The sequence below is a fragment of the Cibotium barometz genome, chromosome 20 (assembly GCF_041138505.1).
Source record: "Cibotium barometz isolate CiBa-2024 chromosome 20, ASM4113850v1, whole genome shotgun sequence".
NCBI lineage: Eukaryota > Viridiplantae > Streptophyta > Polypodiopsida > Cyatheales > Cibotiaceae > Cibotium > Cibotium barometz.
Window position 1 is genome coordinate 30,507,293 of NC_141065.1, and position 72,089 is coordinate 30,579,381.

Sequence of the window (72,089 nt, forward strand, 5' to 3'; positions counted from 1 at the left end):
AACATTGATGTGTCCATTCTATTTTTCTTGTGGTTAATGGGACACCATACATCCATTATCCTCATTACTCCGCAATTATGTCGTTGTAGGATCCACACAAGGAGTTAGTCTGAAGTGTAGACACATGCTTTTTTCACTAACCAGTCCTCTGCCATGCTTCCTTTTGGCCTAGCTCTTTGCCTAGAATTTAAATCCTTTAAGGTCTTCACGAAATGCTCAAGGAAGAACATCCATTGAGCATGCACAACACTGCACACCGACACTTGATCTCACCATTAATATTTGTATAAAAACCATTAGGTTGCATTGAGCACATCATTAGATAGATCAAGGAAAGCTACAGCATGCTATCAAGTCATTAGATAGGTTAGGGAAAGTATGCTATCAAATCAAAAATCCAAAAATATGCACCATTAAGGAGAAAGCAGAGGGCAAATAGACCAAAACTTAGAACATTGTTCTCTGGTGTGCCTTCTCTAGTTTGCCTGCATACATGCTTGACTGGGCCTTGGTACGCACGTTCGTAAGTCCAAACACATATTCACAAGTCTAACAAGGAAGATCTGCACAATACTCTCATTAAGGAAGGATAAAATTATTTTCTTCACATAAATGCTCATATAAAAAAAAGGTTGAAAGCTTATCATCACGTGCCCCTGACTTCTGCCTGTAAGTGATAGATCTGTAAGAATTATGTACGCACATGACAAAGTGGGAATGCACGTTGTCATTTTTGAATGCATGTTCACAAGTCCGCGGTCTTCTAGCCATGCACATTCACATCTCAAAATGCACGTTCATAAATCACGCCATGCCACGCATGTTCCTAGTTCCCCATGCATGTTCCTAACACTGTGAGCGCATGTTCGTAGGTCTTGGCCATGCACGTATATAGCTTGGAACATGCGTGCAAAAGCACTGATTTCATCTGGCCACACACGTTCCAAAGGTTGTGAACACACGTTCGTAATTCTTAGGACTTGGCCACGCATGTTCCCAACTCTCTTAGCGATGCACATAGTTACTCGGAACGCACGTTCACAAGTCTAACATAGACCAAAACTTAAAAAACTGTATGAATCTAGAATATTTGGGACCATGTCTTAATTTGTGTCAGTGGGGGGGGAGTGCTCTAAGTTGACCACCCTTGTATGTACACGAGGTTGAGAAAGATTTTTGGACTCAATCCCACACTTTGAGGAGAGTACCTTGAACGCCATCAAATCAAGAGCACCTTCCCAAGAGGAATCTTTGCACCCTTCACAATCCTTGAGACCTCATAGGAGCCAAGTAACCCTAGGGACTGAACATTCAAGTGAGAGCGAGGACAGTAGCTCAAGTGAGGCCTGTTCATGGGAGCCAAGTAACCCTAGGGACTGAACATTCAAGTGAGAGCGAGGACAGTAGCTCAAGTGAGGCCTGTTCATGGGAACCCATTTCTTCAGAGATGCGTATGGACCAAGAAGTTGGAGAGCTTGACACCCTTACAACTACTCGAAGAAGTTTTTTAGACGTTATTAGCAACATTATCACAAGTGGTCCAATTGAGGAGTGGGAGTCTAAGACTCATCAAACCATCCAGCGAGTGAGAGACTACCTACTAGAGAGACCAAGTACAGAGACACCTGCTCCTATTATGGATCCTAACTAGTATAGCTCAAGAATGAGAAGCATCAACCCTATAGAGGAAGGAGTAATCCTCCCTAGAACCATAACTGGAATGGTTGCTGAGATAGCGGTTGCATCTATAGCTTTTGGCTCGGCTAGCTCACAAAACACGAACCTAGAACCATTGTTCCTTTTGGCTTTTATTTAGGTTCAACATGACCAACACAGAGGCCACAACAAAACTACATATGCCCATGCTGTAATCCATCTTTTGACATCTAATTGGGTTCTCTTAGACATGTCCACATCCCCAAATACTTTCAAGTGTGCACATGAAGGTTTTTGACCGGAGTAGTCCTATAACACAAAACTATCCCTTTGACGGCCTTTGTTGTACTCCTATGAAGAATGTGTATACATTCGAGTTAACTGTCTTAACCCAAAATCATTTAGTAAGTTTTTTTGCCGTTAAGTATACTCCTTACCAAAATTGCAATCCTTACACTCTACAACACCATTTTGTTGCAGAGTGTAAGCGGTAGAAGCTATTGCTTTATATCTCTTTCCTTGTAGAAACCTAAGAATTCAGTAGACATAAATTCTCCTCGGTCTATTTTGAATTGCTTCAATTTGTTTCTTGTTTGAGTTTTAACCAATGCAAGCCACATTCCTTAAACTTTCCAAAAGCCTGACACGTTTCCTTGAGGAAATACATCGAAATTTGCTTATTGTAATCATCAATCAATGTGGAAAAATACAAAGAACCTCCAAGTGCAATAGTAATCATCTTTCCATAGAGATTAGCATGTGTACAAGCTAAAGAGAAGCCTTGGTCCTAAAATTGGCCTCTTGTGTGTGTAGAAGATTTTCGGTGTTGTTTGCCTATCATGCAAGCTTCATATACATTCAGATTACTTGACAAATTCTCAACTAGCTTACCTTTTAGCATCTCTTAAGAGTCTACATACTAAGATGCCCATATCTCTCATGCCAAAGATTGTGGTTACCCAAATTAACATAGGTTGCAAACACCTAAAGCTCATACAAGTTGTTCTTATAAATACTCTTTGCAATGACATTGCCATCACCATCAATAAGAATGAATGCACCATTTTTATTCAACTGAATTTGCAAGTCATAGTACGTGATGGTGATGACCTTATCATCACCATCAACAAGAATGTTTGCACCATTCTTATCAAAGTGAACCTGCAAGTCATGGTCCGTGCTGTCCAAGACAAAGAGGAGGTTTCTCTTATTTGGAACCCAAAAGACTTTTTGCATAACCTTCTTCAAACATGGTACCTGAACCTTTAATTGGACACTTTATATCGTTGGCTACTACCACCACGATGTCATCTTCAATAGGCTTTACCAATCCTTTATGACTAGTTATGGTGGTGAGCGGGGCCTTGTAGAGGATTCCATTTCTCAAAGGACTATCAAATAAAGAAGTTCTGTATTGAGTAGCTCTAATACCAGGTAAGAGGATATAATGTGCAGAGTATATAAGATAACACTCACACAAAGTAAAATCTTTCACAACATAGAACTTTGAAACTCAAATTGCATAATAACAGAGATAGAGAATGTCAAGCCTCCATGCAAGCTGCCTTATCCCTGTGAAAACTAGCTTCATGCAAAAAACATGGGAGAGAAGAAGAAGAACTCAAAAATAGCTAACAAAACCTAGCGTGGCATATCATGTTTCACCACCCAACCATTATATATACTAGTGACCTCAGGCATCCAATGTGTACCTTACCGACCACACACCATTCTCACGTGCCCCCTGTATCCCTGTTGGTACCCACATGCTACACATCACTGGGTCTTTGGCCTACAATTGTCACCCATGAACGTTACCGTTCACACTTATTATTATAGGTGTGATAATGTGCAATAGTATGCTGCCATTGCTTTTCCTGCACAACACCTGCGTGTTGTCCCACACATTACTAGCGTGTAAATCTTGTGTATCAGTGTGTACACGTCCCATGTGTAAGGGTCGTAACATTCTTTCCCCCCTTTAAGAATCATCATCCTCGAGGATAACACTTACATAACTCTATCAAGGAATGTCCTCTTGATTAGGTTCCTGCAAAGCAATCATACCATCAGCTAAATTTTCACCGTCGTGAAGATAATGCTTCAATCGACTCACATGAAATGCTAGGCGGACACGAGAGTCTTGTGGTGGTAAGTCTAACTTATAAGCCACATCTCCGACTCATTTCAAAATTGTCCACGGCCCATAATATCTAGGCGACAACTTACTAGATTTACCCGCATGAAGCATCTCACTTCTCTGAGGAATAAGTAGAAACACTTTCTCCCCCTCTTTAAAAGAAACGAGCTATCTGCTTCGGATTAGCATACTTAACTGCTTGATCCATAGCTTGATGGATAAATTGTGAGCTCTAGTTAAATTTAACTGCATCTGAGATAGAAATTAATCTGCACTGGTGGGTGTCTTCTGAGGTAATCCAATTGTACTTGGGACCAATGGATCCATTATTCAATTCAAATAGAGAAAAGTTTGTAGAGGAATACTTGCGCGAATTATATGCAAACTCCAATAAAGGTAATTCCCAATCGTTCTATCGTTCCCCGACATAAGATCTTAACATATCCTCCAAGACTTAGTTGACTTGCTCAATCTGTGGGGATGATCATCGCTACTCATGCAGAGTTGTGTGCCAAGTTTACTAAAAACATGCTGCCAAAAATTACTTGTAAACCGCGGATCTCTATCTAACACAATGGATTATGGCAAGCCATGTAATCTAAACACATTGCCAATATAAATAATTCCGCTACTTTGCGGAGCTTCAACTTTGTTTGTAGCCATCTTAGATAATCTATCCACAATTACAAAACAACATTATGACCTTTCCTAGTTCGGGGTAAACCCATAATGAAATCCACGGAAATACTTTGCCATTTCCTCTCTAGAATAGGCAATGGATGTAACAATCTTGGTGATTTCACACACTCGAATTTAGTAACCTGACATTGTAAATAACATGTCACATAATGAATAATATGTTTCTTTAATTGTGGCCATCAGTAAAAACATTTAATGAGCTTAATGGTTTTCTTAATTCTTGGGTGCCCGCACATGGACTATCGTGACATTCTTGTATCACTAATACCCTCAAATTATGTGAGTCCGGAACACATATCTTGTCGTTCCTCTTGAGAATTCCATTCTCAATGGTAAATTTACGTTTAACAAAAATAATAAATCAGATAGAGATGATTTCTCATCTACTTGGCTAGCCTTATTCCATAATGATTTGAGCTTCACGTATTCTATGGATGATCTCATTCTCGATTATATTGAAACTCATTTGATACATTATATGAGACAATGCATCAGCAACAACAACATTCTCTATTCCTTGTCAATACAAAATTTCCACATGAATCTCTTGCATCAATTTGGCCCATCTTGCTTGACGATCTCTTAAATCCAGCTCGTTACAAAAATGCTTTACTGTATCATGATCTGTGTATACCTTAAACTCAGCTCCATACAAGTAATGTAGGCCTCTACACCTTAAGTGCATGTATAATTGCATACAATTCAAGCTCATGTGTGGGCCACTTGTGTTGCGAACTACTGAGTTTCTTACTCTCAAAAGCCACTAGTCGGCCTTCTTGGTTCAACACAATACTACTAGCATTTGTCTCAACGACAAAAGGTAATGACGGATACACGATCTTTAACACAAGTGCAGTTACAACCGCCTGCTTTAATTTATCAAAACTTTGATGTTGAATGTCGATCTAGAAATAAACAATGGTAACTTGTAACAAGTCACTTAATGGTGCTGCTATTTCAGAATAGAAAATAATAACCTTTCTATAAAACCAGTTAGTCCTAAGAAAGATCTGAGCGCAATAATGTCCTATGGAATAGGCCAAGCCAAGATTACTGCTACTTTCTTTGGATCCATCTCTACAACTAGTGCTGATATAATGTGTCCCAAATATTTAACTTCCTCTTGACATAAGAAAGTATTTTGTTTATTGGCATATAACACATTTTCCCTAAGCACAAGTGTGGTTCGTGCTCCAATAAAGATTTACTATAAACCAAAATATCGTCAATAAAATCCACCACAAATTTATCCATGAATGGCCTAAAGACATCATTCATTAACATCATAAATGTGGTTGCGAGTATGAAAAAGCAGTCTTAGATACATCATCATCTTTATATGATGATATCCACTTTTTACATCTATCTTAGTGAAGACTTTAGCTCCACCTAGAGCATCTATTAAATTATCGATCCTTGGCATTGGATATCAATGTTTTATAGTAAGTTTATTTAAGGCTCTATAATCGATACACATTCGATATAAGAAACATCTTTCTTCTTAACTAGCAAAACCGGAGAAGCAAACAATGAGAAATTGGGGCAAATGAGTCCTTTCGCTAGGTACTCCTCAATCACCTTTGACACCTCGTTCTCCTTGACCAAACTCATATGGTATGGAGGTCTATTGACTGTAGTTGCACCGGGCGTAAGCTCTATTCAATGCTCCACTTTTCTATGCGGAGGCAAAGACGAGGGTAGCTCATATTTAAAAACATCAAAAAATCATCTCTTGCAAAGGATTTGTGGCATTACAAGTTGGAGTTCCACTTTCATGTGTGTCTACAGCACTTGGAACTTTTTGAACCCAACCTAAAAAGAGAGACTTACAAGATATTTTAAGCATTTACATAGTAATAATTAATGCATTTCTAGGTAGATCTAACTCACCTTTAATGTGATGCATCCTCCCCTCATGCATAAATTGATAGATATGCGTTGTGAAGTCGATGAGAGGCTTCTTCCGTGTATGGAATTCTTTCCCTAGCACAACATCAAAACGTGCTAGTTGAGTAATATCAAAGTTGAGCTCCTCAAAGTAGGATTGAATTGTGAGACCAAGGACTACAACCTATTGGTCCCAAACCTTTGTTCCTTTGCCATTTATTAGCTCAACTGTGTACTGATATGGCAATGGTTGAGTCTTTGACTTTAACTTCTTGACAAGTTGAGAACCAACCACATTATGGCTAGAGTCTGTATCGAAGAGTACCTTCACTAGTTTCCCTTCAATCAAACCCTTCATGACAATAAGTTATGTAACCAAAAAGTGGTAACTGTGACTAGCCTCTAAAGATAAGTCTGTATCAACTACAACCGTGGTTACCCATTTCTCAATTGACACTGAGAGTATCCTAGTAGAATGCTGGGGTGTTTTCTTTGGAGTATCATCTAATAAATCTTCCTTGAGATCATCCCCATGATATGAATATATAAGCTCAATGGTCATATTTGTAGCTATGCGCACTGCTTCTTTAATGGACAATCACACCTTTTATGCTTGCCCATACAAGCATAGCATAAGCATTCACTTTTTGCTTTCTCAAACTATTTTGGAGTGAGAGAAGATCTAAGGTCATTTTTCATTGACACCTTTCTCTTAACTCCTACAAGAGTCTTTGTAGAGGAATGTACACTAGACATAGATGCCTTTCCCTTTTTCCCACTAGTGTACCTTGAAGCTTCATAAGTAGGTTACATAAAATGAGACTTGGAAACTTGACCCACTGCGCCTGATTTTGACTTGGAAACTTGACCCACTGCGCCTGATTTTGACTTGGAAACTTGACCCACTGCACCTGATTTTGACCCTTTCAATCATCTTCATAAACTAAAGCCATTTCTATAGCTTTATAGAGAGTTTGACACTTCTCACGGCACACTAATGGTCAAAGTTTATCATTTAACCCCAAGGCAAATTTATGAACCTATAATAAATATAGTAAAATTTATAAAATTTTCATAAGTACCTCTTGGTACTTGTCAGCCAGCATACTCCGGATACTCCGGAACTATAAGATTCTTTTGAGAGATAAAAACCAAGTATCAAGGGCTCTACTTTGCTCATCTGGTGGCACAAAATTTTGAATAAATATATCCTTAAATTCCTCCCAAGTATTTGGGATTGCCTTGTTCTTTTGGATTTTCCTCCACCAACAACAATGAGCCACATCCTGTAAATTATATGCAGCATGCTGGATTCTAATGTGCTCATTTGTGATATCACATACAGTAAAGCATTGTTCCCACTTAGAAAGCCATTGATCTACTGCATCAACCATATGAGAAGGTAAAGTGCTAGCGTACTTTGGCAGTTTCAAATCCTTTAATGAAAGTTTTGGTTTTAATCCCTTTTTTGGTGTACCCTCATGACTACCAAAGTGATGGATATCTGAAGTCCACTGAGGTACTGTAGGTGTTAAAATAGTGTGGATATCATTTATAAATAAGTTCATTTGCTCCCGCAAATCATGCATGAGAGGAATAGACTTTGATGATTGTGGGGTAGAGTGATCGGATCCCATTTTCAACCAATAATATGCAAGAAACACCAAATGACGGAAAATAAAAAGAGAAGGGATAAGTGAGCCCCCCTGGTCAAGGTTGTCAAAGCCGATGATGAAGAGTGAAGCCATGCAAAGCTACAACTTCGTGGATTGTGCCAGGTGCGACAAGAAATGGACCACTTGAAGGAGAGATTTTTCCCGAGAAGCGCTGTGTGTAAGGGTCAAAAAAGAGATCAATAGATGCATTATTTTGAAGTGATCAATAGATGGAAAAGCCTCACACCCATATTCTCCAATTTTGACAAATCTAAAATTACTAAGACGGAGGCTCTATGCTAGTAGAAGCTAGGTAGTAAACTCATTGTGATGACTAATAAAACTTTATAGAAAAGGGGCTAGACATGTGAGTAGGCTGGCTGCGTAGAGAAGGGGATGGACAGGTGAGGAGGCAATGACATGACCACGTGTTATGGGCTACCACACCTCCAAGAAGGAACTTCATGCATTCACCTTTGGAAGAAGCAATAGGACACAACTGTTGTAGAGGGAACTTACCAATGCTTCGAGCTCATGTCCCTTGAGGTCTCCAAGCTCACTTGAGAAGCTCCAATCCTCCAAGCTTCACCTCCATGCTGTCACTATAGAGTCGCTCACACTACCACACAAGGCAATCTCTCTCTCTCACTTCTCCACACAAGCATGCAAGCATACAAGTATAGAGAAGGCAGATGTGCTAGAGTACTCTCTCATACACTCTCTCTCAAGACAAAGCAAGAACTCTAATAGCACAAAGGAGGATTGTGTCTCTTCATTAATGAGAAAATACCTTATATACAATTGGCTCTTATTCACACGTGGGCGCCCAAAACTTACTAACTAAGGCCTTGGGTGGCCAATCTCTCATGATGTTACAACCTTTATAGTGCCTTTGCATGACACTTATTAATGTCCTCAAATGGAGAAGCATAGTTGTTAATCCTATTAACATCCTCGCCTACTTGATGTAGGTTCTGTCTTCAGAATCTGTTACCAAGGCCTAAAGACCTGGTCACCGAGCTCATGATAGAAGTTACGATGTGATTGAAGCTTTTTAAGGGTTCTTCTAAATGTAAAGTGTGATCTCCAGAACCCAGTGTCTACCATATCCTCAAATGTGACATACGTATATGTTGGTATACACCTGAGTGATAATAGTATAACATCATGCCTCTATCAGTGGGACCTTGGTTCATGTTGAATAGGAGTTGATGTGCATCATATCTCTTTGTGGGTTGGTCAATAAGGACCACGATCAACTTCAGAAATTGGACATTGGCCATAATAGTAGGATCCCGGATGCGACGCCATACATGTATCCAAGTCAGCAATTGCCTCCTTTGCTGTCCTATATTTGAAAATGTTGCTGGCAAAAATATAGGAAAGTTGTAGCAGATATGTGAATCCTGCTGCTTGGCATCATGGAATTCCAGTGGTGTCCATCTTCATTTTAGTGGCATATATAATGGATCCACTCTCTATGTGGGTAGAGCACACATGTACTAGTGACTATATTCTAGAATAGTCAAGTACTTTCGCCATGCTGGTTGTATACCAAAATCTTCAAGTCTGGGGTTTGCATCCTCTGTGACAATTACTGTATAGCATTACTGTATAGCCTCCTCGTGTATGGATTGGATGGGCCTTTCTCCACCTCTGCGGAAGCAGTAGAGCTGATCATGAATGTGACAATTCTGATTTCAAGTAAATCTTCCAAGTGTGGGTTAGCCAACTTTGTATGCCTTGCGACATTTGACCATAAGGTGCCTTTCCAGCTAAGGGCAATAATTCTTCTAACTCTGGTTTTGGTGCTCGAAGAGGGTATGGTACATAAGGCTGCTTTGTAGGTGTAATGTCAGAGTATGCTTCTGGTAGGATCCGCCTTGTAGGTTCAAAAGGTGTTATTTGCATTAACACCTTGGACATTAACTTTGGATTCAACAATGGATTCCCTGCTTTGATGAATCCTTCATATTCTAGAGCGCAGACAAAGACTCAAGAATAGTTTCATTAGTAAAAGACTCAAAAGTATCTTGTGGTAGAGTTTGACTAACCTCATGAGCTGGCCGTGGTGGAGATAGGTGGGGTGCCGGCAACTCCTTGGGGGTGAGAGTGTTAGTGGGAAATTCTAATGGAAGAGAAAGAAGATGTGAGAAAATACAATCTACTTGAGATTTGTCAGTAGGAGGAATACTAGGGTATGGATTTAGTAATTTACTTGCTACAGATGAAAACACCAGATAAGTTGGAAGATTAGATAAGCTTGGTGTCTCCTCTTGACCCTCTCTAGAAATAGGGGGTGGGTCGGTGGGTTTGTTGAGCGTCATAAACTCCTGGAGGTCTATGATATCCTCAGGAGATATGTTAGGATATTCAATGTGTATTATCAAAATTATACAGTACTGTAGTCAGCATGGCTTCTCGATGTTTGTGTATATTGTGATAAAGTTTAAGAATGAAAAAAGGATGATAGAGGGTATACTCAAAAAAGATTTAAATGTTGATGGGTATTATACACTTCTAACCACCCATGACTGATGGTAACTACGAGCTACAACCTTGTAATTGGCTGGTGTATCAAGAATATCATCTGGTACAAATAGGTCTAGTTTGTTGACATTGTTGTCCAGGATGTCTGAGTTTTGCAACACCCGACACCAACTACGAAGGTTGAGCACAATAGGGTGTAATGGATAGACGAAAACATCTTTTGGATCAATTAGTACTAGGTCCTCGGAAAATCCCCATAATAATGGTAGGGTCAGCATCATGTTATGTATTTTGTTTAATTAGTGTCAAGTCTCCTAGGCTTAAATCTTCAGATGGATTTATTTCATATTGAAGTAGAGTGTTAGTGTAGAAAAAAAGAGAGTAAGAGTTTGAGGAGGGGCTCGAGGAGTCACCGCCAAACGAACCTATCTCCGAAGCTTGCTCAAGAAGTAAGTACAACTCGTCGGTAGGATCCTATCCCTTTCACTTCGTTCCTAGATCTCTAGTTGTCACTCCAATTCTTGTATCCTTGAATGTTTGGTGGTTAGAAGTTCTGAAATGGCCGTTTCTCGGACCATCCTTACTGCATCTAATTCCTCAAACCTTTTGGTGGGTAGCTTCTTGTGCTCGTCTGGCGGCTGAGGCTTCCAACTCTTGAGTCTCTGTAATCTTCTGAAGCCTTTTAGCTGCCAAAGATTGACTAGCTTGGAGCTACTCGGTAATCTGCAGCATTTCCTGTTTGTGGGTGTCCATCAACTTTTGCATCTTCGAAGAGTTGGTGTTGATGGTCTCATTCAGGGCCCATACTTTCTTTGCATTGGCTTTGTTTATTTGTTCTCTTTCTGTCTGAAGTTGGAGCACTTTGTGATCAACATCCTTGAGAGCTGCGGATATTGATGTCAAATTCTTTTATAATTGCTCTTCCTTGGCCTGGAATGTACTGTGGACCTCCTGAAGCTATTGAGCATGGATGCTGGCTTGTTCCTTATTGTGTGTAACTTCTCTTTGCATCTGTTCTTTGGCTTGCTCCATTTGTGCCTTTAGGTCTTTTTTTAAATCAATTCTTTGTACTAGTGTCTGGCTGAGAACAAGATTATTGCTTTCTAGTGTTTGATACCTTACTTCTTGCTTTTTAGTAGCCTTTAATCTTTTTAAGATCACATCTCGATGGGTTGCTTTTGCTGCTTGTAAGTGCTCCAGGAGCATTCGAACTTGGTTTGTGGTGTCCTGGACCTGTTTCCATAGTGTTGCATGTCTATCTTGAAGCATGTGAGTGGTCAGTGTAGATGGTAGTGCCACACCCACTGCTCTTGTTCCAAATAGAGTCACTGGTTGCAGCCGCTCCTTCCAATTTAGAGTGTGGTAACTGTAATAGACTATCTAGGCCCTCTACAATCTCATTGATGAATTTCTCGTAATCAAGATTATGTAAGAAAGACTTTTTTAGAATTATTTCTGCATCATCCAGACGTTTTTTGCTTGCTGGTTGCTTCTTCACTTCTCTTTCTCTTTCCTATATCCAGTCTTTCTTCGGGGACTTCTACCTGTATTGAGGTTCCCTCTTCGTGGCTTTGGTGCCCTTCTTCTTGCAACTTCTCTTGTTTTGTGGCTTTCTCTGTACCCAATTTAGCAGATGCAAGTGTATCTGATATGATGGAATTCCGAAGAGGGGAAAGGTTTTTGAAAATAATTTATGTTGGGCTAGGAGGTGGGGTTTGTTGAAGTATTTCTGCTGCTATGCCAACAGGATTTTTTGATAAACTTAAGATTTTTGCTTCCCGTTTCTCCAGTACTTCTTGATAAGATGCTATCTCCTGGGCTAGTTCTGCTTCTAGTCTTTGTGATTCCTCTGTGACATCAGGCATTATTCCTCGCATCTTCCTGTCGGTTTTCTTCTTTCTACTCTTCTTGAGATCCTTCATGATTTTGTTGGTGTCTTTCAATAATGTCTGTCCTTCTTACAGCTTTCCAGAGGTAAGTGATGGTGGTTCTAGCTGTGCTGCTTGTTGCTGCATTTGTTCTTCGTGTACTGGATCTAGAAGAGGCACGTGTGCTACATGATTCAACACCTTTGTCAATAAGTATGGATTGCAGACCTTTGATTGGTGTGCCTTTAGATAGTTTTCCATCTCCCTATGAATGTACCATGCCCAATCATCTTCTTTTTCTTCATGCACTTTGGTGATTTTGTTAAGGGGAACCCTGTTGTAGAGATCCATTGGTTTCCACTTATTAAATAAAGTTTGAGACATAGGGGGGTAGGGGGCTAGTTCCACTTATTAAATGAAGCGATAGTTTGATAATGTATTAAATGAAGTGATAGTTTGACATCTCATTATCCAAAAGTGTGAAAATGCTCGTATGAAGTTTGTCACACTGTCCACACTTTTGTTACTTCATTAATACTAGTGTCGTGACTCGTCTCCGATGGGCTAGAAGCATTTTGCATTTTCAAGGGAGCATTTTCCATGTAGTTACAGGCCAAGGAAATATGTGTAAAATCACCCTTCCTTCTTTTTAGTAGCTAGGACCATCGAGTTACACACAAACACTACGCATAAAGATGTATGTATGAATGTACGTATGCTTCTAGCATTTTCAAGGGAGCATTTTCCATGTTACAGGCCAAGGAAATATGTGTAAAATCACCCTTCCTTTCTTTTTAGTAGCTAGGACCATCGAGTTACACACAAACATGCAGAAAGATGTATGTATGAATGTACGTACGTATGTGTGTACGTATAATCTATTGAAACCATACATGTTATGGGCCTATGAATGCATGTCTGCATGTCACATACACACATATAAATGTGTGTTTGTGTATGTGCACGCACCCATAATATCCATAGATATTGTTCACGCATACATATATGTATACATCATCCTTAACTTACCAACCTTACATATAAACACATCATGATTGTCATATATATCCATATAGAAGCTTCTAAAGCACCAAACTTGTTATATAAATACACATCTAGCATTACAAACCTATAAAATGATGACAATCTTAACACACCTAAACACGGCTTCAAAATAATGACAACTGGATTATCTCTCCTTGCAATTGGTAGCCTATACCCTGTGCCTCCATCCAGCATAATGTATGCCAGAAAAAAAACATTAGCATTGAAGATATAATTCTCATTGAAAAAAAGTATGATAAAGATAAAAGCTTACAAAACTCATTTGGTGGATCAATATTTGAGATGAGTGGCGTTTGAACAGGCTTATGAGGGACATGGCTCTACAAGCTTTCTCTGTCACATCATCTTTGATATTGTCATATTCAACCCCGTTGGAGTTGTAAGAGCTTTTCTTTAGCATGGCGTTTAGGGGCATCTTCTCGAAGTTGTGAGAGTGGATTTTAATACATGGTGGTAACTGTAGAGCTTCCCGTATATCAAGTCCTCTGAGAGTAGGACCTATTCTGTTGTTCCATCTGCTTTGGTCACATTTCCTCTCTTAGTGGCCTTGTCATAGGACTTTAGGTACTCTGCACACAATTCTAGATTGATTGTATGGGGGAGACATTCTGCAATTCGTCCTAGGTCGACTTTTTCAAGTTTTTGACTTCCGATTCATCCAAGATCTATAAGCACTCTGGGCTGCTGTGGTACTATAGAGCTATCTTTCCATGCTTAGTATGGACATCCTTGCTTATGATTGATCCATGGAATGCTTGTGCATATTACCCCAAATAGCTTAATTTTGGGCCACGTGTTGGTCTCTTCTTCCTGCTTATTGGTGACCTAGTGGCACTGGCTTGTGTTCCTGCCAGAGTCACCTCGATGTCCGGTTCAGAAGTAGATGAGGTTGGCATGTGTAATAAGGTCAGTCCTAAGACTGGTGAGAGCATGTGCCCATTGTTCTTTTTTGTCTTCTTCTTCTTCTTCTTTTTAAAAAACAAAAACAAAAATTTGCGAGTGTGTGTTATATTTGATGAGAAGTGTGTTAGTGGTGTGAGCAATAACAAGGTATGAGTTTGCAGGCGAGAAGGTGCACACCGTGAGAGTGCAGGTTTATGCACTATGAGATGGTAGGGTAAGAAACCCGTGAGATGGGTTGAAACCATGAAGCAGTTAAAACCGTGAAGCAGTTAATCCATGAGATCGGTTGAACTTGTGAAACAGTTAGAATCGTGAGATGGGTTGAAACCGTGAAACGGTTAATGTGTGAGATGGGTTTAAACTGTGAAACGGTTAGAACCATGAAACAGTTAATCCGTGAGATGGGTTGAAACTGTGAAACAATTAAAACCGTGAAGCATCTAATCCGTGAGATGGGTTGAACTGTGAAACAATTAATACCGTGAGGCATTTAATCCGTGAGATGGGTTGAAACTGTGAAATGGTTAGAATCGTGAGATAGCAGGGTACGAAACCTGTGAGATAGCAGGTGCACACACCCAATTTTGTTGTATTTTTTGATCATTTTTTGAGAGTTAAATGGTGAGTGTAGGTTTATGTCTTAAGTGTGGAGCAACGGATCAAACACTCGAAGTAGCAATCATAATCCATGAAATGGTTAAAACTGTGAGAGTTCAGGTTTATGCACCATGAGATAGCAGGGTACGAAACTCGTGAAACGGTTAAAACCGTGAGTGCAAGGTACGAAACCCGTGAGATAGCAAGTGCACGCACCCTGTTTTTTATTATTTTTTGATGAGTTAAATTGTGATTGCAAGGTTTCATCAAACGATTAGAACCGTGAGAGTGTAGGTTTATGTCTTGAGTGTGGACCAACGGATGCAACACACGCATGCAACACACGCATGCAGCAATCACAGTTTGGGTTTTTTGCATAACATGCAATTTGATTATGTAAAAGAATGAAAGAAACAAAAAAATGATAAAGACACAAAGGCAAGGCACAAGCTCCCACCTTAACTTGAAAATGCTGATTACGTAGGGAGATGCAATGCTTGGTGATGACACACAACGATGAAGAATCGCAAACCCAGAATGCACAAAAAAGGAAAAAATTTGATTTTATGGCACGACCATCCGAAAGGGCGGCTATCTTAATGAAGTATGCCACATGGCATTCCATGATTGGTCAAAGGAAAGGTGACTGTTTCACGTCATGAAGTAGTAAGGTGGTTCACGGCATGAACCATTTAGAACCAGTTCACAGCGTGAACTGTTTTGGACTGTTTCACAACGTGAACTGCTTTGGAACCAGTTCACGACCAAAAAAGTTCAGGGCATGAACTGTTTTGTATAGAGTGCATGTAAGGTTGATACCCTATATTCCTTTCATGCTCAAACACTCGATTATGCAGTCAAAAGTTGGTTGAATGAAGTGAACGATCATGTTTCATTTTAAACCATTTTACCTTGTATCCACTTTTGAGTAATGGGGATACCTTTGTACTTCCTTTTTGTTTATTGCCATGGAAACTAAGGTGGTAATTTAACACTTCTGGGCATTTGTTGTTGCAATCGTTTTAACTCCGTGTGAGAGTGCTTGATCTTTCCTTCCATCCAACTGAAGAGTGCCTCTACTGAATCTTGTTGATTATTGGGATTTGTCTCTGTTGTCTCCATTGGTTGCACCTTTTGTTTTTTCTTCTCAATAACATTGCCCAGCTCTTCTATTTTGGTGGGTGCAGTTGGCGGGAGTGCTATCTTCAGTTCATCCTATTGAATTGGCTTCTTTCTCCACACCAATGTTTGTGCATTCCTAGCATTTGTTTTAGCTGGGAATTGGCTTTGGTTTCTCTTATTGTCCCTTCCTTTGTTTTTGAAGGTATTTGCAGTAGCAATGAACTTTGGGTGGGATTTTGGCACTTATATTATTGTATTGCCCTGGTAATAGCCTTGTGTAGCTAGCAAATCCCTTCGAATCCATTGCTTATGAGTGCCTTGTGGATTGCGGCTTCATTTGGAACACTGCTGGTGGCTAACATTTGAAGGCCATCTCTGTTCCTTGTCTATAATTTGAACTTTTTTCCTTGATTCCTTAATTACTCATTTTGCATCACTATATAGCTAGTTTCAGAGTTAATCCTTAGGCACCCACTACTGAGTACCTGGTGATTTTGGCTGTTTTTTGCATATGGATTATGGGGTTGATGTCTTCTCTAGTACGTGAGCTGCTTTTACCGCCCTTAGTGTTTCCATACCATCAATCATAGCCTACTTCCTCTTATTTATTGGGCTCCTAAGGGCATGATAATGACATTGTTGCCCTCTGTCCAGTTGTGCCATCCTCTTTTTCTAATGGATATTACAATTACTGGCGCAAATCGAGGATCGTTTTCTTCCTCCATAGATCTTGCAGGCATAATAAACACCTTTCCAACCAAGGGATTATTTCTGATGGAAATATTAACACTTAGAGATCCCTTAGCTTTGGTAGTTGACAAGTGCACACTTCGTACTTGTGCATTGGTGGCCTCAAGGTGTGGTTTGTTTAGAGCTACCCATGTGTCATAAGAGATTATATTATGACTTGATCCTGTATCTATTAATGCAATGCTCATTGCATGACTTTTAATCGTAGAGATTTTCCTCTTAGCCGTGCTGGCTCAATGTCTTGGTCATCCTCATCAAGGAGGGTTAGTGCAGCCATGTTCACATGCAATACTCTCTTTTTTGGAGTATCTGTTTGGCTTTGGCCTCTCTTGCCTTAGCTTCTTCTTGAGCTTGCTTAATTTTTTCTTTAACTAGCTCCTTCCTCCGTTGTTTTAAAAGATGCTCTTGCATGAGCATCTCTTGGGTCAGTGGTCCATAATATTTTTTAAGCTTGCTTCCATTGATGTAACTCTCCATTTGTATGCCCTCAATTGTTTCAATTCTAACTTACCCTTGAGACGTGATTTCAGACACTCGAAAAGGTCCTCATCCTCTGTATTTGAGTTTCTTTTTCCTGGTGCCTCCCACACCATACATGAGGACGAGGTCCCTTGTTTCTAGTTCCTTTTGTTTCAAGTTATTGTCAAACCCAACGCTTTCTTCATAATTTTTTGACCATAAGACCATGTGATGCAATTATTTGGGTTTCATCAAGTTTCTCTAAGTCAACCAACCTTTCAGTTAATGCATTCTCAGTCAATCGTTCTTGCACCGTAATTCGCAGGCTTGGAACTAAGTACTCCAAAGGCATTACCGCCTCAACACTAGAAGCTAGACAGAAGGGAGTATATCCCGTCTCCCGCTACCTTATACGATGTTCAATATGCCCATAAAGCTGAAGTTAGCTTATGTTCCCAATCTGTGAGACTTGCTTCTGATGTTTTTGTCAAGATAGTACATAAAATCTTATTTGTACTCTCTGCTTGACCATTTGCCCGTGGATAATAAGGGGATGACTTGTGGAAACCATCAAGTAAGCGATAGATTGCCTCATTAATAAAGTGTGAGCCGCAATCAGTAACTAATTCTAATCCATAGCCAAATATTGAAATGATTAGCCATTGTTCGTGCATCAGCTTGCTTAGAGGCTCTGGCCTCTGCTCATTTCGTAATATAGTATGTGGCCACGATCACATATCGGGCTTGTGAATACGCAACTGGACTAATAGGTCCAACAAAATCAATTCCCCATTTCTTAAAAGGCTGTCTTACAATACAATAGGGGTAAGTGGCATCCTATCTCTTTGTTGTGGAATAGCAAATCGTTGACACTCTTTGCATCTTTTAATAAACTCCATGTCATCCCCAAATAATGTAGGCCACCATAGTCCCACTTGAAGCACCTTGCAAGCTGTAACTTCCCCAGTGAAGTGTCCTCTAGCTATTCCTGAGTGTGCTTCATCTAATATTATGACAAAGTCATCTTCCCGCACACATCTCCTTAAGACATTGTCCTTACCTAGCTTGTATAGTTCTCCAGCAATTAATTGATAAGGTGCCAGCTTAATAAGCCAACACATTTTATCTTTGTTCAAGGGTCGTTCTTGTGGAAAACCATAAGCTAGATAATCTAATATTTCTTTGCTCCATTTAGGCACCATGTCTAGTTTGAACAAACAAGCATTTGGGAGGTCATCACATCAACACCAGTGTCGGTTCCCCATTTGGAATTCTCAACATATGATCAGCCAACACATGCTGTGTTTCCTTTCTTACCGTGGCCCCGGTGAAGTCGAATTCCAATAGTAATAATAACCACGGTGTGATTCTTCTCGTGGTGCCACGCTTATTTAGTATAATAAGGCCTGATGATCCATAAAGAATATAAACTTGTTGGCCAATAGGTAATGTCGATATTTCTTGACAGCATAAACCATGGCTAAACCCTCCTATTTTGTGGTGGTATAATTCACCTCTACATCATTTAATTGGCAACTAGAAAAGCAGATCGGGTAGTCCAGTTTCACACCAGGCTATGCCAATACACATCCTATAGTGAAGTTTGATGCATCGATGTGTACATGGAATATAAGATCCCAATTGGGTGGTCTCAGAATTGGTGCATTGGCTAGTGCTTGCTTCAATTTATTATATGCTTCATGGCCTTCTTCAGTCCATTCAAAGACAATGAGTAACCTGTATAATGGTCTAGCAATTTTAGCATAAAATACTATGAAGCGGCAGTAGTACCCAACGTGGTCCATAAACCTCTGTACACCTTTGTAATTAGTGGGTGGGGGTAGTTCCAAAATCAATTTAACTTTGCCTTCATCCATGGAGATACCGTTCTTAGAGACAATGTGTCCTAAGATCACACTGTATTTGACCTAAAATTGGCATTTTAAAGGGTTTAAGGATATATGATACAATTGACATCGCTCAAACACCTTTCTCAAGCAAGCCAAATGGTTTGACCATCGGGAGTGTGCACATAGATCATCAATGAATACCTCCAACCACTTTTGCAAGTAGTCTTTGAAGGTTATGCACATTAATTGTTGGAATGTTGCTGGGGAATTGGTGAGATCAAAAGGTATAACTTTGTAAGCAAACATCCCCCATATTGGAGGTTGTTTTATGTTGGTCCTCGGGTGCTACAGACACTTGATTGTAACCTGAAAATCCATCTAAGAAGCTGTAAGCTTCTTCACTAGCTAATCTTTCCAAAATGTGTTCTGTATAAGGCAGTGGGTAATGGTCCTTTCTAGTAGCTGCATTAACCTTTTTGTTGAGATTGACACAGACCCTAATTTTCCCATTCTTCGTTGGCACTATCACACGATTGGTAATAACCACTCCATATGTTCTATCTCATAGATGAAGTCCACAGCAATGAGTTTATCAATTTTCTCCTTTACAATTTCTGCATATTTAGGATTCATCTAGTATGGTTTTTGCATGGTTAGTCTTGATCCGTTCATAATTGGGATCGTGTGTTGCACCACTTCGGGTGATACACCCTTCATCTCTTTGTAATTCCAGGCAAAACAATCCTTAAACTCCTTAAGGAGAGCAACAAGCTCCTTTTCTTCAGCTGGAGTCAAGTCCTTAGCGATATAAACACGTTTGGTTTCCTCCCTTGGCTCTGCAATATCAATTTCCTTGACCTCAATTGGGCCGTTACATGATGTGGACAAACCATCTTCCTTAAACCTTTTGGCCGTCAATTGGACCAATTTTCATTTGTCAATTGTGTATGTCTTGAAATGGTTTGGTATTGAAAGTAGGTCTGGTTTATCCTCATCCTTAAGCTTAGGCATTTTCGGTTCTTGAAGGGTGACTTCCTCCCTGTGTTTCCCTTCAAGGGATATCTTGCTTAATTACTCACCCCAATCCTTAGAAAACTCATCGTGTACCTTAGTAGCTTCGAGGTATCTTAGCCACTGGGCATTCATAGGTTTTCTTTGTAGATCAGAGCATTTTGTCGAGCGATATCTTGTTTCTTCTTTCGCCATCTTCTAAGGCATTGGGCAATGGTACAACCTTGTGATCCAGTCCCTTCTATGCTTTAAGCTTCCTCCTTTGATTTCTATTCAATGGGTTGCCAATTGACCATACAGACAGAGGTAGTAGGAACAATCCCAGATTCAACGTATTGGGTTCCTCGGGGTTGCATCACATCTATTGTGGCTAGCACATGCATCTAGTTTTCACTGAAATCCGGAGGAGGAAGTGATGCATACATTTCTGCTTTCTCTTTCTCTTTTGAAACTTCCACCTTGGGCTGACATATTTGTATGGATGTGGTTCGCTCGGTTGTGACACCGAATCATTACCAAAAACAGTTGCCCTTCCATGGGGTGTGCTTTCCATGTTTGCAGATCTATCTTTAGGATTTGTGAGTCCCTTCGAAAAACATACACATGGTCTAATGCCCAATCGTGCACTCATTTGGACTCCCTCATGAAGGGTATCCCCAAGATTATGTCATATGAGTTTGGTTGGTGCAAAAAATCCATTACCACAAATGTATGATGGTAGCGGAATGTAAAGAGTTTAAGTTGCATATTCTCTAAAAGCCCCATGGGTCTTGAAGATGTTTTGTCTACCATTTTAACGATAAGATCCGCTCTTTTCAGATCGGGTTTTCTCCAATTTTCCCAACATCATTTTGTGTGATGATTCTGACTCCTGCCCCATCATCCAAGATAGCCACCAATGCTTGGTATCTATTATGATGAATTGGGATTGTAGCATTAGTGTCGTCACTTTCATAATAACGACCCAATTGATTAACTGGTATTTTGAAGAATGGACGTGTTCTTTCCCTTGCATGTTTTAAGTTCCTTTCTGCTAGAGGTGATTGAATCTCCTCTGTAGTGGATGCTAGCTCTAGTTTGCTCTCTACCCATTCTTTTACGTCTACCCACAATGTTGGTATTTGTACGGAAGTGGACAATACAACTGCAAGATTGCCTATGTCTCTAGGCTCTCTAGCAAGTGAGGGTTCCTTCCATGTGTGCGTCTTATATCCATCGCTAGGGAATGAATGAATGGACTTATCCTACTCAACCTCCTCAAACATTTTGACATAAGGTTTCCTTGAGATCCCTCTTATGACTCTTATGACTCTTCTAGAATTGCCTATGTCTCTAGGCTCTCTGGCGAGTGAGGGTTCCTTCCATGTGTGCGTCTCATATCCATTGCTAGGGAATGAATGAATGGACTTATCCTACTCAACCTCCTCAAACATTTTGACATAAGGTTTCCTTGAGATCCCTCCTATGACTCTTCTAGAATTGGAGTAGGTATGTCCAATTCTCTTTCCCTTGTCGGTTTGTTTCTTGGATACATTGTATCCCTGGCCCAGTTAGCCCGTAATTTGGCTTCGTGAAGTTGTTGACACCCTTCTATTAGGGCCCTAGCTTCTTCAAGATTTCTTATCTCTTCTTCAGCATTTGGGTATTTACCAATTCCCTTAGGGGTGATTGAATCTCCTCTGTAGTGGATGCTAGCTCTAGTTTTCTCTCTACCCATTCTTTTACGTCTACCCACAATGTTGGTATTTGTACGGAAGTGGACAATACAACTGCAAGATTGCCTATGTCTCTAGGCTCTCTGGCAAGTGAGGGTTCCTTCCATGTGTGCGTCTCATATCCATCGCTAGGGAATGAATGAATGGACTTATCCTACTCAACCTCCTCAAACATTTTGACATAAGGTTTCCTTGAGATCCCTCTTATGACTCTTATGACTCTTCTAGAATTGCCTATGTCTCTAGGCTCTCTGGCAAGTGAGGGTTCCTTCCATGTGTGCATCTCATATCCATTGCTAGGGAATGAATGAATGGACTTATCCTACTCAACCTCCTCAAACATTTTGACATAAGGTTTCCTTGAGATCCCTCCTATGACTCTTCTAGAATTGGAGTAGGTATGTCCAATTCTCTTTCCCTTGTCGGTTTGTTTCTTGGATACATTGTATCCCTGGCCCAGTTAGCCCATAATTTGGCTTCGTGAAGTTGTTGACACCCTTCTATTAGGGCCCTAGCTTCTTCACGATTTCTTATCTCTTCTGCAGCATTTGGGTATTTACCAATTCCCTTAGGGGTTGCTGGTTTTTCTCCTTGAGTGCCTCCTAGTCAGGCTCATCTGATTTTAGCGCTTGATCACTCTCTTCTCTTGATTGAGTGGATCTGGTATCGATAGTATCTTCTTTAAATCCATCCTGAATTGTGACCCCGGTGTCACCTTTACCCCCTTTTTTCACCCTCCTTCTCTTACCAGTTCTACAAGTGGTGGCATCTCCTGGGTTCTTCCCTTTGTCCCCTAGTTGTGGGCTTGGGCCTGTGTCAGGACATTCAGTGGCGTGATGTTTCCAGGCTGCACGCTTATGGTCCAGATAGTGGCATGGTTAGAAGTGGAACCAAAACCACCTGCACGGTATGGGAAATCTTTGATCAAATGATCAACCCCACATTTAGTACAAGTAAGTACTCGCATGTCATTAGGTGGTGTAGTCAATTGCTGAGTTTGATGCATATGAACCACATTCTTGTTAGGATATTCTGCTATTTGATTAGGTCCACCACAACCAAAACATTGTAGTGGTCCCCTCCTCATATTTGCGTTTATGTCCTTACCTTTCCACTGCACCACGGTTTGAAACATTGGTACTGGTGTGTTATTCTGTAAGACATAAAATTTTGGTGCAATCTCCGCAGCTTCCTCATAGTAATCACCATTGATTTTTACCTCATGCACCATTTCAACATCCTTTGATGGCTCCTTAATCAGCACTCGGTTGATTTTAGCCTATGGTGGTTGTGGTGGTACAATAGGTGGTGGCAGAGGTGAAGTATCCTGTATTCGAAACATCCCCCTAGGTAAACAGGATGGGTTTGGCTATTCTGCAGCTGCAGTGATTTGCATGGGTGGTGCTGGTAAAGCCAATGGTACTCTGGGTGTGCCAACAATTATGCTACAATTTAGAATCTTGGATACCTACACATGGAAGTGTCATGATTCTCTAATGTTACACAATGAGCACAATAGAGTAATGGCCTTACTCTTAACTGTGGGAATTCAGTGGTAGTGTGATTCAATCTGCACATAGAACACCATACCAAATCTCTACGAGGGTAAAGATGGGTATGCCCATGATCATATGCTTCTTTTCCACCCTTCACCTTCAATTTTTCTAGTATGGAATTACTGAGTTTGTCCACAGTCATGTTCCCAACTTGCTTGCTCTGAGTTCCTATTTCTTGGTGACTTGAAACTCGCGAGAAGTCATTGCTGCCGAAGATATTTTGACATCTTCAAGTTGTGTGGCAATTCAAGCATATTGTCTTCATATTTGATTTCCAACTTACAACATGCATCCAGAACATGCATCCAGAGTAGCCGGTTGGGCTAATACTAGATAATCATGTATTTTGTGATCTCAGATTCCTTTCCAGAAGCAAGGCAATAACTGATCATCAGTTAGCCTCTTCCGTAGTTTACATCTTGAATTCAAGTGCTTTAGCCATGATACATAGTCTCGCATAGACTTATTTCCTTTCTTTTTGATATTATGCAGTTGTGCCACAAGACTCCATCTATCACCACTTCGGGTAAATCTTGGCACAAACACATTCTTGAGTCAAGTGAAATTGATCTTATCCTTTGGCTTGAGGGTTCAAAACCATTGATGAGATTTTCCTTTTAGGGTCAATGAGAAGGCATGAATTATGGGGGTTACATCACTTACTGGCCCGCAGGTTTCACATGTGGACTCAAAGATCTCAAAATTTTGGATTAGGTCCCCATCCCATGAGAACTTTTATATGAGCTTTGAAATGATGTTTGGCTTCATTTGGGATGGTCTAGATTCTAGAGCAGTGCCTAGTTCCTTGAGCATTCCTCGGCCCATTTCCACAGCCATATTCAATAAATTTGGCCTTGTGGCTGCATTAAGATCTACATTTGGATCTGCCCTTGGTCTTTGAGGAGCTACTCCCCCCCTTACCTAGACCTCGTCCTCTTCCAACATTGGATCTTCTAGGCATTAATGGCCTATAGGTTGGTCTGGCCACTTCATTCTGGCCTGGCTCATTATTAGCAGCCTCCGTCCGCCTTTGTAGAATCAAGAGCTCCATTTCTTGTAGGAACATGGGATGATTTATCATTTGCTCGATGTACTTCTTGGTGTACAGGTGGTCCTCTACTTCACCAATGTCCCTTGGTAGGTTATCCCCTTCATCATCCCAGGTAACAAACCCTTCCTTCTCTCTTGGCTCTTCATTAATGGGCTCTAAATTTGGAATGTCTCCCTCAGTCGTGCCCATAACTATTTGGTTTCTTGCCATGTGATTGAAATAGATTCACATTTCCCATTTCCTTTTGTTTAGCCCTAGCCCTTTGAGTATCAAGCTCTTAAATTTCCTTAAGCTCAATTCTCGCAGTTGTTGTTCTACTTCAACCCTTTTCAAATCTAATTCCACTTCTTCTAAGGTTGGGAAGAATACTTGGCCTGTCTTGGCTACGCTTTCCAAGTCTCTACTTATTCTGGGGGTGCCAGTGTTAGATAGCCTAGAACTTGAAGGTTGGGTTGGTAATTCGTGCCTTGGACCTAGTCCAACGGTGTTGGTTGACGGGCCCATGCCTAAAGATTCGTGCTTGAAGATTGCGCTTCCTCATCATTGTTGGTTTGGAGACCAAAAAATCCCTAGGCTCTATCAATGATACCACTAGATCTTGTAGGGGAGGGTGGTTTCTCCTCTTTCCTAAACATAGAGAATCATAGCCCTTCTTTCATGGATTCTTCACTACTTGTCTTGACGATGTGGTTGTTGGTGTTGGACTCACACACACAAACCTGCACATTAGGGTTAGGTGTAGGATGAAGAAGCTCACACACAGAAAATGAGAGAGAGCCAAAAGTGTGGTGGCCACAAAATGCAAGTCAACCCTTGCATGTGTGCCACATCCATATAATATAGAAGTACAAAATATTATATGTAGTTTCCTTTCACACTTGATATCCAAGGGGAAAAACCACATGGGAAAAAGTGCCCTTGGTTAAGCCCTGTTCACACATAACACTACCATAAGTGAGCATATGCCTACAAATCCCCCTGTAGTGGAAGTGTGAACCTGTACAAGGTAGCAAATCACTCTCTGTATGAGAGTAAGCCCAAAGCTTTGCGGAAAGCTTCAAACTTTTCTTGAGGTAAAGCCTTTGTGAATAGATCTGCAACATTATCCTGTGTAGGGCAGTAAGATAAACTGATCTCCCCTGCATGTAGCCTCTCTCTGACATAGTGATAATGAATCTTAATGTGCTTGGTACGTGCATGAAATACTGGATTTCATGCCACGGACATAGCACTCTGGCTATCAGTGAGAATGGTGGTGGGTGTCTGCTGATACTCATGAAGGTCAGCCAATAGTCTCCTCAACCATACACAATCTACTCTAGCTGTGAAGACTGCCCTGTACTCAGCCTCATAAGTGGATGTGGCAACAGTGGATTCCTTTTTGCTCAACCAAGATATGCATGAACTGCCAAGAAAAATACAATTCCCACTGGTGGATTGCCTAGTATCATAATCACCAGCCCAATCTGAATCACTGTATGCATAAAGCTGCAAGCTGTCCCCCTTGGGATAGAACAAACCAAGATCCAGGGTACCCTGAAGATAACGAAAAATGCGTTTGACTGCTTGTCAATGCTTTGTGCCTAGGCTGTACATGAATTTGCAACACAATCATCCCAAAAGATATGTCTGGCCTCGTGTTACCCAAGTAAATGAGACATCCCATTGCCTGGCTACAAATGAGACATCCCACTGCGCCTGGTTGCAAATGCCAGCCTCAAAAGGCTCTCCAATAATATCATGCATAGTAAGCCATACACCTGGTTCTACTGGAGTAGAAATGGGCTTACATTCATCCATGTGAAACCTTTTTAGCAAACTTTTTATGTACTTAGTTTGCTGTGCATAATAATGCCATCATCTATATGCATAAACTGTATGCTGAGATAGTAGTGTAAAGGCCCCAAATCTGACATCAAATTCAGCTTTCAAATTCAGCTTTGAAATCTGAAATTTGTGCTTTGCTAGTACCTGTAATGAGCATGTCATCTACATACAAGATGACTATGAGAATATCGGCATCGAATTTCTTCACATACAATGTGCTTTTAGCTGGACTATTCACATAACCTTGGCTGGTTAGATGAGCATGTATTTTATCATACCAAGCTCTTGGAGCTATACAATGCTTTGTGTAACCTACATACTTTATGTTTCTCCAGGAACTACAAAACCAATGGGCTGATTTACATATACTTCCTCCTGTAAATCCCCATTTAAGAATGCAGTTTTGATGTCCAATTGATGCATTTTCCATCCTTTATGTGCAGCCAATGCAATCACTGATCTTATTGTGGTCATTCTTGAAGTGGGAGCAAAAGTCTCCTCATAATCTATTTCCTTTTTTTGGGAGTAGCCTTTAGCCACAAGTCTTGCTTTGTACCTGTCAATAGTACCATCAGACCTCCTTTTGACTTTGTACACCCACTTTGTTCCAATGACATGCTTGCCTTTAGGCAATTCCACAAGATCCCAAGTATTGTTCTTCATGATAGAAGAGATTTCAGCTTGCATAGCTTGCAACCAATGCTCATTCTCATGTGCTTCTTCAGAAGAAGAAGGCTCTTCTGAGTCAAAGAGACCACCCATTGCTAATGCAGACTCCCCGCGATGTATATTCAAAGCATGGCTGGAACTAGCCCTTGTTCTACCTGTGAGAGTGGAGCTACAAGTTTGCTTTCTTGCAAAGTTTTCTCAGCAACCATCTTGGCACTGACTTGGCTGTGTCTATGGCTGTTTGCTCTTCCCTGACAAGATCTTCCACTTCTTCTATAGAAGGGGGCTGAATGGCTGGCTGTTCCACATGTTCTACATGAGGGTTTTCTTGTGTAGGGGCTGGCTAATCTGAATCCCCCCTAATTGCAATGGGTAATAGTCCATCAAACATGTCCCTGTATGCCTGTATCATTACTTTTATACAAGCTATACATGGGCTATTCTGAATTTTCAGAAAATACCACATCTCTACTGACAAAAATCCTTCGTGTTGTTGGATTATAAAGATGGTATCCTTTGCTCTCATTGCTGTAGCCCACAAAAATGCATTTCATTGCTTTGTCATCTAGCTTTGTTCGGAGTTGTTCTGGCACATGTGCATATGCCAAACACCCAAATGTACGCATATAATCCACTGTTGGCTTTCGGCTATACCAAGCCTCAAATGGTGTTATGGTTTTCAAAGCTTTTGTTGGACACCTGTTCAACACATGAGTTGCACACATTATAGCTTCCATCCAAAATTTGTGAGGCAACTTTTGTGCTTTCACCATGCATCTTGTCATCTCCATGAGAGATCTATTTTCCCTTTCAGCTATACCATTCTACTGCGGTGTATAAGGGCACAGTACATTGGTGTTTGATGCCCTTTTGAAGTATATAATCCTTGAATGCATTTGACATGTATTCTCCACCTCTATTTGAGCGGAGTGTTTGGACTTTACATAATCCACACATATTTTCAGCCATTGCTACAAAGTGTCAAAAGCATGTAAACACATCTGCTTTCGCTTTCAAGGGGTAAGCCCAAGCAAACTTGGAGTAGTCATCAATGAATGTGACGAAGTAAAGATGCCCCCCTATGGATGGTGTTTGCATTGGACCACATACATCACTATGTATGAGCTGTAATTTACTTTTAGCTCTAACAGCTCCATCTTTGGGGAATGGTTTTTGTTGCATCTTTCCCAAAATACACCCCTCACATACATGTCTTGTTGGAGACTCAAGAGGCGGCATATTATCAACCATATGATGCTTCTGCATAAGCATCAAACTCTGAAAATTTACATGCCCAAAACGAGCATGCCATAGCTCTGCATCATGCATAGTAGGAGTGTGGGCAGCCACTGTATTTGCATCATAAGTACGCTTGTCATAGCTGTCCAGCTTATACAAGCCTTTGTATCGTGTTCCAGAAGTGACTATTTCACCCTTTGATGGGTCTTTTACCAAACACTTCCCATCTTCAAATTCAACCTTTAAACCTTGGTCGTTTATGGCTGAGACGAAGAGCAGATTTTTCTTTCTCCCTGGAACATACAATACATTTTTCATACATATATTGGCACCATTGGCTGCAATAAGTATGACATTGCCAATTCCCTTTACTGGATATGTGGTATGATCTGCACATGATATAGTAGTGTGGCCATTTGAAGCATAAACCAAGTGCTGAAATACATCTTTGTATGAAGTGATGTGGCTTGAAGCACCACTATCAAAATACCATGATACATCGTGTCTGTCAGATGCAATGGAAGACATATCATTGTCTGAAGCACTTGGTGTGCCACTAGTGCCATGTGACCAAAAAGTGTACTCTTCCTGGATTACATTAGCTGATTACTGTGCTTTGTCATCAGAAGAGTCTGCTACTGCATTGCCTGCTTCTTTCCTTTTCTCTTTTGTAATCTGCTTCTTACATTCACTGATGTAGTGTCTAGGCTTATGGTGGCAGTAGTGACATTTGCCCTTATTTTTGGGCTTGTTTGCATCCCCTTTGTCAGACTTTTCACCACCAGAAGAGGGTTGTCCCCATGACTAGCCTTGCTAGACTGTTGTCCCCCATGCTTAAAGCTCTTTGCTTTACCCTTATCCTTGGCTGTAAATGCCTTGTCTCCACCACGATTGCTCGATAAGTTTGCTCTTGTTTGCTCTTCTTGCAAGAGTAAATCCACCAGCTCTTCAAAAGTGACAGGATCACCACCTCCTCTCATTGAGAGGTTGAGAGAGGTGTGAAAGCCCAAGTAAGAAGGTGGCAAAGAATGAAGAGTGTTGGTGACCATCTGTCTGTCTGGGATAACCTCATCAATGTTGAGCAATTGTTCCTGCAAATCTTTCACTTTGGTGAGATGATCTGCCACGGAGTCACCCTCATCCATAGAAAGAAGATCCAATTGCCTGTTCAAGAAGGCAACTCTTGCTTCGTTGCGTACCTCATACATTGCTTCCAATGTGTCCCATGCAAGATTCGATGTCTTGCAAGAACGAATGTGCGGAATAATAGTCCTTTTCATTGAAAAGGCTATCAATGACATGGCCTGTGCATCTCTAGAGTCCCATCTCTTCTGCTCTTGTGTGGGAGTAGGTTCTACATCAGGAGCTCTTTGAGCACCTCCCCTTTGAGGCATGGTTGGCTGTATGGTAAGTGGGCGTGTGTCATTCACCACACACGATGCCCCAAAGCCCTTTGGCTACCAGTAAATTACGGATCATGAAACTCTAGAGGGAGTAGTTAGATCCATCCAACTTGTCCTCTTGGGTGAGCACACCAAATACATCTGTAGCATTTTGAGCCATGTCAACAAAATATACCTGCAAGCAAACCAAGCACCAATGTGCACTGTTAGGCAACCAAATGTCATGTGCAAATGTTTGCCTGCAAACTGAAGCAAGTGTAAACCTGCACCAAATTGTCCAATTACACACAATGTGTATACATACGCGACAAATCACAGTTGTAATGCCCAATTATATGATCCAGTCTGAAAAGCCCCAATTTTTATGCACTCCAATCGCTTCAATGTGCATTTAATTGGCCAATTTTCACAAAAGCCCCAAATTTTTGCAACTCAAAAAGGCTCAATTTGCTGATTTTGACCTCAATTTGGAAAACCCCCAAATTGCAATTTTCCAATTTGGCCTGAAATTGAGAAATCCCCCAAATTGCCTGTACCACTTGCAACTTTTCTTTGAATCTGACCTACACAGAAGTGTCTGCAAAATTTGTATATTTTAATGCATATTTTCACTCACATGAAAAGTACCTGCAGGCGAGGACAGTACGGATGGTACGTGTATTGTAGGTGTTAGTCGGGGAGCACACAGAGGCGGAGAAGAGTGGCATAGGCATGCAGAGGTGTTTGAGTACCAGCAGCCAGGTGCACAGAGCCAACGGGCTAGGCAGAGGCGGTGCACAGAGCCGACGTGCTAGGCGAAAGCGGCGCTAGCAGGCGACGCTGGTGCGCCAAGAACCCGGCGGGACGGCGGAGACCTGTCCCCTAGTATCGCAGCCGGTCGGGCTGGGCAGCGGTGGGTGTCTGCGCAGTAAGAACACCAGCCGGGCTGGGCGGAGGGGACTGCCTGCACACTCGCATCGTCGATAGAGCTGGGTGGTGCCGGCGGCGGTGGAGAACTGGCCACTAACGAAGCCGATTGGGCTGAGCGGCAAAAACCAGGCGATGAATGGAATCTGTGTTTTTGACAAAAATGTTGAGATATCGAGCTCGTCTAGTGAGGCAGTGGACACTGATGACCCGCCTAGGGGATAGGCCCCACACTTACACCACTGGCATGGTTGGTGAGATCATGGGTGATATGCGGCCAGTGGGATGACAAGCTGTGTGACAGCCATTCTAGAGACTGGCATAGTTATAGCGCCAGCTCATTTAGTCGGGTTCACACTATAGAGAACTCGTGTATGTATTGGTTGAGTACCTTTCATATTATGAGTACTCTTATCTTGTATATGGTGTGTTCAGTGTTGAGTGAAGAAGAAGAAGATTTCAGCCTCTCACCTTGTGTGTTCTCTATTAGGGTTTTGTGAGTGTGTGTGTGCTTGCAAGAGCTCAAGCTCTCTTCCCCCCTGCATCTTTTCATGGTATCAGAGCTTGGTTCGTGCTAAGGGCTGAGCAACAAGCAAGAGAACCACAGGAAGCGGTACGAGGGTAAGAGCTGCAACTACTCTTCCCTATTTGTGTTGGTGACTACACCCTTGTCGGGAGCTCTACGGGAGGCACCGGCAACGATCTCTGATTGAGGAGCTTTCTTCGTGGGAGTAGAGCTATAGGGCAACTATTCTGTCCTATCGGACTAAATTTCCTGGGCCGAAAACGCGTTTCAGGTGCGTTTGGACCTCCGTTTTTCAGAAAGTAGGCGATTTCGAGCACTGCGGGTAAGTCATCGACGATTCTCTGCAGAACTCTGTTTTAAGAACTGCAAGAAGACAGATTGACTGTGCAGACATTGTGGGTGTTGCAAAGAGGTCAACAGTTGCCATTGAGTGTATGTATGCACATTGAAGTCACTGGTTGTGACATTTGAGAGTATTACAGTACTGCTGCAGGAAATACAGCACTTTGTGCAGGACAAACCAGAGTGCTGTTTCTGGTAAAATTGTGTGTTTGGCAAGATGTCAAATGATGGGATAACCCAGATTGTGGCTGAGAAGCTAGATAAGAATAACTTCCATGCTTGGAGGTTCAGGTTGACGAATTTCCTGATGGGAAAGGGCTATTGGGACTACATAGAAGGTGAGCATGAAGAAGCACCGGAGATGCCGGATATAAATCCAACTGTTGCAGATGTGAAAGAGTTTAAAGACTGGAACCAAGGAGCCAGGAAGGTTATGTATTGGCTATCCACCATTAGTATACAGGACACCATGATTGGGCACATTCAGGATGCCAAGTCCCCCAAGGAGGCGTGGGACACCTTGGTAAAGCTTTATGAAACAAATACCAAGGCATGCAAGATACAGTTGAAGAATGAACTTCATACTGTGGAGAAAAAGAGCATGTCTGTGAATGACTATACGTTGAAGATAAAGGGTATTGTGGAATCCCTTGCATCTATTGGTGTGTCAGTAGATGATGATGATAAGGCGGAAGTCTGTCTACGTGGTCTCGGGCCACAATACAAGGCGTTCAAGACGTCTATTCAGACTCGGGAAAATATTCCCAACTTTACAGATTTGGTGTCTGTGTGTTGATTATCGAAGAGAAGAGCTTGGGTGAAAGACCAATAGTCTTCACAAAGCAAAAACAGTTCAGAGCAATAGGCCTTCTACACGAGTTCAGGAAGAGGACGAGGTAGAGGAGGCCGTGGACGCGGTCAAGGAGGTGGCCGAACAGGTAATCAGAATTATGGCCAGCAGAAGCAGCAACAACAACAACACTCCCAGAATCAACAACAACAACAACAACAACACGCAGGTGGAAGAGGCAAATTCAGAGGCAGGGGGAGTCAAAGAGGCCGTGGAAATTGGCAAAGGCAATATAATGATGCACGTGAATGCTATTATTGTGGTAAGCCTGGACATGTGCAGGCAGAATGCTATAAGAAGCAGGCTGACATGCAAAATGGGAAAGTGCAGCAAAACAACTATGTATCCTCAAGCAGAAATAATGAGGATAATGAAAGGTTGTTTGTTATGCAGCATGTCGTGAATGCCATGTCTGAAAATGTTGATGCAGCACAAAAAGATGATGTATGGTATGTGGATTCGGGTGCTTCAAACCACATGACAAGTCATGGGGAGTGGTTCATGGAGATAAAAAACCTGGAAAGACCAGGTTTTGTGGAAACAGGGGATGACACTGCTCATCCAATTGCCCATGTTGGAGATGTGCCATTGTCTATGCAGGATGGCAAAGTGAAGTACCTTGCAGATATACTTCACGTTCCAAACATAACAAAGAATTTGGTTTCAGTTGGCCAGATGATTGAGTAGGGTTTGTAGGTTCAGTTTAACCCTGATGGTTGTTATGTTTCAAAGACTTTAAAGACAAGTGCAGGTTGGTTGCAAAAGGCAACAGAGTGGGCAGAATGTTTACGTTGAATGTAGACATGCTTGAGATGAGTGCTGCGATGTTTGCAAATGGTTCAGGAATTGTTGCAGACACAGACCTTTGGCATAAAAGGATTAGACATGTGAATGTGCAGACTTTGAAGTCTATGCAGACTAAAGGAATTGTGATAGGGCTGCCAAAATTTAAAGTGGAAGGTATGCAGAAAATATGTGAAGCATGCCAATTTGGGAAGCAAACAAAGCATGTGTTTCCACGTAACAGATATGTGAGCAGAAATGCACTAGATGTTGTGCATTCAGATGTATGGGGTCCTATGAAGACCATATCTATGGGAGGCTGCAGGTATTATGTGACATTTATTGACGATACCCACACAAGGAAAGTGTGGGTATACTTCATGAAGGAGAAGAGTGAGGTGTTCACTCACTTTCAAAATTTCAAAGTTTTGGTTGAAAAGCAAACAGAAAAATATGTAAAGTGCCTAAGGTCAGATGGAGGGGGAGAGTACTTCTCCAATGAGTTCTCTGAATTTCTAAAGAAGAATGGTATTCAGAGACAGTTTACATGCAGATACACTCCGCAGCAAAATGGAGTTGCTGAGCGGAAAAACAAGCACATTGCTGAGATTGCGCGAGCATTGATGGAAAAGAAGAATATGCCGCATAGCTATTGGGATGAGGCTGTTTCTACAACAGTATACATCATGAACAGGACTCCAACTGCAGCCATACATGATGTAACTCCAGAGGAGAGGTTTACTGGCAGAAAACTAGATTTGTCTCATCTGAAAGTCTTTGGATGCATTGCATATGTGCATGTGCCAGATGAGCTGAGAACTAAGCTGGATTCGAAAGCTGAAAAATGTGTGTTTATTGGATATTCCCTTGAGCAAAAGGGATACAGGTGTTATAACCCTGCTACACGTGAGTTGAGGGTAAGGGATGTTGTCTTTGATGAGATGAGAAGCTGGTATGCTGCTGAAAAAGAAGCTATTGGGACTGATGTGAGTGGAAGTGTGGTTGCACAGAATGCAGGTCAGCAATCAGAGTCTTTGAGTGGACCAGGAGAGTCCTCATCTAGTGGGTCTATTGATAGACCATGGAGTGGCAGGCTGCGTCATAATACCAGTCCTGCAAATGTGATTAGTACATCACATAAAGAAAAAGAGAAAGTGGTTGAGCCCCTTGGTATGCCTGACATTTTTGCAGGGCATTCTCATGTTGATGGAGAGTCTAGTGGCTCATATATGAGCCTTGATGAGGAGCTTGGGATTCCAGCTATGAGAACACCTGGTGTAAAGAAGGCTATGGAAGCCATGAATGCAAAGTTGTGAAGATCTGGGAGAGTGAAAAACCCTATGCAGAGATTTACATATGATGGTTATGTGGCACATCATTATGCATATATGGCAAAGGTTGTGCAGGTTGTAGAGCCCACATGCATTGATGAGGCTGTTGGAAATGTGTGTTGGGAGAAAGCTATGGATGAGGAGATGGATGCACTATATGGAAATGAGACTTGGGATTTAGTGCAATTGCCTGAAGGCAAGAAAACCATTGGATGCAAGTGGGTGTACAAAGTAAAACATAACAGTGACGGAAGCATAAACAGGTATAAGGCTAGGTTGGTAGCCAAAGGATATGCGCAGACATATGGCATTGATTATGAGGAAACTTTCAGCCCAGTTGCCAAGATGGCAACAGTGAGAGTTGTGATAGCAGTGGCTACATCAAAGCAATGGTCTTTACATCAGATGGATGTAAAGAATGCATTCTTGCATGGGGATTTGCAAGAAGAGGTGTATATGTTGCAGCCACCTGGTTATGAGGATGTGGGTCACCCCGAGCATGTTTGCAGGCTGAAGAAAGCCTTGTATGGCTTAAAACAAGCACCCAGATCATGGTCTGACAAGATTTTTGAATATCTTGTCACTATTGGCTTTCATGTAGCCAATGCAGATTTCTCGCTGTATGTGAGACATGGTGATAGAGGGGTTGTGCTTGTTGTCATCTATGTAGATGACTTGATCATTACAGGGGACCATGATGCAGAGATCTTTGATGTAAAGATCTTGCTTAGACAGAAGTTTGAGATGAAGGATCTGGGGGAGCTCAGATATTTCTTGGGCATTGAGGTGATTAGGTCACCACATGGTATTGGATTACTGCAGAGACAGTATGGCTTGGACATGTTGTCCAAGTATGGTATGACAGGCTGTAAGCCTATCTCTGTGCCATTGGATCAAAATGGCAAGTTGAGTGCAGACTCAGGAGAGATCTTGGAGGATCCTACTATGTATAGGCGCATAGTAGGAAGCTTGATATACATGACGATCACCAGGCCAGATTTGAGCTATGCTGTTGGGTTGGTGAGTCAGTTTATGCAGGTTCCATGAAAATTGCATTTGGATGCATTGAGACGCATACTGAGGTATGTGAGGTCTACTTTGCATTGTGGACTATTCTATGAGACTGGGACAGAGATATGTGTACATGGGTACACAGATGCTGATTGGGCTGGTAGTATCTCAGATAGAAGATCTACCAGTGGATTCATGTTTTCTTTGGGGAGTGCTGATGTGACTTGGAGCAGCAAGAAGCAGCCTACGGTTGCTCTATCCAGTACAGAGGCCGAGTACAGAGGAGCTGCCATGGTGGCATGTGAGGTAGCTTGGTTGAGAAAGCTACTTGCAGATTTGGGTCTATCAGTGATAGACAAGTTGTCATTTTCTGTGACAACATTAGCAGTATACAGTTGGCCAGGAACCCAGTCTTTCATGCTCGCACAAAGCATATAGAGGTCCACTATCACTTCGTCAGAGAGAGGGTTTTGGCAGGAGACCTTGACCTTGTTTATGTCAGCACAGAGGATCAGGTAGTTGACATCTTCACCAAAGCATTGGGTACAGAGAAGCTCCGCAGATTCAGGGCTTCGCTTGGTGTACATGAGATGGAGTTGAGCTCGAGGGGGAGTGTTGAGATATCGAGCTCGTCTAGTGAGGCGGTGGACACTGATGACCTGCTTGGGGATAGGCCCCACACTTACACCACTGGCATGGTTGGTGAGATCATGGGTGATATGCGGCCAGTGGGATGACAGGCTGTGTGACAGCCATTCTAGAGACTGGCATAGTTATAGCGCCAGCTCATTTAGTCGGGTTCACACTATAGAGAACTCGTGTATGTATTGGTTGAGTACCTTTCATATTATGAGTACTCTTATCTTGTATATGGTGTGTTGATGAGTGTTGAGTGAAGAAGAAGAAGAAGATTTCAGCCTCTCACCTTATGTGTTCTCTATTAGGGTTTTGTGAGTGTGTGTGTACTTGCAAGAGCTCAAGCTCTCTTCCCCCCTGCATCTTTTCAAAAAATTTACCGACGGAATTCCACAGTCAGCTACTACAGGCCCTGGATTGAAGCTCTGATACCAATTGTTGGTGTTGGACTCACACACACACAAACCTGCGCATTAGGGTTAGGTGCAGGATGAAGAAGCTCACACATAGAAAATGAGAGAGAGAGAGAGAGAGAGCCAAAAGTGTGGTGGCCACAAAATGCAAGTCAACCCTTGCATGTGTGCCACATCCATATAATATAGAAGCACAAAATATTATATGTAGAGTGTCCTTTCACACTTGATATCCAAGGGAAAAAACCACATGGGAAAAAGTACCCTTGGTTGGCATGAACCAACACTCTTTTATAAGAAGATCCTGGGTGGTTTGATGCACTGTCATCAGGAGTGAGGTCATCTTCTCGGATGAGCTTTCCAGACCTTAAGTCTCGGGGGGTGCACTATATGGAAGCCCCTCCTACGACGTGCGTTCAAGGGGTATTTAAAAAACCCCTTATCTGTGAATTTTGAGCTAATAAAACTACCCCTTTTTCTTTATAGACTTACGGGTTTTTTTCCAAAGTACAATTAAAATACCCCTCTTGTAATTGTATTTCTGTAAATTTACCCAATATTTTGGATAAAAAAAACCCCACCTGATGATCGCACGTGGTAGACTTACATTTTTTGAGGTGCACCCCCCGAGCCTTAAGTGCATGTGATTGTGATTTAATAAGCTAATTTGCTATCCCAATTGAATTTTGGTAAGGTATTGTCGATATGATTTTTCTTTGTTTTCTATGGCTGTGAGACTGCAGATAACAGTTCATGTCGTGAGATGTAAGAGAATCATTCACATTATGAGATCCAAATTGTTCATGTCATGAAATAGTAAGTAGTTCATGTCATGAACTAATTTCTGCACTCTCACATGCTCGAAGATTACTTTGGATTTACAATTTAGCATTATGTTGATCTAATTTTACTGGTCTCCCTAATCCTAATCTAAAAATACTAGGTTCGTGAACTAAATTTGGTTACGTTATGAAATTACAAGTAACAGTTCACATCGTGCAATGGTAAATAGTTCACACCGTGTGAAAAGCTACGTGGTTCACATTGTGAGATCTAATTAGTTCATGCCGTGAGATGTCCAAGAATTGTTCACGTTGTCAGATTGAGGTGAGATCTAAATCGTTCAAGTTGTGAACTATATATAGTGTTTCATGTTGTGCTAGTTCATGGATTACAATTTTGTCGAACTTGTTGTGTCAGAGATGTCAAGATAAGATGACCTATTTTAGTAAGATAATCCCATGATTTGCGGCGTTGATTGGTTGCGAGAGTGGTTCACGCCATGCGATACCAGGAAGTATTTTGTCGTGAATTGTTTTCTTGCACTTTCACGTGTGAAGTTTCCACGTCGACAATAGAAGACAGGAATTTGGGTGCAAATTACCTATCCAAATGCTTCAAAATGATTGTGCTAGACATAAGGAATGTAATGCGAGTTCAAAACACAACCAATGGCTCCTTATTTTTTGTGATTTTTGTGGATTTTTTTGAAGAAACCAAAACAAACTATCACCCTGCTCGTTCACGTTTAGGAATTGAAAGGAAAAAAGATGTAGCCTTCCTCTAGGGTCACCCCACTACCCACTCACACAACAAAAATAACCAATTTCTCACAAACCTTCACTTTCACTCAAACCTTATCCATTCATCCCACATACACAATGCACTACCAGAATGCAAAGACAATGATGAAATTTGTGTAAGGGGAGCTGAAACTGAAAGAGGATGGAAGAAACAAAAGTGTTTCCCTGGCAGCAGTGCCAAAAATGTTATGGGCTACCACACCTCCAAGAAGGAACTCTATGCATTCACCTTTGGAAGAAGAAATAGAACACAATTGTTGTAGGGAACTTACCAATTCTTCAAGCTCATGTCCCTTGAGGTCTCCAAGATCACTTGAGAAGCTCCAATCCTCCAAACTTTACCTCCATGCTGTCACCGTAGAGTTGCTCACACCACCACACACAAGGCAATCTCTCACTCTCACTTCTCGACACAAGCATGCAAGCATACAAGTATAAAGAAGGGACATGTGCTAGAGTACTCTCTCACACTCTCTCTCTCAAGCAAAGCAAGAACTCTCATAGCACAAAGGGGGATTGTGTCTCTTCATTATGAGAAAATACCTTATATACAATTGGCCCTTATTCTCATGTGGATGCCCAAAACTTACTAATTAAGGCCTTGGGTGGCCAATTTCTCATAATGTTACAACCTTTATAGTGCCTTTGCATGATACTTATTAATGTCCTCAAATGGAGGAGCATAATTGTTAATCCTAATTGGGATTAATACCACGTAGGTCCATGTAGGTTCACAATTAGTGCTACTATTTGTAGGGTGTAGATGTGGTGTAAACTCATTGCTCTCACCTCCCATGGCCATCAGAGCTCATTTTGAGGCATGTTCTACCCCTCGTAATGTTAGGACAGGGTGTCCAATAGTATTAAAGTCTACCTACTCCATGTGTGGACCGTTCTGAGATCAATACCTTTTAGTTATCCTTTCCCCACTAAAGGATTGTGTGGGGAAGACATAATTTGAGCATATCAACTCTAGATTTATCGCGTTGTCGTGACGTGGGCGGTATCGCTGGGAAAGTACGAGACTTCTGGCTGTGAGAGTAGCTTCCAAAATCCTAGTAAGGAAACAGAATATATATCTCTTCAGGAGAAAACCTATAGGTATTTTTCAAACTCAATAGGACATTAGATCACACTAACTTATTTACAAACCTCCATGCCATTTACACATGTATCCCTACTCCTATGTGCTACACCTTAACAAGAAAGAGCTTACAGCTTTCTAGGTTGACAGATGAAATCATCCTTATTGGCTAGCTCGATGTCTGGAGACTACACTTGGAGGGGTGACTTTTTTTAGAACTTCTTTAGGTTGCTGAGGAGGCGATTGATGATGTGACCACCTTTACATTTTTGTTGAGGAAGGAGGCCTTGGCATTGGCAAAGCAAACAAGCGAGCCATCTTTGACCTAGAGGACGAGCATAGGTACTGCACAAGAGCATGAACTCCTACTTCTTTAACAATACGCCAAGCATTGCCCAAGTTGAACGTAAGGTTCCATAAAGCGCTTGCTCTGTAGTTTCGTGCACATCCTCTGCCTCAAAATAAGCCAGAGTTATTAAAGCTACAACCAATGCCTCTATGCCACCAGCGACTGCTATTGCCTCATGATTTCTATCGTCATTTCACGACTGACAGATTACATAGATCACCAAGCCTCTTGTCTGCCGCAGCGTCCCTCCTGAATCACCAACCTGGCGTCCTTTTTCCTGCACATACACCCGAGAGCCCCCCCCCGGTCTGCAGAATCCCCAGTCCTCTTCCCAAGGCCGTCCCAACACTCCCTTCTCCTCGTACAAGCTTCAGCAACATCTCCCTCTCTCAACGGCCAAAGGCTCACTCCGTAGAGAGCACGGCCACCCCCAGCCTCCAACAGTGCATCTCATCATACAAACCCAGAGCCTCCTTGTTTTGCTCATTCCGAGTAAGAACAGAAATCACGGCATTCCAAGACACGATATCTCAAAAAGGCATTCTTTCAAAACCAATCCTTGCATCATGCATGCTCTCACATTTCCCAAACATGTTGAGAGGGGTGTCCCCTACTACAAGGTCTACCATAAGCATAAAACTCCATGATTCACACCACACTCATGTACAGAAGCTTCGAGACCTGGCTCAGCCTCAACTCGTCTTATTGAACCTCATTTACAATATGAACATATGTACTTAGGCATCATATAATGACTCAAGTCATGGCACTTAATCCCATGCATCTGGATTTGCATTTAATGGCCTCATATGCATGGTTTCACACCATAGACGTCCCATGGCACGACATCCACCCCCTCTAAACTTGCACATCCTCTGGTATGTGCCAAATCATCATCAAGATCCACATATATCTGGATGTCGTCTTCATCTTCTACATTATCAGGGAGATCATCCTCTTCCTCTTCAGCCATACCCATGCTATCACTATCAAGCCTCTCATCCTGAGTCTCCTGTGAATCAAAAGGATCACTGTCATGCCTTCTTTTAAACATCTTGATCCTTTTGCCTGCTACAAGATTCTTTATCTCTGTTCCATCAAGCTCACATAGGGTATACGTGGCATTTCCATGCACATGCTTGACAATGTAAGGGCCAAACCATCTTTTTGCAAACTTTCTTTGAACAGTAAACTGGTTGTCAAGGCTACTATTATACATTAGGACCCAATCACCTTCTTCAATAGGTTTTGGCCAGAGTCTGTGTCTTCTATCAAATCTTTCTTTATTTTTCAACCTTGCATCTTTCAATCGAGCTTTAGCAAGCTCTACATCTTCAGGCCTCCTCTCCAGCTGCCTTATTCGCAATGCAAGGAGGTCTTCCCTCTTCAATCCTTCCACCCAGGGTAATACATTCCAAGTTGGAACTACTTTTTCAACTGGCATTACTGGCTTCTGACCATACATTAATTCTGCAGGCATGTATCCTGTCTGAGCTATGAGTTGTACGGTCAGCCCACAAAGCATATGGTAGCAGCCTTGGCCACTCTCGCATTCTTTCTCTGCATGCCTTAGCCAAAGCTTTAATGATTGGAGGATGTCCTCGCTCACTTTTACCATTGCCCTCAGGGTTGTAAGCACATGTTAGGGCCAGTTTGATGCCAATTCTAGAGAAGAATTCCCTTGCTTCTTCAACATCTAGCTCACCCCTATCAGCTGTTATTTTCCCAACACAACCATACCGGCAAATCACATCTTCCAAGAGAAATTTGCATACTGTTTCTGTACTCTTTGTTCTAAGAGCACGCCCTTCTACCTGATTTGTCAAATCTTTGTTCTAAGAGCACGCCCTTCTACCCGATTTGTCAAATCTTCTCTTGCAAGTGCTATGTACCGCATCTGCCAAATTCCCAAGGGCATTGTAACTAGATCCACTACCGATTTGTAGTGCATGGCAGGTGGGTAGGTTGGTTGCAAGCCATCACGATGTCGCACATTTGAGTACATTTGACATACCATGCATGTTTCCACATATTGGGAAATATCCTTGTACATTCCTTTCCACCAATATCTTTCCTTTATTTTGGTAAAGGTGGCCCACACACTTCGATGTCCAGCCCAGAGACTCTCATGGAATTCTTTCATGAGCTTCCCTTGAGTCTCTTTATCACATATGACTCTCTGTGGCATAGCATTCCTCTGCTTTTTAGGATGCTTCCACAGGTACCCATCCTTTAGAAAATACCCATATGCTTTTCTGCGGATCCTCTTGAATTCTAAGTCAGACCAATTTTCCTGCCTTGTCAAGGTACTCAAGTATTGGCCAATAAGCAACCAATCTCTTTCATACATTTCCTCAGTAAAAGACTCAAGTGCATTTGATAAGCAAGTATGGTCCCCTTTTGCATATGCAATAGTATAGAACTTTGTACCTACATCATCAGTGTCACTAATCATCCCTTCTTCATCTTCATACCTGGCTCTTGATAGCATATCTGCAACTGGGTTATCTTTTCCTGCAATATGCTCAAACTCAGGATTTAGTGACTTGATATAGGCAATCCACCTAAGCATAGCAATATCTGGAGTGGTGCAGCTTGCAATCATCCCAAGGAGTGGCAAGCAATCAGTTTCCACAAGTACAGATGCCCCAATAAGATATTCTTTTTCACATTTTAGAGCAGTGACTATTCCCCATAACTCCCTCTTGATCTGTGGATATTTTCGTTGACGAATGCTTAATACCTTTGCTCCAAATCTGATTACATACCTGTGATCATCCTCATCATCTTGCCCTACTGCCCATCCTATCCCAGTAGGACTAGTATCAACTGTAACAATCACAGGCCTGCCACACTCATAATCTGCCTTCCTTAGAGTAGGTGATGATTGGAGCAAATATTTCAGCTTCTTCCGCATAGCTTTAATATGTGCTGCACTCCACAAAAATTTTTGATTTTTCCTCAAAAGTTGATAAAGAGGATCTGCTACATGTGCATAATGTGGGATCCATATAACATAAAAGACACATGCACCAAGAAATCTCCTCAGCTCTGTAACATTAATGCATATCTCTTTCATTCTTTGTATTGCATCTATCTTGGCTGGACAAGGTCGGCGTCCATTAGTACTACAAAGATGCCCCACGATTAGCACTTCACCAACCCCAAACACTGATTTCAATCCAGACAAAGTAAGATTCACCTCTTCAAGCCTAGATAGAATTTTATCACAATCCTTTATATGATTTGCCACAAACTTGCGGCACCCTTTTGAATCCAAATCCCCATCTTTATCTTTTTCATCACAGCCTTTTATGGGCACATCATCCAGAAAAGGCATAGTTATTTGTGGTATGAAGTCTCGCAAGACTTTATTCATTCCATTCATCATATGCGCCACTGAGTTGGTGGCTCCCTGTGCTAAGGTACACATCCTTACCAATCCCAAAGGAGTTTTCATTGTGGTCAAGTCCCTGCTTTGTATATCTAGCTGGAATTGATCATATCCCGAATACAGATCACCCATAGAGTATATAGCTTTCCCTGCAAATGCTTCTGCAAACTCGTCCACAATCGGACCTGCTCCCACATTCCTGATTGTGACCTTGTTTACAGGTTGCATGTCTTGAATGAAGCGCAATGCTCCATTTTTCTTTGGCACGGTAAACCATCTGTTGGAGTATGGAGCGCATGATGGCTCCAAAATTCCCATCCTGATCTTTTCTTTTAGTAATTCCATCAGCTTTGGCAAGAGAGCCTTTGGTACTGGAATCGGCCGCCGCAGGTTCTAGGGCACATGTGGAACAGTGAAGATCACCATTGGCGCTGTTATGCTTGGATCAACACAGCCTATCTCATGCGGCTGAAAAGCAAAGGCCTTCCCATGTTTTACAAGCATCTCCTCAAAGCATTCCTTTTCAACTGGCAACAGAAAATCCTTTTTACCAATCTTCAGCTCTTTTAGGGTTTCCTGTGTAAACTTATGCCCAATTTTCTTCGGATCTCTGAGATTCGGTTGCATAGAGGCTTCATCTATCTTCTCCTTGCTTTCTGGTGGCAGGGGCAAGGCAACTGGTTTCACCTTCTTTGCAACCGTTTTATATTTTGTATCAACTCGAGCATCTGTCCCACAATACATACCTTTGCATTCCACTTCTTCAAATTCCTTGATTACATCATACATACCCACAGACGATACTTTCACCATCTCATTCCCACCCTGCAAGCATGAACATTCCATGGCACAAAGCTCACCCATAGTATCCACAAATGACACCTCATCAAGGACACCTGATATAAACTCATCCTTCTCCAAAAGACCACACTGTTCAAAACCTTTTTGTACCCTTACATTTGGACACATTGCATAGAGCTCTCCAGATGAGTTATTAGCTGCTTTAATCATCCACCCATGATCTACATCCATTGGCCACTTACATTTGTTGTAGAGATTTTTAGCCATAAGATTTATTTCAGACCCATGGTCAATTAGAGCGACATACGGCTCTTCCAAGTCACCTATCTTGACAAGGGTTTCAGTGGTGGCCCTTGCCCAATGGCTCCTGGAGTAATGACTCTTTGTAAGAACTTATTTTTCATCATCCTCATCCACAAAGCGTACTTGTCGTGCCCCTTCAGCAGAGTGATTACATTCCACCACATTCTCTCTCTCTTCCTTTTGTTGTACCTGTACTCCATGAGTCTTAGAAGTGCTTGCCTCCCCTTGTAATGGAATAGACTCAATTATGGACTACCTTTTCCTTCCTATAATATCAATTATCTCATCATGGAATTCTTTCTTTGCAATCCCCAAGACTTTCCCTAGTGTAAATTCCACCCTACTATTTAGAATCCTCTCTTCAAGCACCTTTTTGAGGTCTGTTTTGCGGCTTCAATATCAGATTGAAGCTTGTAGAGTGGACTTTTCCCTTTACCCTTCTCCTTCTCATGCTTCATTTTTGCTGGCACTTTTTCCATTGATACTTCCTGTGGAGGTCTGCTATGCGGCGGAGGCATATGTGATTGCCCAGGATCCTTCTTTTCACTACCATGGGTGACCCTTTTTGATGGCCCTCCTTCCTCATTTTCCCTCTTACGCTTTTCCTCTACCTGTGCCTCATTATTCTGGCATTTTGCAATGTAGGCATGAACAGATAAAGAATCCACAGGCTCTTCCCAGCCAGTCTCAAGACGTATACAGTCACCTGCCTCATGCAAAGCCTGCTTAGACACCTTCTTTGACGCAATTAGTTCCATTGTTGATGGCCAAAAATCTTCATTCTCATAATCTTCATCATTCTCAGATTCTTGCTTTGATTGACCAGCCTTTAACCCATAGGTTGCTGCCTCAACCATAGAGATGGCATGGCTAGCAGCCATATCCTCAACCAGCTTTTTCATCCCTCCTTTCCCAAAGTTTGTGCTTAATGGAAGACCAGTCTCTGTAAGATGGATTTTCCCATCTTTGAAAAACACAAGTTGATTTCTGAGGGCTTCCTTACAGCTAGCACAGTCTTTCTTTGCATGTTCTGGGTCATCACACCATATACATCTGAATGTAAACCCTTCTTTGCTTTGAGGCCTTTGCATAGAAGCCTGCCCTAATGGTAGCCCTTTTTCTTCAATCCTAGACATCTTCAGTTTTAGGTCTCGCATGCCCTTAATAAGCTCATCCATCGGCCCTTCTACCTTTGGGATTGCAGCAGGTTTTGGTAGATTCTCAGGGGTAACAGTTATAGGAGTTGCCGAGCTCATCATCATTTTATCCCTCCTTCGTTGCCGCTTTGCTAGCATGGTGACCGCATCCTCGACATCATTCCAGTCATTCTTTAGCCCCTACTCTGTATCCTTATCCTCGAGGAGAATTTCCAATTTTTCTTGGAGATCTTTCCCAGCTGCTTGTAAGAAGAGCTCTGTTTTTTCCCTGTCTAAGGTTGTGCGCTCTATCCTTGACAGCTGGGCATAGCGCTTCTCAAACTCTCTTAGCAACTCTGTGGCAGAAATTCCAATTTTGGGTTTTGTAACCCACTCCAAGAAAGTTTGCTTGGTCACCCGCTCGGAATCCTCCATGAAATAATCATCCTTCAAAGCAAGCATGAACTCCTCCCAATTTCTGCCACCATGTGCTGCCTGTAATCCTCTTATGTGCTCTCTTATTTCAGGAACACATACCAGCTCAAAGCTTCGAACCATATCCTCCTCAGTCACCCTGTTTAGCTCCATTTCCTTTGTGTAATTGCGCAGGTACTTTGTGATGTCTTTACCATCAAATTGATCCACCTTTTTCACGATTGACTGCAGTGCTTTAGTCGTGGAAATTTGCCCCCTCTCAGCCGCTTGCTGCTGTTGCATATACATAGTAAACATCTGAAACATTTGCATAACCCCAGGGTCAAAACGAACCCCCTGTCCCTCAGGATTCTTAGCCATAGCTTGCACTGTGTATTTCACTAACTCTCACCCCAGCAGTTTCACGTCGGGTTCACCAAAAAGCTGTCGTGACGTGGGCGGTATCGCTGGGAAAGTACGAGACTTCTGGCTGTGAGAGTAGCTTCCAAAATCCTAGTAAGGAAACAGAATATATATCTCTTCAGGAGAAAACCTATAGGTATTTTTCAAACTCAATAGGACATTAGATCACACTAACTTATTTACAAACCTCCATGCCATTTGCACATGTATCCCTACTCCTATGTGCTACACCTTAACAAGAAAGAGCTTACAGCTTTCTAGGTTGACAGATGAAATCATCCTTATTGGCTAGCTCGATGTCTGGAGACTGCACTTGGAGGGGTGACTTTTTTTAGAACTTCTTTAGGTTGCTGAGGAGGCGATTGATGATGTGACCACCTTTACATTTTTGTTGAGGAAGGAGGCCTTGGCATTGGCAAAGCAAACAAGCGAGCCATCTTTGACCTAGAGGACGAGCATAGGTACTGCACAAGAGCATGAACTCCTACTTCTTTAACAATACGCCAAGCATTGCCCAAGTTGAACGTAAGGTTCCATAAAGCGCTTGCTTTGCAGTTTTGTGCACATCCTCTGCCTCAAAATAAGCCAGAGTTATTAAAGCTGCAACCAATGCCTCTACGCCACCAGCGAGACTGCTATTGCCTCATGATTTTTGTCGTCGTTTCACGACTGACAAATTGCACAGATCACCAAGCCTCTTGTCTGCAGCGTCCCTCCTGAATCACCAACCTAGCGTCCTTTTTTCTGCACATACACCCGAGAGCCCCCCCCCCCCCCCCCCCCCGTCTGCAAAATCCCCAGTCCTCTTCCCAAGGCCGTCCCAACACTCCCTTCTCGTACAAGCTTCAGCAACATCTCCCTCTCTCAATGGCCAAAGGCTCACTCCGTAGAGAACACGGCCACCCCCAGCCTCCAACAGTGCATCTCATCATACAAACCCAGAGCCTCCTTGTTTTGCTCATTCCGAGTAAGAACAGAAATCACGGCATTCCAAGACACGATATCTCAAAAAGGCATTCTTTCAAAACCAATCCTTGCATCATGCATGCTCTCACATTTCCCAAACATGTTGAGAGGGGTGTCCCCTACTACAAGGTCTACCATAAGCATAAAACTCCATGATTCACACCACACTCATGTACAGAAGCTTCGAGACCTGGCTCAGCCTCAACTCGTCTTATTGAACCTCATTTACAATATGAACATATGTACTTAGGCATCATATAATGACTCAAGTCATGGCACTTAATCCCATGCATCTGGATTTGCATTTAATGGCCTCATATGCATGGTTTCACACCATAGACGTGCCATGGCACGACAGCGTAATGTTAGGACAAGGTGTCCAATAGTAAAGTCTACTTGCTCCATGTGTGGCCTATTATGGTATCAATAGTGTACTTTTTAGTTATGCCTTTTCCACTAAAAGATTATGTGGGGAAGACATAGCTTGAGAATAAATGTAAGAGATTTAGAATCTACTTTTCAAGGGCTTCCCAATGGTGAATGGCGTGTCACATGTGGGGGTTTTGATATAAGATATACAAGGTTTACCATGGCTCCCTTTTTTAAAAGAAAAGTGATGACATAGCTCTTCTTAGAGGGTCCTTTTCTCGTCCTTTTTAAGTCCAAATTTTCCTAATAGAACCATTATATATGATGAAGCAACTGTAGTGTGAATGACACATTGATAGAGAAAACTGAGAGAGAGGAGTGACTAAATAGAAGTTATAATTCAGAACACAGCTCCATGTAGATAGCAAGTAAGTTCTTAACGACAATTATCATCTCATTCTAGCCTAGGTTGGAGCAAGGAGAAATAGATGGATTGGTAGACTATATCAATCAAAGATAGGCCACACAACTCTTCCTCACCTTGATATGTTTGCTATTCCATTTCAAGTTGAAAACATTTGTGCTTGGACATCTCAATTTACTATGCTTAGAATTAGAGCAAATTGTTAAAGTTTTTTACTACTTTTCTATATCTCCAATCATGCAATAGTTTGATAGGGTTCTTGTTCATTCTCCATATGTGAACATAACCAACAAAGATGTGCTGATCATGCTAATCAAGATACACATTTTCATGCACATTAATAGTAAGAGAGACACAAAGATAGAGATAGAGGCACACAGAGAGAGAGAGAGAGAGAGAGAGAGAGAGAGAGAGAGAGATGTGTTCTACTATTTTCTATATTATTTAAAAGGAATTAAAATTGTTAAAAAACATACTATTTTGTCCTCCCCCCATATCTACCATTTAAAATGCTCAATTTGTATGGATCTGCTGATGATTAGACTGGGGAAGATTAGTAGAATGTGTAAAATTTGTTATGATTGTGAGAGGCCCATTAAATCAATTGTAATTTAATTCTAGAAATTGAATGTTGAATATAGAGTTGAAAACACAGATCTTGCCCATGCTCAATTTGTATGGATCTGCTAATGATTAGACTAGGGAAGATTAGTAGAATGTGTAAAATTTGTTATGATTGTGAGAGGCCCATTAAATCAATTGTAATTTGATTCTAGAAATTGAATGTTGAATATAGAGTCGAAAACACAGATCTTGCCCATGTTTTTGGCTTCGAGGAGTGGATAACTATGAGAGCACTCTAGAGCATTTGAGAGCTAGAGAGGGTGCTAATGACTAGAACTCTATCTTGATGGAGTGTCTACTTTCATCTTAGTATTTTTTTTTGTTTCATGCTTTTACTTTTAGAGGCATTTCATATTTGCTCATGTTTACATTTATTCTACCTCGATGATGTCTTTGTACTATATCAATGCGATTGATCTTGATTCTATCTTTGTACTTTACCATTGCTTGATGAGATTAATTATATTCTATTGATCATGAATCCATCTAAGTGTCTCTTTTATTTTGTATACCAACTTTGTTTTAAGATTTCATATCTTTTAAATTCCACACTGGGCACTACTTGATATACCAAACATCGTCCGATTGTTATGACCGAACTTTGCGAGCATGTGGGGGGGCTAAACCCAGAGTAGCTGGGCTAGCTCACATTTTGATGTGCTTAGTTGATGTTTATATCTTATGAGTTATGTATTTATTGTGGATCAATGCATTTTAGTTGATGTTTGGTATATCAGTTAGCACGCCCAGTGTGGAATTTTCAAGTCTATTAGTGCTTGAGAGGCCATGGAAAATCTTGCTCTTCCCCATGTCATCGTACCTAGACATCCTCCGATGGTAACCAAACTTTGCGAGCATGTGGGGGGGTCCCCACACATGCTCGTAAAGTTTGGTCACCATCAGACGATGTTTGGTATATTAATTAGCGCCAGTGTTGAATTTTCAAGTCTCTTAGTGCTCGAGAGGCCATGGAAAATCCCGTTTTTTCCCATGCCATCGTACCCAAACATTGTCCGATGGTGACCAAACTTTATGGGGCAAGCATGGAGATGACGTACGTAAAACCACTACTCAAGTGCAATCACCTGTAGAGAAATCAACCAATGAGAATGGGTTTGCAATAGAGGAGAAACCAACAGATAGAGATAGAGATAGAGAGAAAGATCTGTCATCTCACAGCACATGGACCGCCTCCTCCTGCAAAGCCTACAATTTAGGAAACCCATCTGTGTCATGCCTTCTATATTAACCTAGAATTTACATAATAAGATGTATGTTTGTTGATAGGAAAATACCCCTTCATGCCCTTTATATTGACCTAGAATCGATTTGACGCAATAGGATGTGTGTTTCATCGGTCCAATCGTGGCATCGAATAGGATTTGTTCAAAGTTTGGTCACCATCGGATGATGTTTGAGTATGATGGCATGGGAAAGAGTAGGATTTTCCATGCCCTCATGAGCACTAAGAGACTTGAAAATCCCCCCACATGCTCACAGAGTTTGGTCACCATCAGACGATGTTTGGGTACGATGGCATGGGGAACTGCGGGATTTTCCAGGCCCTCTCCAGAACTAAGAGACTTGAAAATTCAACATTGGGGTGCTAAAATGGATATACCAAATATTATCCTCTGATGGTGGTGAGACCAAACTTTGCGAGCATGTGGGGGAGGACCCCTGCCACAATTTATATACCAAACATCGTCCGCCGATGGTGACCAAACTTTGCACGCATGTGGGAGGTCACCATTGGACGATGTTTGGGTATGATGGCATGGGGAAGAGCGGGATTTTCCATGGCTTCTCGAGCACTACGAGACTTGAAAATTCAATAGTGGGTGCTTATTGATATACCAAACATCGATCGATGGTGACCAAACATTGCGAGCATGTGGGGGGTCCATCCCCATGTTTACAAAGTTTAGTCACCATCGGATGATGTTTGGGTACGACGGCATGGGGAAGAGAGGGATTTTCCATGGCCTCTCGAGCACTTAGAGACTTGAAAATTCAACAATGGGCACTAATTAATATACCAAACATTGTGCGATGGTGGTGACCAAACTTTGCAAGCATGTGGGGGTCGCACATGCTTGCAAAGATTGATCACCATCGAAGGCTGTTTAGGTACAATGGCATGGGGAAGAGCAGGATTTTCCATGGCCACTTGAGCACTAAGAGACTTGAAAATTTCATACTGGGCGCTATACAAAACATCCTTCAATGGTGGTGACCAAACTTTGGAAGCATGTGGGGGGAGGGGGGTCCATGACCAAACTTTGCTAGCATGTGGGGGAGGAACCCCCACATGCTCGCAAAGTTTGGTCACCATTGGAGGATGTTTGGGTATGATGGCATGGAGAAGAGCAGGATTTTCCATGGCCTCTCGAGCACTAAGAGACTTGAAAATTCCACACTGGGTGCTAATTGATATACCAAACATCATTTGATGGTTTGACCAAACTTTGCGAACATGTGGGGGGGACCTGGGCTATGATTTGTGCTGTGCTAGTTGCTTCAATCCATTTTTTCATGTAGTCTACCACCCTGATAACGATGTACTCCCTGACGGAACTAGTCCTAGGGAGAGGACCTATTAAATCCACGCCCCATTTCTCAAATGGGCCAAAATAATTTGAGGCTCGTAAGAAAGCCTCCTGTCCCCGCTATTTGGCATTCCTTGCATGTTTTGCACTAGCTGAGTGTCTCTGTGAAGGCTGGGCTAAGTGAAGCCTACTTGAAGAATTTTCTTGCTAGTTGCCTCTCTTGAGCAAAATGGCCACCACATGGACCCCCCCACATGCTCGCAGAGTTTGATCACCATCGGAAGATGTTTGGGTATGATCTCATGGGGAAGAGTGGGATTTTCAACAAACAATATGATAGCCAAAGTGTTAAAAAGTCCATAAAACATGAACATCAACTAAAATGCAATGATCCTCAATAAAGACATAACTCATAAAATATAAACATCAACTAAGTACATCGGAATGTGAGCTAACCTAGCTACTTTGGGTTTAGTCACTAAAATGCAATGATCCTCAAATAAAGACATAACTCATAAAATATAAACATCAACTAAGTACATCAGAATGTGAGCTAACCTAGCTACTTTGAATTTAGTCACTAAAATGCAATGATCCTCAATAAAGACATAACTCATAAAATATAAACATTCAGAATGTGAGCTAACCTAGCTACTTTGGGTTTAGTCACTAAATAAATCAAAGCATAATGTAAATGAGCTACCCCATCTAGTATTAGGTTAGTCATTGTTGAAAAGATGCAGGGGGGAAGAGAGCTTGAGCTCTTGCAAGCACACACACACACTCACAAAACCCTAATAGAGAACACACAAGGTGAGAGGCTGAAAATCTTCTTCTTCTCTACTCAACACTCAACACACCATATACAAGAATAAGAGTACACACAATATGAAAGGTACTCAACCAATACATACACGGGTTTTCTATAGTGTGAACCCGACTAAATGAGCTGGCGCTATAACTATGCCAGTCTCTAGAGTGGCTGTCACACAACCTGTCATCCCACTGGCCGCATATCACCCAAGATCTCACCAACCATGCCAGTGGTGTAAGTGTGGGGCCTATCCCCCAGGCGGGTCATCAGTGTCCACCGCCTCACTAGAGCTCGATATCTCAACACTCCCCCTCGAGCTCAACTCCATCTCATGTACACCAAGTGAAGCCCTGAATCTGCGGAGCTTCTCTGTACCCAATGCTTTGGTGAAGATGTCAGCTACTTGATCCTCTGTGCTGACATAAACAAGGTCAAGGTCTCCTGCCAAGACCTTCTCTCTGATGAAGTGGCAGTGGACCTCTATGTGCTTCGTACGAGCATGAAAGACTGGGTTCCTGGCCAACTGTATACTGCTAGTGTTGTCACAGAAAATGACAACTTGTCTATCCACTGATAGACCCAAATCTGCAAGTAGCTTTCTCAACCAAGCTACCTCACATGCTGCCATAGCAGCTCCTCTGTACTCGGCCTCTGTACTCGATAGAGCAACCGTAGGCTGCTTCTTGCTGCTCCAAGTCACAGCAGCACTCCCCAAAGAAAACATGAATCCACTGGTAGATCTTCTATCTGAGATCCTACCAGCCCAATCAGCATCTGTGTACCCATGTACACATATCTCTGTCCCAGTCTCATAGAATAGTCCACAATGCAAAGTAGACTTCACATACCTCAGTATGCATCTCACTGCATCCAAATGCGGTTTCCGTGGAACCTGCATAAACTGACTCACCAACCCAACAGCATAGCTCAAATCTGGCCTGGTGATCGTCATGTAGATCAAACTTCCTACTATGCGTCTGTACATAGTAGGATCCTCCAAGATCTCTCCTGAATCTGCACTCAATTTGCCATTCTGATCCAATGGCATAGAAATAGGCTTACAGCCTGTCATACCATACTTGGACAACATGTCCAAGCCATACTGTCTCTGCAGTAATCCAATACCATGTGGTGACCTAATCACCTCAATGCCCAAGAAATATCTGAGCTCCCCCAGATCCTTCATCTCGAACTTCTATCTAAGCAGGATCTTTATATCAAAGATCTCTGCATCATGGTCCCCCGTAATGATCAAGTCATCTACATAGATGACAACAAGCACAACTCCTCTATCACCATGTCTCACATACAATGAGAAATCTGCATTGGCTACATGAAAGCCAATAGTGACAAGATATTCAGAAATCTTGTCAGACCATGCTCTTGGTGCTTGCTTTAAGCCATACAAGGCTTTCTTCAACCTGCAAACATACTCGGGGTGACCCACATCCTCATAACCAGGTGGCTGCAACATATACACCTCTTCTTGCAAATCCCCATGCAAGAATACATTCTTTACATCCATCTGATGTAAAGACCATTGCTTTGACGCAGCCACTGCTATCACAACTCTCACCGTTGCCATCTTGGCAACTGGGCTGAAAGTTTCCTCATAATCAATCCCATATGTCTGCGCATATCCTTTGGCTACCAATCTAGCCTTGTACGTGTTTATGCTTCCATCACTGTTATGTTTAACTTTGTACACCCACTTGCATCCAATGGCTTTCTTGCCTTCTGGCAATTGCACTAAATCCCAAGTTTCATTTCCATATAGTGCATCCATCTCCTCATCCATAGCTTTCTCCCAACACACATTTCCAACAGCCTCATCAATGCATGTGGGCTCAACAACCTGCACAACCTTTGCCATATATGCATAGTGATGTGCCACATAACCATCATAGGTAAATCTCTGCACAGGATTTCTCACTCTCCCAGATCTTCGCAGCTTCTTATTCTTGGCTTCCATAGCCTTCTTTACACCAGGTGTTCTCATAGCTGGGATCCCAAGCTCCTCATCAAGGCTCATATCTGGGCCACTAGACTCTCCATCAACATGAGAATGCCTTGCAGAAATGTCAGGCATACCAAGGGGCTCAACCACTTTCTCTTTTCCTTTTCGTGATGTAGTAATCACATTTGCAGGGCTGGTATTATGACGCAGCCTGCCACTCCATGGTCTATCAACAGACCCACTAGATGAGGACTCTCCTGGTCCACTCAAGGACTGTGATTGCTGACCTGCATTCTGTGCAACTACACTTCCACTCACATCAGCCCCAACAGCTTCTTTTTCAGCAGCATACCAGCTGCTCATCTCATCAAAAACGACATCCCTGCTTACCCTCAACTCACGTGTAGCAGGGTTATAACACCTGTATCCCTTTTGCTCAAGGGAGTATCCAATAAACACACATTTTTCAGCTTTTGGATCCAGCTTAGTTCTCAGCTCATCTAGCACATGCACATATGCAATGCATCCAAAGACTTTCAGATGAGACAAATCAGGTTTTTTGCCAGGAAACCTCTCCTCTGGAGTTACATCATGTATGGCTGCAGTTGGAGTCCTGTTCATGATGTATACTGCTGTAGAAACAGCCTCAGCCCAATAGCAATGCGGCATATTCTTCTCTTCCATCAATGCTCGCGCAATCTCAGCAATGTGCCTGTTTTTTCGCTCAGCAACTCCATTTTGCTGCGGAGTGTATCTGCATGTATACTGTCTCCGAATACCATTCTTCTTCAAGAATTCAGAGAACTCATTGGAGAAGTACTCTCCCCCTCCATCTGACCTTAGGCACTTTACATATTTTCCTGTTTGCTTTTCAACCAAAACTCTGAAATTCTGAAAGTGAGTGAACACCTCACTCTTCTCCTTCATGAAATATACCCACACTTTCCTTGTGTGGTCATCAATGAAAGTCACATAATACCTGCAGCCTCCCATAGATATGGTCTTTGTAGGACCCCATACATCTGAATGCACAACATCTAGTGCATTTCTGCTCACATATCTGTTACGTGGAAACACATGCTTTGTTTGCTTCCCAAATTGGCATGCTTCACAGATTTTATGCATACCTTCCACTTTAAATTTTGGCAGCCCTGTCACAATTCCTTTTGTCTGCATGGACTTCAATCTCTGCACATTCACATGTCCAATTCTTTTATGCCATATGTCTGTGTCTGCAACAATTCCTGAACCATTTGCAAACATCGCAGCACTCATCTCAGGCATGTCTACATCCAACGTAAACATTCTGCCCACTCTGTTGCCTTTTGCAACCAACCTGCACTTGTCTTTAAAATCTTCAACATAACATCCATCAGGGTTAAACCGAACCTGCAAACCCTGCTCAATCATCTGGCCAACTGAAACCAAATTCTTTGTTATGTTCGGTACATGAAGTACATCTGCAAGGTACTTCACTTTGCCATCCTGCATAGACAATGGCACATCTCCAATGTGGGCAATTGGATGAGTAGTGTCATCCCCTGTTTCCACAAAACTTGGTCTTTCCGGGTTTTTCATCTCCTTGAACCACTCCCCATGACTCGTCATGTGGTTCGAAGCGCCTGAATCCACATACCATACATTATCTTTTTGTGCTGCATCAACATTTTCAGACATGGCATTTACGACATGCTGCATAACAAACAACCTTTCATTGTCCTCATTATTTCTGCTTGAGGAGGATGCATAGTTGTTTTGCTGCACTTTCCCATTTTGCATGTCAGCCTGCTTCTTATAACATTCTGACTGCACATGTCCAGGCTTACCACAATAATAGCATTCACGTGCATCATTATATTGCCTTTACCAATTTCCACGGCCTCTTTGACTCCCTCTGCCTCTGAATCTGCCTCTTCCACCTGCGTGTTGTTGTTGTTGATTCTGGGACTGTTGTTGTTGTTGCTGCTGCTGGCCATAATTCTGATTACCTGTTCGGCCACCTCCTTGACCGCGTCCACGGCCTCCTCTACCTCGTCCTCTTCCTGAACTCGTGTAGAAGGCCTGTTGCTCTGAACTGTTTTTGCTTTGTGAAGACTGTTGGTCTTCACCCAAGTTCTTCTCTTCGATAATCAGCATAGACACCAAATCTGTAAAGTTGGGAATGTTTTCCCGAGTCTGAATAGATGTCTTGAACGCCTTGTATTGTGGCCCAAGACCACGTAAACAGACTTTCACCTTGTCATCATCATCTACTGACACACCAATAGATGCAAGGGATTCCACAATACCCTTTATCTTCAGCGCATAGTCATTCACAGACATGCTCTTTTTCTCCACAGTATGAAGTTCATTCTTCAACTGTATCTTATGTGCCTTGGTATTTGTTTCATAGAGCTTTACCAAGGTGTCCCACGCCTCCTTGGGGGACTTGGCATCCTGAATGTGCCCAATCATGGTGTCCTGTATACTAATGGATAGCCAATACATAACCTTCCTGGCTCCTTGGTTCCAGTCTTTAAGCTCTTTCACATCTGCAGAGCAGTAGGATTTATGTCCGGTATCTCCGGTGCCTCTTCATGTTCACCTTCTATGTAGTCCCAATAGCCTTTTCCCATCAAGAAATTAGTCAACCTGAATCTCCAAGCATGGAAGTTATTCTTATCCAGCTTCTCAACCACAATCTGTGTTATGCCATCATTAGACATCTTGCCAAACACACAATTTTTACCAGAAACTGCACTTTGGTTTTTCCTGCACAAATGCTGTATTTTCTGCACAGCGGTACTGCAGTCCACTCAAATGTCACAACCAGTGACCTCAATGTGCATACATACACCCAATGGCAACTGTAGACCTCTTTGCAGCATCCATAGTGTCTGCACAGTCAATCTGTCTTCCTGCAGTACTTAAAACAGAGTTCTGCAGAGAATCGATGACTTACCCGCAGTGCTCGAAATCGACTGCTTTCTGAAAAACGGAGGTCCAGACGCGCCCGAAACGCGTTTTCGGCCCAAAAATTTTAGTCCGAAGGACTGTATAGTTGCCCTATAGCTTTACTCCCGCGAAGAAAGCTCCTCAATCAGAGATCGTTTGCCGGTGCCTCCCGTAGAGCTCCCGACAAGGGTGTAGTCACCAACACAATAGGGAAGAGTAGTTGAAGCTCTTACCCTCGTACCGCTTCCTGTGGTTCTCTTGCTTGCAGCTCGGCCCTTAGCATGAACCAGGCTCTGATACCATGAAAAGATGCAGGGGGGAAGAGAGCTTGAGCTCTTGCAAGCACACACACACACTCACAAAACCCTAATAGAGAACACACAAGGTGAGAGGCTGAAAATCTTCTTCTTCTCTACTCAACACTCAACACACCATATACAAGAATAAGAGTACACACAATATGAAAGGTACTCAACCAATACATACACGGGTTTTCTATAGTGTGAACCTGACTAAATGAGCTGGCGCTATAACTATGCCAGTCTCTAGAGTGGCTGTCACACAGCCTGTCATCCCACTGGCCGCATATCACCCAAGATCTCACCAACCATGCCAGTGGTGTAAGTGTGGGGCCTATCCCCCAGGCGGGTCATCAGTGTCCACCGCCTCACTAGAGCTCGATATCTCAATAATTGTACAATGTAAGTGAGCTAACCAAGCTAGTCTGAGTTTGGTCACTCTATCAACGGTTATCTCTCTCTGACTAGTGGTTGACGTGCATGTCGAGGAGGCTGTTCCGACTGCTATAGGGGCCGTCGAATACTTGCGGGGATGTCTACCTCAAAGGTAGGATCATAAGTTAGTGCTGGTGTACTCGAGAGGAGTCCCATAAGCAGCTCTCTTCCTCCCCCTCTCGGATGTTGTGTTACTGCAAGATGTCTATGTCTATAAACCCAAAATCTGTAATTAACAATGGTCCATTCCTACCACTCTGTGCATGTAAGCTCCTCTGCTATAAGGACATGCTGCTCATGTGAAGCAACACTGCTGTGCCAGCACCATCACTCGAGGTGCCATTTGGACACTACAAGGGATCGGGTTCATACCCGTGCTCCTAGCCGCTAAAAATGACTTGTGAAAAAAAGTAGCGGGCCCGTGTATCAGCGCGTGTATAATCACGGCCAGAGACATGCGTGTAAAAGCGCGTGTATAGGACTGTTCAGACGTGCTGATACACGGGCATATACACGCATTCTGTCAGTTCAGCTGCGCTTAGACGCGCTGATAAAAGCGTCTATACATGCGTTTTGTCAGTTTAACTACGCTTATACACGCGTATTTCACAGATTTGACGTGTCTATACACGCATATTTTACAGATTATCCGTATATATACACGCGACTTTTTGCAGATCTGACGCGTTTATACACATGAACAGAGAGCAAAAAAAAAATCGAGAGTGCTATTTGGTACCTGAATGCTGTTCCAGCATTCCAGCACCCAATAACACTCTCTGGATATTTTTTTGTTTGGGTGCATTGGACCATCCACGAGGAAGATATCCATGAGGAAGATCAAGACAAGAACGACAGGAATGCATACATTGTCAATACACGATTCAAGACAGACATGAATGCAATACTATCGATTCATGATTCAATATTACTATCAAAATTTTATGTGTACACATATATACAAGGGAGTCCATATGTCAAAGTAGCCTATGGCTTCAGTTACAAAAATATATATACAACTACATCATCAATATGGAATGTGATACTATAAGTCTGAGTACTACTCAGACCCAGATGATGACTCGGTGCTCCCTCCATGCTCAGATGAGCTCACATCGGTCAGAATGTCCAATGAGTAGTGCTCACGTCCACCCTTTGCAGTCGTAGAGCGGGTGGATCATCAGCAGCTTGTGCCTGTTCAAGTAATATATAGTATATAAGTATATATATATATATGTAATTCAATAAACCAAAATCATTCATTTAGAGTTTTCAAGTGCCTGTCGACCGTATGGTCTCATGGGCATCTCAAACTGTGCATCCGTAATACGTCCCTCGGCTCTGAAGATGGCCCACGTGTCACGTCTGCTATGCCGGCAAGCATACCCAGTATCGTGGGCTGTGGGCTTCCTCCCCGTAACCCGTCGTCGCTGTATCATAATCAACACAATTTGTAAGATTAAAACAATCATAGAATCAATGAATTAAGTAAACAATCAAATAAAGTGGCAAGATACGAACTCTGCCTCCCATGACTCGACGCTGCCAAATCCGAAATGCGAAGATCCAATGGTCTCCATCTGGATCCGTCGTGCCTCCACATGCTGCCTGCTCTTCACGCCACCCTCTGCTCGTTTCTTTGCCTCCTTCCACTCGCGTTTGTGCGCAGTGGGGTAGGTTTCTTGGTAGGATAGCCACCTGCCGCCGCAGCTACATTTAGCCCATCATCGTACACGAGTTTTTTAAGGTGAGATCTTTTATTACTTAAAATCTCCCTTATTCGCGTCCTTCCCCATACATCCGAGAATGTAGCATGTGGGGGATTGGGGTACCGACTATGTACAGCCTCTATCACCTCCCCAACTAATCGGCTATTTTGATCTTTAAATTTAATAAAACAATTTCTATACAAGTTTGATACTACCCCACGCATGTACTCCATTACCTCTTTCCCCCTCGCATCCATCACTATCCCGCCCCTATCCGTCACATCATAGCAGATCACTCCCTCCACCTCTCTCATCTCCTCCTCATCCGAACTGTCTCCTCTAACTCTTCTTCCTCTATCTCCTCTCTCACCGTGTGCCCTACTACCTCCCCCACAAAAGCACCCGCCGCATCCTCCACTCCCACTCTTCCTACTGCTGTGGGTGGAGTCATGACTGGGGGATTGTCTAGGTGACGGTGGCTGTGAGCCCTGACGTGACAATGGCTCTGAGGGAGTACGTGATGGTGGCTGTGAGCCCTGACGTGACGGTGCTTGGGAGGGTATGCGTGAGTGTATCTGGGATGAGGTATGTCTTCTCGGTGGGCGTGGAAGAGGAGAAGCTGCATGCCATCTCGTCGGACTCGTAGGCATAGACAGTAGTGGAGTGCCCTGGATACTCGCGGTAGGGGTATAGACACTAGGTATGGAAGGAGGGGGATGGGCATACATGTACTCTGTAAGCTCAACTGGACCAGGATGGCGCCCAAAATGATTTAGCATCTCCATCAGCCAATTGCTGTACGCAAATGGATCGGATGAAGAACCTGGAATATCCATAAAGAATCTGTAAAAATAAAAGTATATACATGATTGCATCAAAGCACAAATGTAAGCTAGGCGCACATATGATTTTCCACCATCAAACTGACATCACTATCTAGAGAATTCACATCTTCAACAACACTCAGAACTATAGAGTTATCCTCCTACAACTCTTCAAAAACTACATCACTATCACCACAACATCCATCTTGTGTGGTTATCTTCAAAGGTTGCACACACATTATTGCATGCATGACTATCACCATCCTCATGTACATCATGGGCTGTCTCTTGACTCACACAAATACCATCATCCAAGCCACCTATCACCTCTAAGACCATAGAATGGGGAAACACATTCGCGTGTATACACCGTCCAGAAACGCATGTATACACCTGTCTAGAAACAAGTGTATACACCCGTCCAAATACGCGTGTATATGCGCGTGAACCGTCTGTGCAGACAGGATACACACAGACATAGACGCGTTCCTACACGCGGCCTGTGAAATTTTTTTTTGAAAGCGACCGACCTCCGATAAATCGTCCTTATAAAAGACCCACTGTCGCCCCTTGTCACAATCGTTCACCAGATGGCAACCAGAGAAGGAGAAGGACGGAGACAAACCCATAAAGAAAAGAGACAATAGCATAAACAAATCTGAGGAAAGAGACACGGCAAAGGACAAACTGACTCACCTCTGAAAAAGTGAGTCTTCTTTTTGGTCGGTTTCCTTCACCCGTGTGTGCTCCTTGTCTGCTCCTTGCACTTAGGTTTAGTGCTCTGTTGGAAGAGGCGACGATAAAGGAGAGCAGATATATTTTTCGAAAATGTTTATTTGGGAAAGGCGGGTTATTTTTAGTTTGAACAGGTCATTGCGTGTAAAAACGCGTATATTTTTACGTTTATAATAAATTAGCCACGTTTATACACGTGATTTTTAAGATGTAGCCGCATTGATACACGCGATTTTTAAATGTAGCCACGTTAATACACGCGATTTTTAGGATGTAGTTGCGTTAATACACGCCATTTTTAGGATCTAGCCACGTCAATACACGCGATTTTTAGGATCTAGCTGCGTTAATACACGCGATTTTTATACTTTCATTAAAAACTGATGATTTTGTGTTTTTTGGTTTGTGTTAGGATGTCATCAACCTCCTCAAGCAGTTCTGGTGAGGATGAGACAATGCGTCATCGTAATTGTGATGTGTGGTTGGGATAAAGGATCAAGTGTATGTGTAATCGATGTCAAGGATGCATTGTACGAGCACGTCGAACTACCTTGAATCACATCTCCATGTATGGAGAATGGAATCAAACAGGTGTAGAGGTGAGTAGATATAAATTGATAGTATTCAAATGACTCATGGTATCCAAATTAAATTAATAGAGTTGTAATATATATACTCTAATTGAAGCAGGATGCAGTACCACACCCTAACATGGTGCCCTACGCACGACGAGAGCACGCAAAGCGTCGATGAGATGATGCTAGAGCTTCGGGATCTATTGTCAGAGATGAGTGGGAAAGGGATGACAATAGCCCTGCACCCCACGAAGTTGTGGAAGAGGAAGTGTTTGATGATATGGTGCGGTATCTTTTTAAGGATGATCCCAAAGGTATGGACGGCGATGATATGGAACAAGAGCATCTTTACAAGGCTTCATCGATACCAGTTTTTGTGAAAAGATGCAGGGGGGAAGAGAGCTTTAGCTCTTGCAAGCACACACACACACTCACAAAACCCTAATAGAGAACACACAAGGTGAGAGGCTGAAAATCTTCTTCTTCTCTACTCAACACTCAACACACCATATACAAGATAAGAGTACACACAATATGAAAGGTACTCAACCAATACATACACGGGTTCTCTATAGTGTGAACCCGACTAAATGAGCTGGCGCTATAACTATGCCAGTCTCTAGAATGGCTGTCACACAGCCTGTCATCCCACTGGCCGCATATCACCCAAGATCTCACCAACCATGCCAGTGGTGTAAGTGCGGGGCCTATCCCCCAGGCGGGTCATCAGTGTCCACCGCCTCACTAGAGCTCGATATCTCAACACTCCCCCTCGAGCTCAACTCCATCTCATGTACACCAAGCGAAGCCCTGAATCTGCGGAGCTTCTCTGTACCCAATGCTTTGGTGAAGATGTCAGCTACCTGATCCTCTGTGCTGACATAGACAAGGTCAAGGTCTCCTGCCAAGACCTTCTCTCTGACGAAGTGGTAGTGGACCTCTATGTGCTTCGTACGAGCATGAAAGACTGGGTTCCTGGCCAACTGTATACTGCTAATGTTGTCACAGAAAATGACAACTTGTCTATCCACTGATAGACCCAAATCTGCAAGTAGCTTTCTCAACCAAGCTACCTCACATGCTGCCATAGCAGCTCCTCTGTACTCGGCCTCTGTACTCGATAGAGCAACCGTAGGCTGCTTCTTGCTGCTCCAAGTCACAACAGCACTCCCCAAAGAAAACATGAATCCACTGGTAGATCTTCTATCTGAGATACTACCAGCCCAATCAGCATCTGTGTACCCATGTACACATATCTCTGTCCCAGTCTCATAGAATAGTCCACAATGCAAAGTAGACCTCACATACCTCAGTATGCGTCTGACTGCATCCAAATGCGGTTTTCGTGGAACCTGCATAAACTGACTCACCAACCCAACAGCATAGCTCAAATCTGGTCTGGTGATCGTCATGTAGATCAAACTTCCTACTATGCTCCTGTACATAGTAGGATCCTCCAAGATCTCTCCTGAATCTGCACTCAACTTGCCATTCTGATCCAATGGCACAGAAATAGGCTTACAGCCTGTCATACCATACTTGGACAACATGTCCAAGCCATACTGTCTCTGCAGTAATCCAATACCATGTGGTGACCTAATCACCTCAATGCCCAAGAAATATCTGAGCTCCCCTAGATCCTTCATCTCGAACTTCTGTCTAAGCAAGATCTTTACATCAAAGATCTCTGCATCATGGTCCCCCGTAATGATCAAGTCATCTACATAGATGACAACAAGCACAACCCCTCTATCACCATGTCTCACGTACAATGAGAAATCTGCATTGGCTACATGAAAGCCAATAGTGACAAGATATTCAGAAATCTTGTCTGACCATGCTCTTGGTGCTTGCTTTAAGCCATACAAGGCTTTCTTCAACCTGCAAACATACTCGGGGTGACCCACATCCTCATAACCAGGTGGCTGCAACATATACACCTCTTCTTGCAAATCCCCATGCAAGAATGCATTCTTTACATCCATCTGATGTAAAGACCATTGCTTTGACGCAGCCACTGCTATCACAACTCTCACCGTTGCCATCTTGGCAACTGGGCTGAAAGTTTCCTCATAATCAATCCCATATGTCTGCGCATATCCTTTCGCTACCAATCTAGCCTTGTACCTGTTTATGCTTCCATCACTGTTATGTTTAACTTTGTACACCCACTTGCATCCAATGGCTTTCTTGCCTTCAGGCAATTGCACTAAATCCCAAGTTTCATTTCCATATAGTGCATCCATCTCCTCATCCATAGCTTTCTCCCAACACACATTTCCAACAGCCTCATCAATGCATGTGGGCTCTACAATCTGCACAACTTTTGCCATATATGCATAATGATGTGCCACATAACCATCATATGTAAATCTCTGCACAGGGTTCTTCACTCTCCCTGATCTTCGCAGCTTCTCATTCATGGCTTCCATAGCCTTCTTTACACCAGGTGTTCTCATAGCTGGGATCCCAAGCTCCTCATCAAGACTCATATCTGAGCCACTAGACTCTCCATCAACATGAGAATGCCCTGCAGAAATGTCAGGCATACCAAGGGGCTCAACCACTTTCTCTTTTCCTTTACGTGATGTACTAATCACATTTGCAGGGCTGGTATTATGACGCAGCCTGCCACTCCATGGTCTATCAATAGACCCACTAGATGAGGACTCTCCTGGTCCACTCAAAGACTGTGATTGCTGACCTGCATTCTGTGCAACCACACTTCCACTCACATCAGCCCCAATAGCTTCTTTTTCAGCAGCATACCAACTGCTCATCTCATCAAAGACAACATCCCTGCTTACCCTCAACTCACGTGTAGCAGGGTTATAACACCTGTATCCCTTTTGCTCAAGGGAATATCCAATAAACACACATTTTTCAGCTTTCGGATCCAGCTTAGTTCTCAGCTCATCTGGCACATGCACATATGCAATGCATCCAAAAACTTTCAGATGAGATAAATCTGGTTTTCTGCCAGTAAACCTCTCCTCTGGAGTTACATCATGTATGGCTGCAGTTGGAGTCCTGTTCATGATGTATACTGCTGTAGAAACAGCCTCAGCCCAATAGCAATGCGGCATATTCTTCTCTTCCATCAATGCTCGCGCAATCTCAGCAATGTGCCTGTTTTTCCGCTCAGCAACTCCATTTTGCTGCGGAGTATATCTGCATGTGAATTGTCTCCGAATACCATTCTTCTTCAAAAATTCAGAGAACTCATTGGAGAAGTATTCTCCCCCTCCATCTGACCTTAGGCACTTTACATATTTCCCTGTTTGCTTTTCAACCAAAACTCTGAAATTCTGAAAGTGAGTGAACACCTCACTCTTCTCCTTCATGAAATATACCCACACTTTCCTTGTGTGGTCATCAATGAAAGTGACATAGTACCTGCAGCCTCCCATAGATACGGTCTTCGTAGGACCCCATACATCTGAATGCACAACATCTAGTGCATTTCTGCTCACATATCTGTTACGTGGAAACACATGCTTTGTTTGCTTCCCAAATTGGCATGCTTCACATATTTTCTGCATACCTTCCACTTTAAATTTTGGCAGCCCTGTCACAATTCCTTTTGTCTGCATAGACTTTAATCTCTGCACATTTACATGTCCAATTCTTTTATGCCATATGTCTGTGTCTGCAACAACTCCTGAACCATTTGCAAACATCGCAGCACTCATTTCAGGCATGTCTACATCCAACGTAAACATTCTGCCCACTCTGTTGCCTTTTGCAACCAACCTGCACTTGTCTTTGAAATCTTCAACATAACACCCATCAGGGTTAAACCGAACCTGCAAACCCTGCTCAATCATCTGGCCAACTGAAACCAGATTCTTTGTTATGTTCGGTACATGAAGTACATCTGCAAGGTACTTCACTTTGCCATCCAGCATAGATAATGGCACATCTCCAACGTGGGTAATTGGATGAGCAGTGTCATCCCCTGTTTCCACAAAACCTGGTCTTTCCGGGTTCTTCATCTCCTTGAACCACTCCCCATGACTCGTCATGTGGTTCGAAGCGCCTGAGTCCACATACCATACATTATCTTTTTGTGCTGCATCAACATTTTCAGACATGGCATTTACAACATGCTGCATAACAAACAACCTTTCATTGTCCTGATTATTTCTGCTTGAGGATGCATAGTTGTTTTGCTGCACTTTCCCATTTTGCATGTCAGCCTGCTTCTTATAACATTCTGACTGCACATGTCCTGGCTTACCACAATAGTAGCATTCACGTGCATCATTATATTGCCTTTGCCAATTTCCACGGCCTCTTTGACTCCCCCTGCCTCTGAATCTGCCTCTTCCACCTGCGTGTTGTTGTTGTTGTTGATTCTGGGACTGTTGTTGTTGTTGCTGCTGCTGCTGGCCATAATTCTGATTACCTGTTCGGCCACCTCCTTGACCGCGTCCACGGCCTCCTCTACCTCGTCCTCTTCCTGAACTCGTGTAGAAGGCCTGTTGCTCTGAACTGTTTTTGCTTTGTGAAGACTGTTGGTCTTCACCCAAGTTCTTCTCTTCGATAATCAGCATAGACACCAAATCTGTAAAGTTGGGAATGTTTTCCCGAGTCTGGATAGACGTCTTAAACGCCTTGTATTGTGGCCCGAGACCACGTAGACAGACTTCCACCTTGTCATCATCATCTACTGATACACCAATAGATGCAAGGGATTCCACAATGCCCTTTATCTTCAACGCATAGTCATTCACAGACATGCTCTTTTTCTCGACAGTATGAAGTTCATTCTTCAACTGTATCTTACGTGCCTTGGTATTTGTTTCATAAAGCTTTACCAAGGTGTCCCACGCCTCCTTGGGGGACTTGGCATCCTGAATGTGCCCAATCATGGTGTCCTGTATACTAATGGAAAGCCAATACATTACTTTCCTGGCTCCTTGGTTCCAGTCTTTAAACTCTTTCACATCTGCAGCAGTCGGATTTATATCCGGTATCTCCGGTGCCTCTTCATGCTCACCTTCAATGTAGTCCCAATAGCCTTTTCCCATCAGGAAATTAGTCAGCCTGAACCTCCAAGCATGGAAGTTATTCTTGTCCAGCTTCTCAACCACAATCTGTGTTATGCCATCATTAGACATCTTGCCAGACACACAATTTTACCAGAAACTGCACTCTGGTTTTTTTTGCACAAATGCTGTATTTTCTGCACAGCGGTACTGTAGTACTCTCAAATGTCACAACCAGTGACTTCCATGCACATACATACACCCAATGGCAACTGTAGACCTCTTTGCAGCACCCACAGTGTCTGCACAGTCAATCTGTCTTCCTGCAGTTCTTAAAACAGAGTTCTGCAGAGAATCGGTGACTTACCCGCAGTGCTCGAAATCGCCTGCTTTCTGAAAAACGGAGGTCCAGACGCGCCCGAAGGACTGTATAGTTGCCCTGTAGCTTCACTCCCGCGAAGAAAGCTCCTCAATCGGAGATCGTTTGCCGGTGCCTCCCGTAGAGCTCCCGACGAGGGTGTAGTCACCAACACAATAGGGAAGAGTAGTTGTAGCTCTTACCCTCGTACCGCTTCTTGTGGTTCTCTTGCTTGCAGCTCAGCCCTTAGCACGAACCAGGCTCTGATACCATGAAAAGATGCAGGGGGGAAGAGAGCTTTAGCTCTTGCAAGCACACACACACACTCACAAAACCCTAATAGAGAACACACAAGGTGAGAGGCTGAAAATCTTCTTCTTCTCTACTCAACACTCAACACACCATATACAAGATAAGAGTACACACAATATGAAAGGTACTCAACCAATACATACACGGGTTCTCTATAGTGTGAACCCGACTAAATGAGCTGGCGCTATAACTATGCCAGTCTCTAGAATGGCTGTCACACAGCCTGTCATCCCACTGGCCGCATATCACCCAAGATCTCACCAACCATGCCAGTGGTGTAAGTGCGGGGCCTATCCCCCAGGCGGGTCATCAGTGTCCACCGCCTCACTAGAGCTCGATATCTCAACATTTTGAAGGGTGCACATTCTCTATTTTACGTGCTTCACTTGAACTACTCAATATACAAACGGTTTATGGATGGAGCAATGCAAGTCTTGACGCATTATTGAAGTAAGCATTCTAACTTACAAATTTGAATTAGTGTTTTAGGGTATAAGGTTTAAGACTAATTGATGATATTGGATGCAGGCTATTATCAAACATGCTTCCAAAGGGAAATAGACTACCCACCTCAAGAGACATAGCGAGGCGCTATGTGACATCTCTTGGAGGATTGGATTATGATCGTATACATGCATGCATCAATGATTGCATTCTCTTTCATGGGACGCATAAGGAGGCTCGACATGGTCCCACTTGTGGTGAAGCAAGGTATAGAACAGATGTGAAGAGTTTTGATGTACCTCGTAAAGTCTTGCGACACTTTCCTATCATTCCTCGCATTAAACACATGTTCAAGTGCAAATCCATAGCACAGCTCATGTCATGGCATTCCTCACATTGATCGGATGATGGCATGTGGAGAATTCCTGCAGACACTCCTGCTTGGAAGCATATTGAAGATGAGTGGCCAGCATATTGAATATTGATTTCTCTAATTGGATTAAAGGTCACATAGAGCAATCCCTTGTGTAGGTACTCCATTTTTTTTCGGCTACCATATTGGACCCATCTTAAGATTAACCATCTTCTTGATCCCATGCACATCTTCAAGAATGTGGGATCTGGTATTTGGGAACATGTTATTGGTAAACGAGACAATGTTAGCATACGGGAGGACTTGCGGGTCGCAGGACGTATGTGTCAAGCTTAGCCACGAGAGGAGGGTGGGCACGTTCGTCTTCTGCCTGCACCATGGAATATATCAAAGAAAGAGGAGAAGCAGGTAAAGCAGGCCATCACCACCTTGCGTACTCCCACTGGATGCATGAGATCATTGAAGGGAGCCTTTACAACCACTAAGAAAAGAGGCATTGAGCAACTATATGGGTTGAAGTCCCACGATTGGCACAAGATGCTCCAAGTAAGTGTTTCCCAAGTCTTGTACATTGAAATTAAATTTTGTAATGCCATAAACCATACATACATGTGCTCTTATGTGTGCAATTCATACTACCTACTAGCATCAACCATTGTGCAAATAAGAGTTTGAAAAAATGTATTTATAAGATGGGCGAGCTTGTGAGGTATGTAAAACCCATGTCAGATCACCCTTCATTATACCTTGCAAAATGAACGTGCATGAGGTATAACGTACTATTCATTTATTTTTCAGATATGTCAGTTCCAAAGCAATTGATCGAGCCACATTGGATGATGCGCGTGTTATGGCAGTGGAGGTGGTTTGTTTGGTAGAGGAGACTTTTTCGCGAACCATTCTCACAAGTCAACTACATCTCATTGTGCATTTAGTGGACGAAATTGCTTTATGTGGCACTGTGCATGCACGTTGGATGTTCTTCCTAGAGCGCTTCATGAAGACCTTAAAAGACTTTGTGAGGCAAAGTGCAAGGCCCGAAGGAAGCATGGTTGAGGGTTGGTTGATACAAGAGTCTCTTGTATATATTTCAGAATTTCTTGGTCAGGTGGACAGCTCTTTGCCACGACTATGGAGCAATGAAGAGGACTTGAGGATGACCTCTATTGTGCCTCAAGGAAAAGGACAGAGTAAAGTAATTGACAGAACATTGATTGATGATCTCAATTTCACTTGCATCCTTAATAGTGATGTGATGAGCAGATGGGTTACAAGATATGAGGATGCAAAGACAAAAAGGCAAGTAGAAAGAGCTCTCTTTCGGAGGCAACATGGCTCTCGTAAGACGTACCCTAAGCATCTAGCAACACTTCCGAATGATATCCATGTTGATTGGTTGCATGAGGAAATAGAGAGAGCAGAGAGCGACGAGGGACTGCATATCATGGCGGAAGAATGGGAGTATGCACGAGGATGCATGTTAAAGGTACATAGAACTAATGTTTTGCATTAGTTGTAAGTGATTTGCTTTTAATATTTATTCACATTGCTTACACAAATATTGCTTCTATTTTGGTCCAGTGCACTATGTTCAATGCTATATGGTGTGAAGGCAAGCATTTTCGAACACAAAGAATTGATGAAAAGAGGAATACACAAGATTGCAGTGTCATTAGTAGCTTTGAGGGAGCTAATGGAAAAATGGATGATTATTATCTAAGACATATTTAGGCTTGACTTTCGTCGCTTCTTTGTGTATGTTTTGGATGTCAAATGGCAAATGAACGTGGTGGAAAAAGGACCTAATGCAATGATAAAACGCCATGCAAGTGGCTATGTAACTATTGACTCTACAAAGTTTTAGCAAACAAAGAAAAATAGGCTCGTATTGCCACAACAATGTGAGCAGGTATGCATTTTTTTACTAATGTGTTTCATGTACATATATATCTAAGCTTGCATACCCCTTGACTTTTGATATGCTAATTAATTACTGCAGTATGTGTATTTGAGTAGGTTATCTATCTGCCAATGGTGCATGACATTAAATGGTGGTACGTCATCCCTATTGCACCACGTTCCAAAGTGTATATAATACATTCACTGATATGGAGCATATGGAGGATGTAACAAGCCGCAGTGAAGATGATGTCGAACATGCCAATGAAGATGTTGTGATCGATGATCAAGAAATAAGAGATGATCATGATAATGAGGATGAGCATGCCATTTCTCATGATCATGAGAATGACCCTACCATTGAGGATGATGGTGATGTTGATGAGGATGATCAGGACATCGATACCATTATCAATGGACAGAATATCGATAGTGGAATAAATTTAATCGTAGCCTTACAAATTGATCAAATGGATATTGATGTTGATCGTTTGGCAAGGATGGATCTTATTGAAGATGAGATCGAACCCTAACCAATCCATCACTGTATCATTCTAAATTGATGACATTTCTATTGTATATGTTGTCTTTTAATTATCTCATGATTTATTTTTGAATATATTTCATTGTTGTAAATGCATGTAGTGGGATTGTGTAATGATATATATTGTAATGTACTATGAGATGGTTTAAAAAAAATAGTTTTTAATTTTGTAAAGGAATTTAGTTTTTCTTAATAAATGTTGCGTGTATTGATGCGTGTATTAATGCATGTATAATTGCGTGTATATACACGCGCTTATATACGCGTTTCTGAAACCAGTATACACGTGAATTTAGATGCTAGCATACACGCGCTGGTAGATGCCAATATACACGTGAATTTAAATGCCAATATACACGCGCTCGATACTATTCAAATACATGCGCGACCATACACGCGTCCGTAATTTATCACGTGTATATGGAACGCGTGTATGGCAGCATTGTCTTGTAGTGGGACCAGAACCACCCACATGCTCGTGTGCTGTGAGCCATCTCTCACATGTGAAGGACTCTCTAGTACCCATTGAACTTGTGTGCACTCCACTTAATCTGTGGAGGAAACTCAGGCTCCTGATTTCTATCATCAGCGACATTGAGTTCTGAGTCACTCTAGTAGCTGATGTAAAATCTAGAGGCATGCTAGTCCTAGCATCAACTCGAGCAAAGCTTGGGTGAAGATCGTCAATGCTGAGAACTTTGTATGTGGCTAGGTTAACTTGTGCTGTGTAGAGGTACAGGCCAAGAAATGTACTAGATTCTAGGTGATGTAGGACAAATGGAAAAAATGTCCACATCCTAGAGCATATCCACCAGTACTATCTAGTCATCGAGGCATAGAGCGCAGTAGGCATCTTGGAGAAATGGTGGTGCATCCTGAGGGAGAGGTAGCCAAAAACCTCCGTCAGCTGTGGATACAAGGGCAAGTAAGGCACTGTCACCTTAGAAGACTTGCAAAACTCTCAAATATGCAGGATCAATTGCTCTGCTTTGTGCTTGCTACTACACAATCCTCTCCATGATCATATGTTGCTCTGCCTCAGCTCTAGCACTCTCCTGGCCTACTCAAAAAGTAAAGTATACAAAAATTGATTAGTCTCTATAATTAGGTATAATTTAAATAAATTTATAATTTTAGACCTTAATTATTACTCTTTTACATACAAAAAGAGAGGCTTACCGCACTGTTTATAAAAAAATTTGATTAGTCTCTATAATTAGGTATAACTCAAATAAATTTATAAGTTTAGACCTTAATTATAACTCTTTTACATACAAAAAGAGAGATCTACTAGGTGGATGTCAATCTCTCTCACATGACATGCCTCTATAGTGTTTTCCTCTTTCATCTGCAATGCTGCTCTAAGATGATCAATCTTTGCTCTCATCTCTAGCAAACTCCTATGTGAGTCTCTCACTCGTAGATGTGGGACCCTACGTGACACAATCAACCACCATTAAATTTAAAAATATAGAAAAAGATGTAAACAAAAAATTATGAAAAACCTAAAGAAGCAATGAATATGTATAAATATCTTGACATTTATTGGCATTGATCGTGAAAATAGACGCACCACATGCTGGATGCTCTCAGTGGTATTATGCATGTCAATCCCCACCTGAGCGCCTAGTGCCTTAACAATAGATAAAGGTACAAATGAAGGATATGTAGTAGCAACTCCACAAAGGGCTAGTGGAGCGCCTAGTGCCTTAACAATAGATAAAGGTACAAATGAAGGATATGTAGTAGCAACTCCACAAAGGGCTAGTGGAGGCCTCCTACCTTGGTCCTTGAGACGGCCTCGACCCAGCATCGCTACCCCACCGGGGCCGATGGCTCGTGTAGTCAACTTGCTCCCCTAAGACAAACTCTACATATAACTACCTTGCAAAGTAGATAGGGTCTGACAATTGTTTGGCATCCTCCCACATGTGACAACATATTGACTATGGATATGTGCCACCATACGAGGATGCAGGCACTGCAAAATAGTAAGGGGATTCCTTGCCCCAAGCTGCATCCCATTACTATCAAGGAAAAGGTCCAAGCATGCTCCA

At 42.4% G+C, this 72,089-nt stretch overlaps 1 pseudogene; it reads right to left on the reverse strand.

The window, feature by feature from the left end:
• Positions 1-2,640: 2,640 nt before the first annotated feature.
• On the reverse strand, positions 2,641-43,789 carry LOC147627779 (uncharacterized; annotated as a pseudogene).
• Between the last annotated feature and the right edge of the window lie 28,300 nt (positions 43,790-72,089).